The sequence below is a fragment of the Cannabis sativa genome, chromosome 1 (assembly GCF_029168945.1).
Source record: "Cannabis sativa cultivar Pink pepper isolate KNU-18-1 chromosome 1, ASM2916894v1, whole genome shotgun sequence".
NCBI lineage: Eukaryota > Viridiplantae > Streptophyta > Magnoliopsida > Rosales > Cannabaceae > Cannabis > Cannabis sativa.
The window spans coordinates 2,498,393-2,570,481 of record NC_083601.1 but is presented as its reverse complement, the minus strand read 5'-3'; the positions used below and the strand labels follow the sequence as shown (position 1 = coordinate 2,570,481).

The window sequence follows — 72,089 nt, the reverse complement described above, 5'->3', positions numbered from 1 at the left end:
CTATGTTTGTATTCTCCGCTAATCGGCGGGGTTAATTGTTATTGGGAAATTTGATTTTATATACTTAAAAAATTAAAAAAATTTATTATTAAACCAAAAACCTAAACCCTAAAAAAATTATGCCTTTTTTTTCAAAACCCCAAAAATATCCCCCTCACAATTCACCCATTCTCTCTCTCTGCATCATATCTCTCTATCTCACATCCCAACTGCCCACCCTCACCACCACCTCCGACCTCCATCCTCCGACCTCCGACCCTCACCACCACCTCCGACCACCCGCACCAACACCCTCGACCCAGCCCCACTCTCTCGGACCACCCAAAAGTCGCACCCCCTCACCCCACTCTCTCTTCTTCTCTCTGAAATCGCAGAAAAAAAAATTCCCCCCAAGTCCGATGGTCGGACCATGAGGTCCGACCAATCGGACCCATCGGACCAATCAGACCCATCGGACCACATGGTCCGACCAATCGGACCCCATGGTCCGACCATCGGACCTGGGGGGAATTTTTTTTTTCTGCGATTTCAAAGAGAAGAAGAGAGAGTGGGCTGAGGGGGTGCGATTTTTGGGTGGTCCGAGAAAGTGGGGCTGGGTCGGGGTGTTGGTGCAGGTGGTCGGAGGTGGTGGTGAGGGTCGGAGGTCGGAGGTGGTGGTAAGGGTGGGCGGTTGGGATGTGAGATAGAGAGAGAGAGAGAGAGAGAGAGAGAGAGAGAGAGAGAGAGAGAGAGAGAGAGAGAGATGATGCAGAGAGAGAATGGGTGAATTGTGAGGGGGATATTTTTGGGGTTTTGAAAAAAAAATGATAGTTTTTTTAGAGTTTAAATTTTTGGTTTAATAATAAATTTTTTTAATTTTTTAAGTATATAAAATCAAAATTCTCTTGTTATTTGTGGGACTCTTTGAGTTTCACTTGTACAATTGTTTGTACGTATTCTATGAAAAAAAAGAAGAAAGAATTTTATATCCTACTTATAATCACATAAGAAGATTAAATATTTAATGCTATACACATTTAAATTGTATACATTTATTATGCATTATTAATTACGTATTTATATTCTTAAGCAAGATTATATTATTTTTAATTTACATATTATTTTATGTAAGAAGTGTGTGTAATTTGAGTGTATCCCAATATAAAGAGCACTCTAAAATTTTAAATACTTTATACTAGTGAATATATAAAATTAATGTAATTTAAATAATATAAAATTTATAATATAATATAATTGCACCAATAACAATAATTGTATTCCTAATATTAAATACAATGCCATATTAATTAATTAATTAATTAATTAATATTATTATTATTATTATATTTATTATTATTATTTGAAATAAATAAAATGCCTTATCTAGACCAATCAATTACGTATATTAAAATGAAAGTGTAGGTTAACACCTAAATTAATTTTATATAGTGTACCATAGGCTTATTATTATCATTTTTAAGAAGATATTAGAGTGGTGGTAGGCTGGTTGCATTAATTTCCCAGTTGAATTTTTGAGCATCTTGTTCATATAACTAGCTAGCTTTCCAGTTGAATTTTTGAGCTTCTTGTTAATATTATTATATTACTAGAAAAAATAACGTGTACAGTTTTAATTATTAATTATCATCTTTATCAGCTTTGGCCATTTTTATTGGGAAACTTACAAAAATATTAGAATTTGAATTAACTTTTACAAAAATACTGTCACACGGAAAAGTTTTTAAAAATACTGTGTTTTTATAAAACACCAGTAAAACACAAAACATAACAACTCAAAATAACAGTAGAACAACTAAAAAACACCAGTAGAACACCAGTGAAACTTAACACAATATACTGCAGTATGAAACTTATACAAAAATACAGTAAAAAAGTAAAAAATTCCGCTTGACAGTATTTTTGTAAAAAAATGACAAAAATTAGTATACCATGTAAATTTCCGTTTTTATTTCAATTCAAAAATCTATGTATAAGATTAAAAAAAAAAGTCTAAGTTATAACCAAAAAGGACATGAATGACTAAGAATTGTGCTAACTTCTTTTCATACATGAGATTAGCTCTAATAATAAAAGTTAAATTTAGTGTTAAACCACAATATAATTTTAGCATTATTTTTTTTATTCCAACACTGAAAAGATAATTTTAGCACTATCTTTTTATTCCAACCACAACATAAAAAATATACTAAAAAATAATTTATTATTATACATAAATACAAATAATACATATATATATATTAATTAATTATTTAACCATTATTTATATATAAATAAACTTTAAAAAAAATAATAAATAATTTTAGTGTGACCAATGAACTAATAATAGTGGAATATTGTAGACAATTTCATATATAGCATAGCTTTTAATATCCATTTGAATTGATTTTAGTGAGAAATAACACTAAATTTATATCTGTACAAAAAATCCTACACCAACAAAACTTATATCAGTTTTACAATAAAGTCATTTAAGACCTTTCCCAACCTAGCTGACTTGTCAACACTCGGTTCAAAACCAAAACGACAGTGTATTAGTTCACTACTTACAATGTGGGCTTTTAGAGGCTGTTTTTTCAACTAAATTTATTAAAAGGGAAGCTAAAGGGTGTGAAGATACCCGCTTAATTCGAAATTGACATTTAGAGGTATTTTTTTTAAAAAAAAACAGTAGGTATAGAAATTAATAATACTTTTGTCGGTTGGGGGTTCAGAATTTTTCAGCTTACATTATTACACATATGGCGTCGGTTATAAGGGAAATTATCGACGCCATAGGTGCACACGTGTCAGTAAACCGTGCACCTATGGCTTTAGTTTTTTCCTAATAACTGACACCGTAGGTGATATATATACTATCAAACTTCATCTTCCCCACTTCGACCTTCTTCCTCATACACGATAACCGACAGTCATAGCGACACCCTAACTCACGCCAAAACTCTCACCAACCACCCATAAAAAACCATCATTCTCCTTCATTTCTTTAGCATTTTACTCTATTTTTATTTTAACTATTTTCAATACCTAAACCTATACTGTAAAAAAGTTTGGTCTTTTTCTCCTCTATCACTATAACCGGATCTTTAAAAAAAAGGTGGTGATATAACTCTGGGCACCAATTTTGGTGGAGAAAACGTTGAATCTCAACGTTCATTAAGGTATATAAATATGATTTCTATTCATTTTATTAATGTACATTGCTTTATTTTTGTTTTTGTAAATTTTTTTGGGGATTTTTCCATTTTATTAATATTATGTTGTTGTGTGTGCATGGTGGCTGGATTTTTATCGCAATTGGTCGCCGGATTGCATTTATAAGGTAAATATGTTGGAATATCTTTTACCAGGATCTAGATTTACTAACAAGTATGTTTTTAACATCCTAATATGAATTTCTAAAACGATGAAAATAAACACATAAAAGGTATGAGAAACCTTACATTAGTTTCAGCGAAATTAAATGACCTCTTCCGCTCAGATCTCTAACCCTTGTATCCTTTCTAGTGAAAATTACATGAAATATGGGATTTCATAACAAAGTTAGAAAAATATGGCATTTTTAGGTTTGCCACTTTTCTATGGCATTTTTTCACATTTAAGTTTTTTATGGTATTTGATATGCCATATTTTTATAAACTTATTATCCAATCCCATATTTTATGTTTTTGTTTTTAGCTTAATTAGTTTTATTTATTTTTTTAATTTATTTTACACTTACATTTTAGGGTTTCTTTTTATTTGAAAAATTTACACCAAATACTACATTTTTTTCAAACATTACATTTTTAATTTGACAAGAACATTTTACTTTTATACTTTTATTAATTTTTTTTTTCTTTTTTACTTATTGAAACTTCAAAAAGTTTTTTTTTTTTGTCTTTTTTATATATTTTTTAGTCAATTTTGGCTCTCTTTTTTCTTTTCAACTTTTAAGTCAGTTGTTACTTTTTTTTCTTCTTTCTTTTGCTTATCTCTCTCTATTTTTTTTCTTTCTAATTTCTCTTTGTGTCTCTCTTTTTTTTTCGATATTTTTCTCAACCTAATTTTTTTCTCTTAATATATATAATAAGTGTACATTTTTATATTTCATTTTTTTTTACAAAAATTAAACTTGTTTTTTTTATTTAAACTACTATTCGTTTTTTTTTGTTAAAAACTAATTATTCCATTAAAAACAACAGGAAAAAAAAAACCAGTTTCATCAGTATCATCCTGAAAAAAAAAATATAAAAAATCATAATCTAAAAAGAATCCAAACTTTAAAAACTAGTTTCATCAACATTGAAAGAAACTAATAATTTCATTTAAAGAATACAAAAAATAGTTTCATCAACAAGATAATGAAAAAAATTACAATCTAAAGACGATACTAACTTTAAAAACCAGTTTCATCAATATTAAAATAAACGAATTATTTCATTAAAAGAGGCAAAAAAAAATAGTTTCAACAATAACATAATAAAAAATACACAATGCCTAATAACTAAACTTTTACAAATTAACGATACTAAATTTAAAAACCAGTTTCGAACATATAAAATTTATATCAATACCTAATAATCAAACTTCTAACTTCATTCTTTATTTTGGCATTTAATTTTTTATTTGCTTGCTCAAAAATTAGAGTTAATTTAAACATACAATATGCAGCAAATATAACAAAGAGAATCACAAATTAAAATCAAAGAGAAAAAAAAGAAACAAAAAAAATTAAAGAGACAAAAGTGCAATAAAAACCATAAAAGAATAACAAAAAAAAAACAGTGGAATGTGAGAAACCAGTTAGTAAAACAACCAAAATAAAAACAAACAAATAAAAACCAGTTTCTTGAGATAAATTAATAAAAAATTGAATAAAACTCAATTATGAACAACAATAAAAAAAATTAATTACTTAAAAAAACCAGTTATGAAAATAATAAAATAATATGTATGTCAGAAACTGATTAATTAAAATAAAATAAAAATTGTTGTTCAAATATCATACAATAATAAAACTGGTTTTATACAAACGAAAAAATATATAATAATATCATAAAAATTGAGCAACCCCATTACAGAATAGTTAAAACATGTGAAACCAGTTTCGACATGTGAAACCAGTTTCGACATGTGAAACCAGTTTTGACGTTATAAAAAATCATAACAAAATACAAATGTTAATAATAAAGTTAATTGAAACCAGTTTCATCAGACAATCAAATAAAAACATACACACACACAAATATACAAAAAAAAAAAAAATACTAATCACAAATATAATCAAAACAACACATAATGCCTACCAATAATTTAATAACAAAATATAAGTGTAAGTTTCCAACCTATAGAAACAAAATAATAAAAAAGTAACTTGAAAAAAAATTCTAATAACATAATGAAATTATTTTTTTTATTCTTTTAATGAAATTAATAGTTTCTTTCAATGTTGATGAAATTGATTTTTAAAGTTTATATTATCTTTAGATTATAATTTTTTATATTGTTTTTTCTTCAGGATGATGTTGATGAAACTGGTTTTTTTTTTTTCTGTTGCTTTTAATGAAATAATTAGTTCTTAACAAAAAAACAAAGAAAAAAATAGTAGTTTAAATAAAAAAAAAACAAGTTTAATTTCTGTAAAAAAAAATAATATCTATAGTTGAGATCATTTTTTATTTTTTTAAAAAAAGAAAAAATAAATAAAAAGAAACACAAATTTTAAGTTTTTTATGGCATTACTCAAGACTTTTTCCCATATTTGTAAGTTTTTTAAAAAATGCCATATTTAGTGTAATTAAGTTTTTATGCCATATATATCAAAACTTATCTTTATTTTCCCATATTTTTGTAAATAGCCCTCCTTTCTATTGCAGAGTATCACCAATATCTGAGCCCGAAACTCCTTCAGTTGTTTGGATTCTTCACAGTCTTACATACTATGATTGAGGACTCACTTGTTATGTGTGAGCATGTATTCAATCACTAATGACTGAATTTTGTTTTGTGAAGAACACTAAGGAATTCGAAATTTAGAGAAGAAAGGAAGAAGTCTCATTAACCTAGAGAGAAAAATAGGTTTTTAGCTTTAGAGGCATTAGTTGGATAATGAGACCATAACTTTCCTTTTATACTATTTTCACCTAGGGTTAGGGTTGATTTATTTGGAATAAAAAAATGATAAAAAATGGACCAAAAATACCTTAAGTGGCCGGCCATGATGTGGGCCCAACACTAGTTAGATTTTTGCCATTTTTCTCAACCATTTGTCTATTTTCACAAATACCACTTTTTGCAATTTCAACCCTATAAATGCCAAAACTATTTATTTAATAATTAAAAATAAAATTGTCATTTATATTATTTATTAATTAGACTCCACAAATTCTCTTAATTAATAAATTAACCCTATAATCCTATTTCTTCACAATCAAGCCATAACATAGTGAAAATTCACAAACCAGACATAGTCTAATTTTAGAATTAAAATTAATTAACTAAAATCAATTAATTGAGTCTTACAAGCAGTTTGTCTCAACTAGTATGGGGACCATGGGCCTATATAATTGAGCTCCCAATAAGCAGATTTAGGATTTACCAAGTAAATTCTCTAACTTATTAATTCCTCTTTGAACCACTATAGAACTTGGAATTGCACTCTCAGTTACATAGAACGCTGTATATGTTCCACGATATAGATACGCTATTAATTATCCATTGTTATAATCCCAATAATCAATGACCATCTATAGATGATTTACATTGCATAGGGGCAAAAAGACTGTTACACCCTTTTAATGTATTTTATCCTTAAAACACTTAGTCACCTATAAATGATATTTCAGTGAGCTAATATAATCACTACAATGAGCGCTCTATCATTTATCTCTATTTAGCCAAGCTCGAAGGAAATTATCGTTTCACTTTTATATCCGGATAGAAGCAATAGATTCTGTATCTATGATTAACACACCCACTCAATTGTACAATCATGTTCCCAAAATGTACGTATCATCCGGACCAAAAGGTAGGCTTAACTATCAAATCAAAGAACACAAATAATACTCTTGAGATCGAACCTAACCATGTCAGGATTAAGATCATTTGATCCAGGATCAACTAGGAGATATTGAATTGAATAGATATTACGGTAAAATTATCATATCTAATCCAAGTTCAATATCGGTCCCTTCCGATGCATACTCCATACTGTTGGAAATTATTTTACCAGGATCTTAGATCTACTCACAAGTATGTTGTTTAACACCTTAAATATGAACTTTCTAAAACGATGAAATAAACACAGATAAAGTTTAGTAAACCTTACATTGGGTGCAGCGGAATAATATGACTCCTTCCGTTCAGATATCTAGCCCTTGATTCCTTTCTGTAGCAGAGCATTATCAATATCTGAACCTGGATCTCTTTCTCTGATTCTTTAGTGCTGAAACTCCTTCTTGCTGAAAGTCTTTCTTCACGGTCTTCCTCACTGTGGTTGAGGTATCACTTGCTGTGTGTGGGCACTACTCTCACACTAAGAATTTCGAAATTTAAGAGGGAAGAAAGAGAGAGGGAGTGGTCGGCCAGATAGGGAGAGAGAAGGCTCAGGTTTTTCTCTGAAGGAAAAATAGAAAATTTAAGTGTAATTTTCCTGAAGCCTTCACTATCTATTTATAGCATTCCACTAGGGTTAGATTTGAATTATTTGGCATTAAAATAATGAAAATATCAGTTTAAATTCCCTACAAAAGGGGCCAGCCCTATACAAGTGGATTTGGGCCTCACTTTTTGCAATTTTGCAGTTTTATCTTTTCTGCATCTGATTTTCTCAAAAACGCTAATTTTCTAATTCAACCATTTAAACGCAATTCTAAATATTTAATAACTATAAATAATTATTAAATAATATTGTCATTTATCATATTTATTAATTGAACCATACAAAGTATCATAATTAACAAATATGCCCCTATAAACTCTTTCTTTACAATTTCGCCCTTACTTAGTGAAAAATTCACGAATAGACATAGTCTAATTTGAGAATTATAATTGATTAATCAAAACCAATTATATGAGTCTTACAAGCAATATTATCTCAACTAGTGCGGGGACCATGGGTCTATATAACCGAGCTTCCAATAAGCAGATCAAGAATTTATTACTAAAATTCACTGACTTATTAATTCTTCGTTGAATCCACGCATAGAACTTAGAATTGCACTCTTGTTAGGCTATTTTTAGCCTATGTTTTGGATCTAATTTATGTGCGTTTTTCGCTGTGTTGGGACGGAATTACGCTTGTTTTCTATGTTTTCAGGTTATTTGGAATAAAAGAGGTCTCGGGTGCAGAAATTCAATAAAAGACGAGCTGAGCCGAAGAAAACACAATTTTTGAGGAATTGTGTATATATGGCCGCGGCTAGACACAACTTGGCCACGGCTAGAGCTCGAAACTTTGGAATGCTACAGTCGCCGCGGCGATGGGGAGTCTCGCCGCGGCCATTTAAGAGATACAGAGAGACCATTATTTTGCAATTATCTCGCCACGGCGAGAGGAAGTTTGGCCGCGGCGAGATCCCGTACGGATCAGGGGCAATTTCGTCCATCGAACCCTAAATTTTAGTTATAAATAGAAAACTGCGATTGGAAGTCGGGGAGAGCGATCAGAAACCCTAAAATACAGCAGAGAGCGGCATGAAGAGCACAGAGATTCAAGTGACGATCCGAAATTCATCCACCAACAGTTCTTTTCTTTATTCCTCTTTAATTTCTTTATGTTGAATATTGCTTTAGGAATGGTTATGGATTTGTTTCTGAACTAAATTTCCCATTTAGGGAGGATGATGATTGTTGTTTAATGTTTTGCCTAGTTAATGTTTAATTACCATTCCTCAATTCTTGTTTGTGAAATTATCTTAATTTGTGTTTAATTTCATGTTTAATATTGATCACCTTGTGCATGCTCTATGATCTCAATTCGAAATCTGAAAAGTGAGAATTGAGAATGCTAAAATTGAGATAATCGATGTTCTATTTGAAACGAAAGTATTCACATGACTTATGTGACGAGTAGATTATTACTTAATGCTGATTTCATGTTAGTTTAATTAAGGAATTAATTAGATAACATGTGATTTAGAATCTAGAAGATCTGAAAGGAGCTAGGTTATTTCATAATCTGTCATTCACTTCAAGAATAGGATAGTAATTAAGCATTAACGATTTGGGTAAACAACAACAGGATTCTCCTCCCTATCATCTCATATTGCTTAAACTTTAACTGTGTTTTACGTTTTCTGAATTACTTTACTTTTCTTAAATCATAATAGTTCTCGATTTGCCAAATAGAATTATAAGTATAGTTTAGTGGTATTTAATCCAATTCCCTGTGGGATCGACCTCACCTGTGTGAGATTTACTACTTGATTGCGTATACTTGCGTAGTGTTTATAAATTATAGCATCAACTCTCAGTATATAGAATGCTCTATATGTTTCACCATATAGACACATCATTAGTTATCCATTGTTATAATCCTAATTTGATCAATGATCCTCTATATGAATGATCTACACTGTAAAGGGATTAGATTACCGTTACACCCTACAATGTATTTAATCCTTAAAATACTTAACCCCGTATAAATGATATTTCAGCTTATGTGAAATGAGATCTCCACCATTTATTTTCGTTTGGTCAAGCTCGAAGGAGATCATCCTTTACTTACTATTCGCCAGATAGAAGCTATAGATTCCATGTTTATGTTAGCACTCCCACTCAATTGCACTACCGTGTTCCCAAAATGTACGTATCACCCTGACCTAAAAGTATGCTTAACTAACAAATCAAAGAACACGAATAGCCTCTCGAGATTGAGCCTAATCATAACAGGATTAAGATCATTTGATCTAGGATCAACTAGGCGATATTGACTTGGATAGATATTACGGTAAGTTTAATAAATCTAAGTCAAAGTTCAATATCGGTCCCTTCCGATGCATACTCCATGCATCCAACTTGAGCTTTACTTTAACCAATGCTCTGGAAAGAACATAGCATTTCTCCAAATGCAAGTAAACTCTGTTGTAGATTATCATATCAGTAAAACCCTATGTCTGATAAATCTAGGAAACTTTATTCACATAGTCATGTTTACTTTCCAATGTGTTGACGACACAATAAACAGGATCAAGTATGTGAAAAGGGTTTCAGATGAATTCATACATTATGTACATATAATCATGAAACAAATCATGTGAACCATGCAACATTAAATGTTATTTCTGATCTATATTAATAAGTAAATCTGATTATATTGAAATGAGTTTTATTTAGGGCATAAAACCCAACACATACATCCAACCCAAGCTTACTTTAACCAATGCCTTGGAAAGGACATAACACTTATCCAAGGTGCAAGTAAACTACGTTGTAGATTATCATATCAGTTAAACCCTGTGTACTTATAAATCTAGGAACACATTTAATCACACAATCTTGATTACTTTCTACTGTGTTGACAACACAATAAACAATAATATCAATGTGATAAGGATTTGGATGAATTTATTAATCAAATAAGTAAATAAATGATCACATGAACCAAATAACACATTAAACATGTATTGAAATTAAATCTGTTTCTTTATTGATAATTGAATAGAAATGATTACATTGAAATAGAGTTTTATTTAGGCCACAAAGCCCAACAAAATATTTATTTGATATATAATATATATGTATACATTTTGTATTTTATTGAATATGTGTTTATATATATTCTGTGTGTATATATTGTGTATATATTATTAATTGTGTAAATTATGTAATTGTATTGTATATATTCTAAGTAATATATTTATATGTATATATATATTTATTGTGAATGAAAATGGTAGGTAGGAGAGATTTAATTAGTTTAGAAATAAAATTTTTAAAATTGTGTCAGTGTGATATATAATTGATCATATATGTATATGTATATGTTTTTTTTTTAAAAAATTAATCTATATTATTTAGTAACTAGTAACTTGTTACATTTTTTAATAACTAGTAAGTAATTAAATAATTAAAATTCTAATTTTGTTGTATTTTATTATATTGTAGGTTGTGAGCTAATTTTTGAGGTTCGACATATTTTAGTGTTGATCGGATTTTAACTTGCTATAGGTATATACATTCACTAACTTTTTGTTATTATAATTAATTATCAATGCATGCTTAGTGGAGTTTGAATATCTTAAATATTCAACTGTAGTGAAGTAGGTTCTGCCAATATATGTACTGTGGTCGGATGGGTGGATAAATTTTGTATTGTTAATGTTATTTTGTTTGTTATGTATTGTTTTATTTGTTACTTTAGGCATTTTTAAAATTTTGGGAATGTCTTAGTACAACCATTATGCTGCTAAAATTTCGGTAGAATTAGGATAAATTTTACTAAAAAAAACACAAATATTGAAGGAAAAGTACAACATAAATAACTAGTTAATTACTCGCTAGTTGTAAGAAATTAGGTGGCATAACACAAATAATTATATACACATTTATATAAACTTATCAATTATAAATGACAAACCAAACAAATAAATAGATTCACTTTAGGAAAAGTCATTTCATTCCCGGATCCATTTCAATCAACTAAACACTACCCTAGTTAGTTAATTATAACTTATACAACTTAATAACATAAACCAAACTAAAACAAGAATTATAATAATATATAAATTAATATGAATTAATTGTGAGAAACCTAGTTAGTTATATTGTGTAAGTAGTAACTAGTTATAATTAGTTACTAAATACTGATTTTTCTTGGTCAGGATATTTGTTATGGATAAATCATGGATGCATGAGGAGAGAGACACACTGCGATTTCAAGTAGGGTTCGATGCATTTTTAGAGTTTGCTTTAAAGAATTCTAAAAATCCTTAACATATTCATTGTCTGTGTGTAGATTGTTGTAATGGATCTAAATGAAATATTACAATGATTAAGGACCATGTGTATTTACAAGGTTTCAATAAAAGTTATACTACTTAGTATTGGCATGACAAACATTTAGCTGATGATCCATATCCATTAGGGAAGTAGGGGGTAGATGATATAGAGGGTAATGATTTCGATGATCATCCATTGGACTTGCTTAACGAAGCACAAGAGGAATTTCTTAATGATCTTGAAAAATTTGATAATTTCTAAGTGATGCAGATAAACCCTTGTTCGATGGTTGTAAAAAATTAAGATTACCAACAATGGTAAAGTTTTACAACATCAAAGCAAAAAACAGAGTGAGCGATAAATGTTTTACTCAATTTTTTGCTGCTTGTAAAGATATCTTTCTATTTGACAACTGCTTCCCAGAATCTACATATGAAGTGAAAAAAACTTTAAATTCCATAGGATTGAAGTATGAAAATATTCATGCATGTCCGAACAATCGCATTTTATATTGTAAGGAATATGCAGACATGAATTATTGTCTAACTTGTGGTTTATCATGCCATAAAGTAAACAAGAGTAAGGAGAATAGGAAACTTATCTCCCAAAAATTGATGTGGTACATGCCTTTGATTCCGTGACTGAAACGATTATATCGTAGTGCAGAACATTTTGAAAATTTGATTTGGCATGAGACCAAGAGAGTGAAAGATGAAAAACACATACATCCTATAGATTCTTAAGCTTGGAAAAAAGTGAACTACATAAATCCTGAATTCAAATCTGAACCAAGACATATTCGTCTTGGTCTGTCTGCGGATGGAGTAAATCCACATAGATCTTTAAGTAGTCTTCATAGTTCATGGTCTGTCTTCTTTGTTATGTACAATTTTCCTCCCTGGTTAGTGATGATGAGGAAATTTAATATGCTTTCTTTAATGATATCAGTCCCGCAACAATCCGGACATAATATTAATGTATATTTGGAACCATTGATTGACGATTTGATAGAATTTTTTGAGAATGGTGTTCAGGCCTATGATGGTTTTAAAAAGGAATTCTTTAATCTGAAAGCAGTGTTATTGTGGACTGTTAGTGATTTTCCAACTTACAGTAATTTATCAGGCTTAAGCACAAAAGATTACGAAGGTTGTTCGATTTGTTGCACTGACACATGGGCTCGTTGCATGGCAAATGGACACAAGATGTGTTATATGGGTCATAGACGGTACTTGCCTACAAATCATCCTAATAGAAGAAGAAGAAACCATTTGATGGTATTGAAGAGGGAGATATGGCTCCTATGTCTAGTTTATGAATTTTCACTAAGCTAGGGCTTAATTGTGAAGAAAAGAGATTCTAGAGTTTATTTGTTAATTAAGAGACTTCGTTAAGTCTAATTAATAAATATATTAAACGACAATATTATTTAATAATTAATTTTTAGTTAATAAATAATTAGAATTGACATTTAAGTGGTTAAATTAGAAAAATGGCATTTTTGAGAAAATAAGATGAAAAATGAGAAAAATGGCAAAATTGTAAAGTGGGGCCCACAATCCTTGGTCGACCACTTGGGAAGGGTTTTACCACTTTATTTTTTCATTATTTTAGTGCTAATTAACTCTAACCTAACCCTAAGTGGTTTCCTATAAATAAGTAGTGATGGCTAAAGGGAAAAGATGATGCATCTCATTCCTTCAGTAAAAAATTTGAGCCTCCTCTCCTATACAAAACCAAAACCCTATCTCTCTCTTCCTCTTTTCAATTCAAACCCTAGAGTGATTAGAGTAAGTGCCCACACACATCAAGTGGTACTCAAACATAGTGTGTAAGGCTGTGAAGAATCCAGTTTCAAGAGAAGGAGATTCGGGCTCAGATCTTGGTGATATTCTACTACAAAAATGATACAAGGGTTAGAGATCTGAGTGGAAGGAGACATTATATTCCGCTGAAACCACTGTAAGGTTCTTGAAACTTTATATGTGTTTATTTCATATCGTTTTAGAAGTTCATATTTAGGATGTTAATAACATACTTGTTAGTAAATCTAGATCCTGGTAAAATAATTCCAACATGAAGGACCCCACAGATTAACATGTAATAATTATAGGGGTTGATTAGTACGAGTTGTAGACAAAAGGAAATAGAAATTTGTGGCTTTTTCCTTTTTAACAAGCTTCACAAAATTTTAAGTCTTTTATGGAACCTAAATTAGGAATCTAAAACAGTACATCATTAGTTAACATCATTAGTGTAACAATGAACTTAAGATTTTTGAAGAAGGATAACCTAATTTACAATGCCACACATTAACAACATTAGTTATATAAGCTGAAAAAACTTGAGAATTGCAAGAAAGATCGATAACTAAGTTTTTATTGCTACTATTTTTATTACAATCATTTGACATAGGGTGTTTATTATAAGAATGATTACAAGATTGAGTACAACATTTTGATTCAAAATCAGATGACTAAATAGTCCCAGTAAGAGAATTTGAAATGGTAGTTAAGTGACACTGCAATCCAAGAGTTGATGGGGATTGAGATTCATCTCCAAGCATGTAAAGGCCATTCTTACACTTCCCTTTCAGTAAGACCCTCCTTGATTGTTTGTCATTGATAGAAACAACAAGATTTATGAAACTCAAGAAACACATCATTATCATCTGCTAATTTGGAAACACTAACAAGATTATTAGTTATGGCAGGAACATTCAAAACATATTTTAACTGTAAAGGATGAGTAGAAGAAAAAGGAAGAAGAGTTGATGACTAAATAGTCCCAGTAAGAGAATTTGAAATGGTAGTTAAGTGACACTGCAATCCAAGAGTTGATGGGGATTGAGATTCATCTCCAAGCATGTAAAGGCCATTCTTACACTTCCCTTTCAGTAAGACCCTCCTTGATTGTTTGTCATTGATAGAAACAACAAGATTTATGAAACTCAAGAAACACATCATTATCATCTGCTAATTTGGAAACACTAACAAGATTATTAGTTATGGCAGGAACATTCAAAACATATTTTAACTGTAAAGGATGAGTAGAAGAAAAAGGAAGAAGAGCATGACCAATATGAGATATAACTAATTTCTTACCATCTCCTACATCCAAAGACTCAGACCCTGCGTAAGGAGTAGTATTGGAAAGGTGTTCCATACCATAGCAACATGGTTTGTGGCACCAGTATTCGCATAAATGATCAACAAAGTTTGGTATGGTGGAAGAAGAATAAACTTGAGGATCAAAAGTTGACTCTATTTCAGCCATGTATGCACGAGGCTAATTAAGGATCTTGGGAGTGACAAAAGCTTTGTCAAATTTGTAACGGCAAATGATAGTCGTGTGACCTAATTTTAGATAGACTTGACACAAAGATTGAGAACCATTTGAAGAAAAAGATCGAGGAAAGGGCTTGGCACCAGGTTTTGATCCAGAGTGAGATGTGGATCCTCTTGCAAAGGGTGGCTTGTAAGGTCCATGATAGCTGCTCTTTGAGGAACAAATTGAGAGATTGGCTGACATCTTGGAAGATAAATTAGAAACAATGTGATGTCTCTTAAGAAGACATTCATGAGCCATCAACAAGGCTTAAATTTCTTCCAAAGACTTGGATTCAGTACTCGATGTTATACCAGAAACGACTGAGTCATATTCAGATCCTAATCCATTGAGCAATTGAAGCTCAAGATCCTCATTACTAACCACATATCCAGCAATGGCTAAGCTATCACAAATAGACTTAACCTTATCAACAAGTCTAGAGATAGAAAGATTACCCTTCTGGACGTTGCACAACTGACTTTTGAGTTGTAGAAGCCGAGCCTTCGACTAGCTTGAAAAACGTTGTTCAAGTGTTTTCCATAGTGAGTAGGATGTGGTATGTGAAGCAAGAAATGCTAGAACAACTTCTGTCATTGAAGATCACAACCAGGAGAGAAATAGCTAATCGTTGCGTTTCCACTGTTTGAAAACAGAGTTCGACCTTCCATTAGTCAAGAACTTTAGAGGTTTGACATTGCTGAACAAAAGATCATTAAGATCGTGACCAATAGTAGTTGGAACGACTTGAAACTTCCAAGATAGGAAGTTGACACGATCAAGTTTAATCGCTAAGGAGTAGCTTAGGGAATTAGAAAACGGATTCCATGGTTGATTTGAAAAAACTAGAGATCATCGGAGTTGGTGTAGAGTGTGCCATAGCAGGAGCATTGTTAACATCAGTGTCAGATTGGGGATCATTTGAGGAATTAGCCATGGACGCTAGTTAATTAACTCTGATACCATGAAAAAGTTTTTCCACAAAGAAAGAACAGAGAAAGAAAGGGAGAAAGAGAGAATCTATGAGAAACTTTACAAAAGGTTCACAAAAGAATAAGTAAGAAAAATCTTAGTTAAAACTGAGGTGTTATTCTTATTTATAGCTCAAGATTACAGTTTAATTAATACATTAACACATTGATCAAATAACTCTAATAAAAATAACAAAACAGTAATTAATTTTTTAATCAAACTAGAGTTAAAGTCTTCACTATTAAATATTTTACATTATGAATTTCTAAAGTAATTCATAAAATATACTAATGTTTACCACATATATCATCATATAAAAAAATTTAAATTTTAACTATTCGAATATGAGGCGAAAATTTTCCAATATAATTTTTTGAAATCTTCACAATGAACTTTCTCATTTCAAAATTAATAAAAAAAAAAAGAATTTCAAGTAAAAAAAAAGAATAACTTTGCAAAATAATAAAATAAAATAAATCAATTTAATGTCAATTAGATAATGCAGCAGTGACAATTGGACCACGTGTGGCACTCGCCACCCTACTAAATTTGGCTGTGTCGGACACGTGTCGCGAAGACGTTAAACAACTAGATATTCATTCACATATATTTTCTTTTGAAACTAGATAATATTTTCCTTTTAGTTTCTTTAAATGGAGAAAGAAAACAAAAAATGATGCCAATGGTAACTCTGGAATGGATCCTATTCCTATCTATATTTTAATCTCCTCGAGAAAATCACTCACACACACATACACAAACAAAAGACAAAGCTTGAAGAAAAAGAAAATCTAATATTAATGCTATGCTATACTATGGTCCTCCATATTATTATTCCATTGTAGGAACAAAAGTTATCTAGACAAAGAGACCTTATCATGTTCGGCGGTAGAAACATGGGCGGTGGTGGTACTGGAGGAAGGTTGGTAAGGTCATTTGGCAGAGCTGTGACCAGGTCTAATATCGCTGGTGGCCCAATCCCAGAACCCATTTCTTCTTCTTCTTCTTCTAGTACTACTACTGCTACTACTAGTACTAGTACTACCACCAACCCTAAGCATGCCCAGAAGAAGCTATCTCTGTCTTCCCCTTCACCAGCTTCTTCTTCTTCTTCCTCTTCTTCACCTTTTGCTTCGTTAAATGTTCCTGTATCTTCCGTTCATGGCTTGCCCACTTCGTCTTCTTGGCCTCATTCTGATGAGTTGGATTGGGTATCAGTGGATGAGGGGTATCCAGACGAAGACACTTCATATGGGTTTGTTGATGATTATTTTGGTCTCGGTCCTGTTCCTTCCGATTTTGAAGTTCACAACGCTATTTCTGCTCTTCAACAGTAAGATTTCATGTAATTATTCATTTTTAGTTAGTGGGTTTTTTCTCTGCTCTGAAAATAGTAATAAAATTGTAAAATTTGTGTCAGGCTCAGTTTTCTGGGTGCAAATTGGTTTGTCGTCGAGAATGATGATGTTGTTGTGGGACATGCCATGTCTTTTTTTTTTTATTATGGGGTGGTTGTTGTAGACTTAATTACAGGATTTAACTGTTCTTTGGAGTAAAATGTTTAAAAACATAATGATAATTATGAGATTAATTCACTAGATAATGTGCTACAAATGAATTTTTACATAAACATGATACCTTCAACATTTTATACTCTAGTAGACTAGTTTCCCACGATTTGCAATGATCTTGTATTTGATTTAATCAAATTTAGGAATACTGTTTCTCTTGTTGTGTATGGTCAAAGGATTGTTTTGTTCTGTATAATTTGTGTGATTAATGTTACCAGAATGTGATCTTCAAACTGCAAAACACAATCAAATTAATTTGTGTGATACATGATTTTTGTCCAATGGTGTTTTTGTTTACAGGGTTTTCAATGCTGATTCTTACTCCAACCTTATAAGGGATAGGTTTTCTCTTGAATTGGATAGGGATCATGAAGATCATCTAGTCATGAGTCCAACTGGTTTAGCACGAGTAGTTTCTCCGGTAGTGTCTGATGAGTCCGATTCAGATTGGATGGAACCATCAATTTGTATGTGTAATTCTAAATTGCTGCAGTATCATGGATCCGATCGAGTTTATGATGCTTTCAATCTGTTGCGGACTGAGCCATTAGTACAGGTTGATTTCTATTGTTTTAACTTTTAACTACTTTCTCATATGATAAGTTGTAAGGTTGAAGTAGTACTTCCTACCAAAGCCAAATATGGAGATTGGAATTTGGAAGGGAGTTGAAATAGTTAAGATGTTGGGATTTTTACCTTCTAGATAACTTGATGCACTAAATTATGTACATGTAGAGAACTATGGTGAAAAATCTCATGGTCTTATTGTGTTGTTATTTGATTTGATTGTGTAGAAAATGGTGAAATCATTGTCTTCTGATGAAGCAGTTTGGAATGCTGTTATGAACAATGAGGTAGTGAGGGAGCTGAAAGAGTCATTTTCTGCAGGTTCGTATAATAAATTTGGTTATCAATCAAAACATATTGTTGCTTTTCCTTCTTGTATAAATATATTACATTTGAACTCTCCTAATTTGATTTCCCATTGGCCCATCCAATCTAATTCACGACTCAGTTCCGAAATAGTACTTCGTTCAAAAACTTGGCCAGCTTTAAAAGCGCCAAAAATAGCTATCGAAAGAATGAGTCAAACTCTAAGGTGGCGTTTGGTTAAGAGGAATGAAAACATAAGAATAGGAATAGAAATATGAATAGGAGTGAAATGAAATAAAATTTAAAATATATAAACAAAATTATTAAATTTTTTCTCATCATGCATAGAAATAGTCTTTCCTTCCATTTCAAAATGAAATAGTCATTCCACTAAAATGGTGGAAAATTGAATGACATTCTAATACTTTAATATGCAAACAAACAAAAGAATGGAATGAAAATTGTTTCATTTCCATTCCATTCCATTTTATTATTTTCAACCAAACGCCACCCAAGTTCTCATTCCCCGCTATCCTTGCATGGCTAGCTTAAAAGACACCTTATTTAATCTACCTAACCACTTGAGCTAGCATTTTCATTTCCACAATACCATTAAGTTTTTGTTTTATTTTGTCCTTTTAAATACCATGCAACTCTATTATTTGGCCATGCTCCTTAATTGAAATATGTTTTAGTGATCCTAGCTTGGACTTTTTCATTCGATGCATGTGCAATTGTTGTTCTTCCTCTAATGGTGAGCATCATCCAAACCAATTTAATTATACCGAATCAATGTAATCTAATCCAATTAACAAAACTTGGATTCGATTGGATTTGAAATGAAAAATTATTTGAATGGAATATCGGATAATACTTTCAAAATCCAATTAACAACTGAGTCAATTCAATTACATATATTTATATTTAGAAATTAAAAAAAAAGTATATTAACATATATATTTTTGAAAAAAAAAAAGTTAGTGATTGTTTACCATACCCCTTCTTCCACGCTAGAATTTAAACAGTCCAAAAGAGAGAACATATCATTTTTATTTTTGATGGTAGAGGTCTTGCTTAGAATTATAGATCTTACTATTTTTTCCTTTTTGAACAAAAAGATCTTACTATTGAGTAGAAGATATCCTATGAAATTAGTTTTTAGTTGATTTAAAATCTTACTTAATTAGGATAAATATGTTCAATCGGATCGAATGACCATTCTTACTTTATTAACTTTCCCTAATAATAATAATCCAATAATAAACTTTATGTGCAGCTGAGGATGGTGGCGAAAAGAATTGGGATGGGAGGCCTAAGGAGGAATGTAATGAAGCCACAAATATAGTGAAATTGATATTTGATAGCACCAGAGGAAAAATCATGCAAGTAATTGAAAAAATTACAAAGATAATGAACGACTTGTTTCAACCACCAGAGAAGGAAAAGACAACAGCATCAGAAATGGCTGATCTTTTCAAGGAGAAACTGAGGACCTCTTTCATGCTCTCCATTATGGTTCTTCTAGTTGTGGTCATTACTCGATCACACAAGGCTTGACTACAATCTGACGACATCACATGTGGATTTTCACTTTCAAGTGTTAAGATCTTTTTCTTTTATGACTTTGTAATCTCCTATTCTCCATAATCCTTATTTAAGATACATATTTGATAATTTGGTTGCATAAGAATTTTCACCACAAAAAAAAACTACGTAGTAAATTTCTACTGATTTTCACTGCAAATCTCTTACTAAAATCAGATTTAGCTAGAATAGGCAAAATTTGCTACTTTATTATTTTGTTGTCCTTTCTTTCTAGAACGATAGTGTTCCAAAAAAAAAATCCTTTGATGATGGGAACCAAAGGATACGAAATAAAACCAGAATTCTGGCTAAAAACTGTAGCACTTCTTGCCAGCCCAGCAAAAGCATTGTTAATTCTAGTAACATAACTAAAGAAATGAAAAAAAAAAAACAGGTAGTAAATCTAGACTTAACAGACTAGGTTTCTTTATGAAATAGGTTTTGGTATTTTGTGTGATTGATTGTGTTTTCTAATTATTTTTTTCTTTCTATCAATTGTTTGTTTGATCATTTTTGAAAAGGATTTACATCATTCTAAATTCAGCCATTTTTTTCAAGTAGAAAAATTAGGTGGTTGGGCTCTAATAATCAACGCCATAATCTGTTATCCCTACGTTGTCGTCACCATCATTTCAAGCAATAATGTCAGCAATTCTGGTTACAAATTTACTCAGACATCATATCCCAGATACATATACATTGCATTTACTAGCTCTACCTTCAGAATATACAACTCGTTTAGCCCAAGTCAATCACTGAATTCAAAAGGGAATTAATATCAGCGGATACCACAACTCGTTTGGAGATCTCTCCAAGAAGACCACACTGCTTCTCTGTAGGGTTGATTGCCACAACATCTTCAGCTGATATCACATTAGTTCCAGGTGAAACCTGCATACGTACATAACAACCAAAACCAAGTTGTACTCAGTTTGACATGAAATTGCTGACCAGCACTTGAAGGGTTGTCATGCGGCTTTTTTCAATTCATCGGCAGCCCAAAAAAGCTAACAGTTTGCCAGCTTTTTCAGCCTGCCAACTAGTTGAAAAATGTCCCATAGTCCTTGTTGCTGCAAGATAAACTATATGCATAGAGATTTGATTTTCCTAGCTCAATTAAATTATTGCGCATGTGTCAGAGGGGAGAGCTTCGAATCTTAAAGAAAATACATAGAAACTCAATATACGAGTCATATGAAAATTAATCATAATGCTTTGACTCACATCATAAAGGACATCCCCAAGCTTCAACTTGACTGCTCCACTCTTGTAAACCAGCATTTTCCCCACATGTCCCTTTGGTAACTCTTCCAATTTAGCGCCTTTGCTTGAAGCACTTGGACCCGGTGATGATATTGATGATCCAATTTTCTCTTTTCCCTTAATACTAGCTGATTGCTTAACTGTTGGCAGAATGCGGGGAAACTGGAACCAAAACATATTTCCTTCTGTATTTTCCTCCTGTCATCAACATCACATTTCACATCAAAAGATTCGACAAAAAGTATCGGCTGCAAGTGTTTCAACATTTTTGCTATAAGTCTCTCGTACCATCAATCCAAGTTCTGAAGCAGCATTGGTAGCATCCTCATCATACTCAGCATTTGTAGCAGCTTCCCCAAATTCGATTTTGTTAAGATGATCTTATAGCCAAAAAGGAAAAAAGAAGCAATGTTGTTCAACACATTAATATGGAAATCGTAAAAAGTTAGAAGTCAATGATAACAAAGATAAAATGTTTAGCAAAAGTGAAGTGAATTGGTATCTTGTAACATTAAGATTTCATAATTGACTAACTTCCACGTTTCATTCTGGATTTAAATATTCTACATACTTTTCTATCATAACATCTCTCTAGTGAGACAATTAGAGTGTCTAAAGGCTAGAGTGGGAAGAGAATATATGACAAAGAATATAACTCAGGCAAAGAATATGTGACAGAACAAAAGGCTTGTATATATGTGCATGAGCACACTAAGACAGATACGGAATGTTAGATATCTAGGAAGATTACGTAAGAAGGCATTTCAACAAATGATACCTGGATTTCCAGAGTAAGGCTTCCTCAGAGGAAGGACAGTTGGATAGTAACTGTTGTAATCCTGCAAAACAGCAAAAGCAAGAATGTAAATGTGTGTGCTAAGACAGAGAGATAGAGAGAGATCAGCTTGAGTGCTTCTTACCCAGGGTTCAATATATTCTTTCTTGCTACTTCGAGTTGATTTGTTGGTGGAATCATGAAATGTTACTGCAGATTCAGAACTTTTTGAGGGCAAGTAGAAGGGAATTTGTGCATCACCATCAGACTCGTTGAGGTCTAAGTCACGACTTTTACTACTAGTGCTTCCATCTTTAGGTACCCCAAATGACCTTATGGGAGATGATGTCGCCCCAGGACCAAATACAACTTGGGCTGTAGGTTGAAAATCATAAGTAAGTGGTACACCAGGTACAAGATATCTTGACACAGAATATTTCAGCTATTAAATATGTTCTTTAATCCATACAAGTATGAAGTTTAATTCCAACTTCAAAGGAACTTCTCCATATTTTAATTTAATGAAATCCAATTAGAAACACTATCTACCTATTTCTGTGTAATTGTGATGTGTACAATAGTCTGTTTGTGTAGAAATTCAATTAAATTTCCTTTGAGGCTTATGTCTTAACTAATATTCAAGTTCACATAATATAAGAATGGTAACTTTACCTTAATGTGTACGAATATGAATGATAACACAAAAACATGTCATACTAATGTTGACTACAAAAACTTTTAACAAGAGGGTTGAAGTACTGTAGTCATTTTCAGCTATAAAAAATAAATAAATAAATAAAAATTTACCTTATGATAGACCGCTACTTATCTCAACATTAATTCTTAATGGTCTAGGGTCAAAATAGCCCACAAATTATCTTAATCTGATTAAATTTCACTTCAAAATTCAAATAGAAAAATATCACTAAACATTACACATACATTGTATAAACACACTAGACCAAAACTTAAGTTCAAAACATAAACGGTAATTAATAACATAAAAAATTAAAACCCAATTAGGACTTACACTTCTTTTCAACTTTAGGTCCTCGTCTTTTGAGACTTTCCTGTGAATAATAACATTAAAAACGTAAATAAATAAAGAGTTTATTTAAACTTAGAGTAAAAACAGAAATATTTGAGAATCACAATTATTATTATTTCTTTTTATATATATATAAAAAAAAAAATCATTTGAAACGAGGAAAAAAAGGAAAAAAAAAAAAAACCATATCCAATATATATAACCCTGTAAAGAATAATAGATGTCAGAAGCAAAATTATAAAACTAAGAATAATAATTTTTTTGAAGCCCAACACATTAAAAATGGTTAATAATTGGCCTTAAAAAAAAGTTAATCAACAATCCAAAACACAAAGAAAACATTGTAAAGAAGATATATAGATAGTTACGTTGAATTCACGCAGCAAGGTCTGTGCCTGGGTAGCTTCTTCATCTTTTTCGTTATCATTATCTTCTTCAATGTTCAGTTTACTGCATTCGTTTTAAACTGTTAACAAATCTGCAATTATGTATGAAAGGAACTTAGAAAATTGATATAAAGAAATGCAGAATTTGAACTTAATTACCTTTTTGGAGGTATAGATTTGGGCTTCCTGCCAGCTCGGGCTTTGGGAGCAAACCTACGCTGAAGAAAGAGATAGAGGAAAGAGAACTGAGTCAAAAAAAATGGAGATCTAAGCTGAATTTTCATGAAATTGAGAGCACAAACTAATTTTTTTTATTACCTTTACCGGGGAAGAATCCGAGCTATCTTTCTTCATGATTTTCTAGTTGAAGAAGACGGAAAAAAAATTGAGACGGAAAATAGAAAGTCACGGCTCGAACCTTTGAGCTCCTCGACAACTGATGAAAATAATTCCGCTGTTACCAAAGTTCTTATTATTAGGGTTTGGAGTTTAAAATATTTAAATGCACTTTATCAAATAAGAAAGCGAAATACTCCCCAAGAGTTTAAGGGCTCGTTTGGAACGCTGTATTAGGTTGTATTGTATTGTATTATATTTAATTGCATTTTATACAATATTTTTATTTAAAACTATATGTGGTATTAATTTTTATAGACACTTAAATATATAATAATTTGGTATAAATTAAAGTTTAACATAGTATTATATAAAAATATGATATATAATTCAATTCAATATAATACAATACAATACAATACGACCTAATACGACGTTCCAAACGAGTCCTAAATGTTTTTTTTATTATTAATTTTCAAATGTAAGAAAGAGAAGTTGGTTTGAAAAACAATTTGTAGTGCATTTTTTTTTATTTGTTTCAATATTTACTTTAGTTTTTTAGTTTAATTTTTTTGATTATGGCTCTATTTATTTAGCACCACTAGTAAATTTAAAAATAATTATAAATAATTTACAGTAATAAAAATAAGATATTGTTAATAATTAATTGACAAATAATTCAGTTAGTAGTTAGTGAGGACTATTAGTTTAGGAGGTTAGTTAAAAATTGGTTTTGTTGTAAGAGGTCAAGTTAGAGTTGCATATTCGGGCGGGTTTCAAGGTTTCAGGTATATTTGGGTCTAGGTTTCGGGTGTGGGAAATTTAATACTGAACTCACCCATTTGTAGACAAGTTTTGATGAGATTTGGGTTCATGTTTGTCTATGTTGATGAGACCAAAATTTTGGTGGTTTTTGGTGAGAATTGGGTTTGGACCTTCCAACACATTTTTTAAAAAAATAAGCCTCCAATCCAAACCAGTGTACTATAAAAGAAAAATAGAATAACCCTAATTCCCATTCTATTCCCAACCCATACAGTTCAAAGAGGCTAAGAAAGAGAAAGAAGAAGAAAAAAAGAAATTAGAGAGAGGGAGATCAGAGTTGGACCACCATGGGCGTCGGAGCAAGGCCGGAAGGGGGGAGGATTGATCTGCTTCCATTATCTTCCCAACCCGAATCAAAGAGAAATAAAGAGAGAAACGGAAAGTAAAGAGAAAAAAAATAGAAGAAAGGAGGAGTCAATATGCTCACGATGTGAGTGTTCGTTGCTGCCTCGCCGGTCGTCCATGGTTGTCGTTGCCTCACCAACTGTGTGTGGTCCGTCGTTGGTACATGTTAGTAGTCTTGTGTAGGTGGATATGAGTGTTTGGTGTTAGGGTATTTTTAGCCTAGGTTTCAGGTATAAATTAGAATTAGTTTTAGTCGTTTTTAATGTTTTTAGGACAGAATTACGCTTGTGTTCTGTATTTTCAGGCTTGTTATAGTTGTAAAAGTCCAGAGCTTCAAAAGTGTGATAAAAAGATCGAGGCGAGTGAAGTTAAATTGAGAAAATAACATTCGGTGCATTCCTCGCCACAACTAATTTATTCGTGGTCGCAGCTAGGATGGCAGAATTGAAAAAATTAGTGTGGGTCCAGTGGCCGTGACGAGGGCTATGGTGGACCCGGCCAAGTCTTCTCGCCACAGCAGATTTATTCATGGCCGCAATGAGATCTTGGCAGAGAGTGTCAAAGTTTAAGGTGGTGATCTCGCCGTAGCGAGGCATTTCATGGCCACGACGAGAATGTCCGTACTTCTCGAGGGCAAATTCATATTTTTGCGATATTTGAAGTTTAAACAGACTCTATTTAAAGGGACTTCTAGTGAAGAAGCAGATACTTAGAATTTTAACCCTAGAAGCAGTAAAGGACGACAGTGAGAGCGAAGTGGCAACCCGAATTCATTCCTCCGTCAGTTTCTTTCTTCTCCTTTTATTTCTTTTATGTTTAATTCTATTTTAGTTTTATTATGGATATGAACATGAACTAAACTCCAAATTTAGGGATATGATGAGTGATTATTAATTTTCTTTCCTTGATTGGGTGATTTGTTCTTATTTGTGTTAATTACATGTTTTAGACTGACCATCTTTAATGTGGTTTATGATCCTAATATAAAATCTGAGAAGTGAATATTAGGAATGCTCTAATAGAACAAACATAGGTTTTGATGTAAAACGAGAGTATTTTCATAGCCTATGTGACAATTAGATTTTGTGTTTAATGCAAGTTACATGTTAATTTATTTCAGAGATGCAAGTAGATAACATATGATTTAGGATCTTAATGATCTGAGAAGAGTTAATGTTACTTACTTTTATAATCTGTCATCACTTAAAGGGAAGAACATACATCAATAATTTACATTAACAATTAGGTAACTGAAATAACAAGATTCATATTCATAAGCATTCATCCATAGTTAACTACATTGTTATTCTGTTTTTATTTTACTGCCTTTAATTTAATTCTTGTTAAATATTATTCTCAATTTTATCAAATAAAAACATAAATCTAGCTTAGTGGTACTCAATACGAATTCCATGTTGGTTGACCTCACATGTGTGAGTAAAACTACAATAGATTACGTACACTTACGTATACAATAAAAATATAGCAACATTGGGTGTGACTGCTAGAGAGAGAAAGGAAGAGTGGAAAGGGTTTGATTTTGAGAAAGAAATTTAGTTTTAGGGGTTTTGTTAGATTTAGGGCTGCTAATGAAAATAAAAATAAAAAATATGTATTTTATTATTATTTTATACAAGTTCCGGGTTATACCCAAACCTGAACTTCAGTTTTTTGGGACACACGGACCTGACTCAGTGTGTAATTGGGTTACACCCAAACCCGACCAATAATTTTTTAAACCCAATTTTTTTGGGTTTTTCGAGTTCCGGTCTAGTGGATGGGTTTTCGAGTACAAATGTTCCGCCCTAGGTCAAGTCGATAAATAGACTAGACCAATGCCATTTCGACTTATTCCTTAATGTAACACAATTGCTAAAATAAATAAAATGCTCTAAGAGTTTCAAGAATTCCCAAGTGTTAAACGCCGTTAAAGTGCTTATGTGTGTTTGGTTCTGTGAGTGTACTTATGTGTAGTGTGTCTGTGTGTATGTTCTAGTGTTTGTTTTTGTGAGTGTCTCTAAGGCTCAAGATCAGTAGCATCGTCAACAAGTAGTATCAGAGTTAGACTGTTCGAAGGTGAATCTTAATCTTTAAAGGTGAATCTTGAGCTTTGAAAGAAATTATTGATCCGAGGTTGAAGATACAAGAGTTTGATCAAATAACAGAGAGGAATAAGGAATGCTAAGTATGATCTGGAAAAGTTTACAGGCAAGAATGACTTTGGTTTGTGGAGGGTCAAGATGGTAGCTCTGCTGATTCAACAGGGGTTGCAATCGGCCATCCAAGGAAAGAAGAACTTACCTAAATGATTAACTGAGAAAGAAAAGACCGATATTCTTAAAAAAGCACACAATGCTATAATCCTAAGTCTAGGGGTAAAGTTTTTAGGGAAGTCTCAAAGGAAAGCGTGACTGCTGGAGTTTGGACCAAATTGGAGAGTCTGTACATGATAAAATCTCTAGAAAACAAGTTATTTTTGAAATAAAAGTTGTATTATTTCAAAATGATGCCAGGGAAAGATGTTGAAGAACATTTAGATGATTTCAACAAGGTGATCCTAGATTTAGAGAGCATTAGGATCAAGGTTGAAGATGAGGACTAGGCCATTATAGTTATGAATTCTCTTCCCATAGAGAACTATAAACACTTTGTGGATACCATGATGTATGGTAAGGATTCTTTAACATTTGAGGAAGTTCAATCAGCACTAATGTCCAAAGAGATTAAGAGGAGGTCAGAGATCAAGGAGGAAAGCACTAGAAATGGCTTGCTTGTTAGAGGAAAACAATCCAAAAAGAAGAACAAAGGACATAACAGAAAATGGGAAAACTGCATTAAAATTCAAAAGAAAGTGCTACATTTGTAACTCTTTCAATCATCTGAAAAGAGATTATCCAGTCTTAAAAGGATACAATCTAAAGAAAAGTGGAAATGCAGACATTATCTCAGATGGAGAAGATAGTGGTTATGATAGTGCTAGTGTAATGGTAGTATCCAAGACAAATATGCAATAGAATTGGGTTCTTAACTTAGAGTATTCTTTCTACATATGCCCTGATCAAGATCAATTCTGGTCTTATCAAAAAGTTACATGTGGGGTTGTCAAAGTAGGAGACAATAGGTCTTGCAAAATAATAGGGCTTGGCTCAATCATATTAAAAATGGATGATGGAAGAATTACTCAACTGGATCACGTCAGGAATGTATCCGAGATCAAAAGGAATTTGATATTAGTATCAATGCTGGATCAAGATGGTTGTTTGATCAAAGTAGAAGATGGAAAGTTGAGAGTAATTAAGGGAGAAAATATCATTATGGAAGGGTCAATAGTTAATGGAATTTATGTTCTGCAACGAAATACACTGCAAGATCAAGTCAATGTTGTGTCAAAGGATGGAAAACATAAAACCATAACTCCAAAGGAATTCTAGACTACTTGCATTCAAACTTATATGGGCCCTCCATAAATGTGTCTCGAGGTGGAGCAATGTACTTACTAACTATTATAGATGATTACTCTATACATCTTTGGGTATTTATCTTAAAGAACAAGAATACTTTTCTTAGTAAGTTTAAAAAATTGAGAACCATGCTAGAAAATCAAACTGAAAGGAAAATAAAGAAATTAAGGACTGACAATGGTTTGGTGTTTTGTGCTGATGAATTCAACCGATTTTGTAAGTCAATTGGTATTGCTAGACATAAGTCAGTACCAAGAATACCCCCAACAAAATGGTTTAGCAGAAAGGATAAATAGAACTATCCTTGAAATTGTTAGGTGTATGATAATTCTGTCAGGAATGCCAAAGAATTTTTGGACAAAGGCAATTGTTACAGCTTGTTACCTCATAAATAGATGCCCTTCATCAACAATTAATTCAAAACTCCAATAGAAATATGGTCTAGACACAATTCATGGTATGAGCACCTAAGAGTTTTTGGATGTGTGGAACACATAAAGTAGGGCAAGTTGGAACCCAGAGCTATAAAATGTATTTTTCTAGGGTATCCAACATGTGTCAAAGGCTAAAGATTGTGGAGCATTGAGCCAAGAGAACATCAAAAATACTTTGTGAGCAGGATTATGACCTTTGAAGAAGGCAAGTTCTACAAAGACACATTGAAGGGTAGCTCAAAGGCTGTAGGAACTCGTACTGACACAACTTTGAATGAAGATGAGGTTGAAATTGAAGAAGAATAGGTGGAGCTGGAGCTGGAAGAAGATGCTCAGGATTATCAGTTAGTAAGAGATAGGAAGGTAAGGACAATAAAACCCCCTGACAAGTTTGGGTGTTTAAATGTGGCTCATTATGCTCTCAGTATAGAAGTTATGGTGGTGGAAGAGCCAATGTCCTATGAAGAAGCCATGAGGTTGGAAAATGAAACTGAGTGGAATCAAGCAATGTGTGATGAAGTCAAGTCCTTAAAAAAGAATAAGACTTGGGTTTTAGTCAGAAATGAAGCCAATGGGAAGGTTATCAACTGTAAATGGGTCTACATGTATAAAGAGGGAATCCATGGGATTGAAGAGTCTAGGTTCAAAGCTAGATTGGTAGCAAAAGGATTCACACAGAGAGAATGGATTGATTATGATGAGATTTTTTCTCCTGTTGTGAAACACACTGTAACACCCTACTAGTTTAGGCGTGTTGTCGTGATTTTAACTTAATTGTGCAGCTCGTTGCTAATCAATGAGTTTATTAAAAATTGTGAATAACTAAAATTTTACTTAATTACTTATAAATACCAAAATAACATATATATTTAAACGGGATCGCGAGTATAAAATGTTTACAACTGTTACAAAGTATGTATTACAAAAGATGTCGCCTAACGACCATACAAAATACAACCAGTTGTCCCAAAGACCGTAAGCTCCGACATGTACAATCTCCATCAGCTCGCTCTCACGGCTGCTCAACCTTAGCCTTGCCCTTACCTACACATGCAAATAGAGTCGACAGACTCAGTAAGAAAAACATAATCAAAACAAATCAATAACCGAATTATAATTAGTCACCCATACACCCAACCATAACCCTATCTCTGTGTCCCACACGGTACTGAGTCTAGAACGTTCGTACGAAAATACTATCGACCATAATATTAGCCTATCTCGGTATGCTAGTCATACTCTAGTCGTACCAATGTGATAGGGTCAATTAGTATCTGAGCCAACCATACATATATCGGTATCCAACATCATTCTACGTATAATGTTATCTCTATCGATGTAATCTAACAGGATTAACAAATATGTACGCTAAACATGTAAACACATATGCATATCATTATACTAATCTTACCTCAGTTCTGAATTCAGGTGTGCCGGCCAACCTGAGTTAAACTGCTGCTCGACGATTTACAGGCCCCTAAATCACATTATTTATAAAATTGACGAGTGACACGCTAAATCACTTTTTGGGGACTTAAATTTGAAACTAAAAGTTTTCCTATCGATGGATAACATGGTAATACCCTAAATATTGTAAAAATAAGAAAAATCAGGGTTCCCAAAACTGCCCCAACCAACAGACTGGTTCCCCAATCGGTAGACCAGTTCTACGGGGTTTCTTGGGGACCAACCAGAATTCGACCGATTCAGTGCAGGAAACACCTAAAACCCCACAACAACCTCAATTCGACCCCAAACTTCACAATAACTTCCAGAATACTTATTTACATCATATTAAACATAATTCATGCAACAAAAACCAGAAACAGCCCTTGAAACTCAAATCACCATCAAAGACCAAAGTTTGAGCTCTAAAGCTCAAACATTGCCCAACAACATAAACAAGCCATCAAACAACACCAAATCAACTCAAATAACCATACTTCAACCACAGAATACGAATTCAAACACTAACCTTAGAAAAACCATGCAAAAACCTAACTTAAAGCTTAAGAAATCACTAAGAGACAGGCTAGAACACCTTACCTTGAGTTGAATCACAAAAACCTTACTAAACTACTCTAAATTGCAGCTGAAAAATCCCCAATTGTTGTTGGTTTCCCTTGAGGGTTCGAAAAAGAGAGAGAAAGAGAAGTGGTTTTTCTTGATTTTTCCTAATTCTTTTTATTTTCAATATATCACTAAATGAAAGATAAAATTAAACTATTTTATCAAATAGTGGCGAGCTGCCACACTAAATGGCAACCACCTAATCCAAGTTAAAATGACAAAAATGCCCTTCTCTTAAAGCTTAACTAGAAAGTAGCCTAGAGATAATATGGTCATTTTTAAAACCCTGACTATTCCCAACATTCCCAATGCCTATCTAGGTTGCCCCGCTATTACTAAAATGTGATTCTATGGGCCAAACGCCGCGTTCCAATGTTATTGGGCATAAAACATAAAAAAAAAATATAGAATTTCATATATAGCATAAATAATACACCCTGAATTCAAATAAATCTCCATAAATTCATAAATCGTAATTAAAAATCTAATTTCATAATTAAGCCCTAATTATCTACTAATTTCCATAATAAAATTAAGCGTCTTTACACACACATCAATCAGAATGTTACTCAATTTGGTTGCAACTGAAGACATGGAACTTGAACAACTTGATGTTAAAACAACATTATTTCATGGGGATTTAGAAGAGCAAATCCTAATGAAACAACCCAAAGGCTTTGAGGAAAAGGGAAAAGAAGATCATGTTTATTTGCTTAAGAAATCTCTTTATGGATTAAAATAGTCACGAAGACAGTGATATAAAAGATTTGATGACTTTGTTATCAACTATTCAAAAGAAGTAAATATGACAGTTGTGTTAGTTTTATGGTACTAAATCAAGCACGTAATGGAAGAGTTGTAACTGATTATCATTGTACCATATGCTCAAGATCACCGTATGTATATATATATATTAAACTAAAAGTAAATAGATGAAGTAAAAGGAGTATTGTCACAAAATAAAATTAAAAGGTTAAGTAAATAAAAGTAAAACATAAAAGAATTTTGACGTCGAAAAATACTCTTTTTTATTATTATGCTTTTGAAAATACATATTAGAATAAAAATATGTATTTAATTGGATATTATTGAGATAATTTTTTTTTTTAAAAAATAAATAGAGAATTTGTTCAATTCTATCTATCAAACTATGTAACTTTTATTTTTTTTTTGAATAAAAATCATAATATATATTAATTAATAAATTCGTTCAAAATAATAGAGCGCACTTCAGAGGAACAGTCCTTCAACTGAAGCACACAACCTGTAGAGAAACAAGAGCCTCTTGCTAAGCAATGAGCCAACTTATTTGCAGATCGTTTTACAAAACACAAATCAACAAAAGATAAAGCCAAAAGCAAATTTCGAACATCTTGAACAATAAGACCAAACTGTGAAGGCATAAAAATACCGCTCTGAATCGCTTGGACACAGACCAAGCTATCTGTTTCCAACATGACTGTATCCCACGAATGAGTTGCAATCCATTTCAAGGCTTCTTTAATGCCTATTATCTCAGCAATTTCGGGTTGAACACATCCAATCTTCCTCTTCTTGAATGCTTCTACCATAGCACCATGATGATTCCGAGCTACACAACTCATGCCAAAAGACAAGACTCGAACCAGAAAAACTAAAAAAAAAAGACTAAAAAACCATGTCAAAAGACAAGACTAATGGAAAAAACTAAAAGGAAAAGACTAAAGAACCATGTCAAAAGACAAGACTAATGGGAAAAACTAAATTAGTTTCAACACATAAATACGATCACAGCATGAAATTAATTAAGGAATGTACTTCTTATAATTCTAACCCCATAAAAACACTAATTAGAATTAACCTAATAATAGTAAATTAATAAATGAAACAAAAGTAACTTAATTGGAATTAATACGCGATATTTTCTTTTCTCCTCTATGCGATATTTTCTCTCTCTTCACGACTCCTTAAATTTCTGGGGTATGTTTTCTCCACCATTGGCCTTCGGTAAACATAGATAACTAGATATTTAGGTTAGCCGTGATTACATTCTCATTGCATTATTAGTTTTATTTAATCTATTATTTTTGTTTCTTATGTTCAATATCTCTTACAAAAAAAAAAAAGCCCCTTCTGAATAGGATGAAGATTGAAGAGTTTGTAACTTTTATTTTAGTTTACTTAACTATAGTAAATTTAAATAAATAATAGCAAAACTAATTATTAGATTATATATTAAGTAGAAAAACTAATATTTTTAACACATGTAGAAATAATCTCTCTCACATAATAATTTTGAGGATAAAAATTATAAATATATAATAAAATTATCAACAAATTTTATTATACATTGCTTATGGGTTTATTATATATTATTGTATGTACATTTTTATATTTATCACACTTATTATTAGTTAGATGAATAATATAGTGTAGTGTTTTAAAAAATTGACTTAAGCTTATAAAATATCAAAAAGAGTACTTGCTTAATTAGAGAGAGAGAGAGAGAGAGAGAGAGAGAGAGAGAGAGAGAGAGAGAGAGAGAGAGAGAGAGAGAGAGAGAGAGAGAGAGAGAGAGAGAGAGAGAGAGAGAGTTGAGTGTTGAGTGAATATTGATATTTTGACACTTTTCAAATGGTAAAATTGTCTTCTTATCACACTATATTTAATTCACTTATCATAATAATTATCACACTATTATGACACTTTTAGGGAATCTTTCAATTCTATCTATCAAACTATGTAACTTTTATTTTGGTTTACTTAGAATGTGTTTAAAAAATAGTTCAAAACCATAGTAAATTTAAATAAATAATAGCAAAACTAATTATTAGATTATATATTAAGTAGAAAAACTAATATTTTTAACACATGTAAAAATAATCTCTCTCACATAATAATTTTGAGGATAAAAATTATAAATATATAATAAAATTATCAACAAATTTTATTACATGGTTGTTTATGGGTTTATTTTATATTATTGTATGTACATTTTTATATTTATCACACTTATTATTGGTTAGATGAATAATATAGTGTAGTGTTTAAAAAAATTGACTTAAGCTTATAAAATATCAAAAAGAGTACTTGTTTAAGGGCATCTTCAACCCAACACTATAATGTTATATATAGTGTAATTTTTTCCACTTTTCACTCCAACTGAACACTATTACTCAACCTATTTTCATGAGGATCTACAGTGTCCCATTAATAATAGTGGGCACTGTAGGCCACGGGAAATCTTTTTTTTTTTTTTTAATTTTTAGTTTTTAATAATTAAATAATAATTTTAAGAAAAAAAATAAATAATTATACGTATTAAATAATCTTATTATATTGATAAAATAATAATATAATAAAAAAAATATTTTTAGTGTTATGGTTGGAATTGAAAAAAAATAGTGTTGGAATAATAGTTTTTTTGTGTTGATTTAACACCAAATTTAAATTTTATCATTGGAGATGGCCTAATTACAGAGAGAGAGAGAGAGTTGTGTGTAGAGTGAATATTGATATTTTGACTTTTCAAAGAGAAATTTGAAATTCCATGCTTAAAATACCCTATAATTTTTTCCCTAAATGTATAGTCATTAAAATTGGTCATATATGACTACTTTAATGATTTTCCTAAACTACCCCTCACATTTCAAACCATCCATCTCTCTTCCTCTCTCTCAACCGAACCAAGAACCCCATCCCAAACCCACTCTCAGCCGCACCCATTCTCGACCCAGCTCACCGACAGCCCGTCCACAGTGTACCCAGCTCCGGCGTCGACGTCAACCCCGAACCACCCAAACGCTGCATCCCATCTCAGCCCCCTTCTCTCTTCATCTCTTTCTAACCGAAAGAAAAAAAAAACCACCAGGTCCGATGGTCGGACCATGGGTCCGATTGGTCGGACCCATGGTCCGACCATCGACCCCTTCTCTCTTCATCTCTTCTAACCGAAAGAGAAAAAAAAAAAAAAACCACCAGGTCCGATGGTTGGACCATTTCGGACCCAATGGTCCGACCATCGGACCTGGTGGTTTTTTTTTTCCTCTTTCGGTTAGAAAGAGATGAAGAGAGAAGGGGGCTGAGATGGGGTGCAGCGTTTGGGTGGTTCGGGGTTGACGTCGACGCCGGAGCTGGGTACACCGTGGACGGCCGTCGGTGAGCTGGGTTGAGAATGGGTGCGGCTGAGAGTGGGTTTGGGATGGGGTTCTTGGTTTGGCTGAGAGAGAGGAAGAGAGAGGGATGGTTTAAAATGTGAGGGGTAGTTTAGGAAAATCATTAAAGTGGTCATATATGACCAATTTTAATAACTATATATTAGGGGAAAATTTATAGGGTATTTTAAGCATGGAATTTCAAATTTCCCCTTTTCAAATGGTAAAATTGTCTTCTTATCACATTATATTTAATTTCACTAAAGGTAAAGTTGTCACACTTTTATAATAATAAGATATATATAATAATTATATATAAAAGTAAATAAAAATATAGTCCCTCCTTAAATTGGACGATAAAAAATTGGTATTTGTATTCAACACATATAAGTATACTATATATATTAAGTGTAGCTCTTACAATTATAATAAAATAATAATAATAATAGTAATATTATAATTGTATTGTAATTTTATTATAGTTATTTATATTAAATACCTTAGTTTAATTATACTATTTTTTTTTCTCTAAGAAATTATAAGTAAATATTGATTTTGATAATATTAAATTGAGTTCCTAACACTATTTATATTTTATTTTTAGCTTAATTACGTTGATTCATATTTTGTAAAATATTTATAAAAATTAAAAACTATCAATATTTTTCTCAATTGATACACACCCTAAAAATAAATTTTAATCACCTAAATTTAAAATTGTAGTATAAGCCACTTAATATTAATCCTTATTATCTAATTCTGACCCGTCACTGTAACCATGATCCTTCTTTCTTCCCTTTTTTCACACATAAACAAAAAAGGAAAAGAAATAATAAGTATTGGATTTTAATTTATTTTCAAGTTATTATCGTGATAATAATAAATAATTAAAAAAAATCTTTTGAAATATACTGCTTACCAAGACACGATACAACAAGCTTATTTATTAGGCGAAAACTAAAAGAATACAAAAAAAAAAATAAAATAATAATAATAAAAAAAAAGGCACAAAGCAAAATAAATAAAAATAAATAAAGTATACATTACATGATTTTTCATCTTTATTATTTGAGAAACATATTATATGATTTATTTATTGTATACATATAATAATTTCTCTTTTTTTTTTTCTTGGAAGCAGTACTGAAACAATATGTTTATTTTAATTTTGGTAGTTGTGAATTGTCATTATTTAGGAATTGTGTAAGTAAAACAAATAATTCTGTAGCTTTAGTTGGATCCACAATCTCAACCCCATGATAATAACCTTGGCTAAACTGAGAAACCACATCAACACCATTTTTCTTAAGCATTTCCACAAATTCCACCTGTCGATCAATCAGAGGGTCACCATCACACCCCACCACCAACAAACGCCATCCCAGCCCTTTAATTCCATCACAATTATCAGACCAACGACGAACATCAGCCGTTGGATTTGAATACTCGTGATCACGGTCAACACCAATTGGCAATGCAAGCTCCCACATCAGATCATTGCCGCTTAGAGGCAAAACAGGATTGTTCACCAACCTTATCTCCGATTCAGTCCTCTTGACCCCACCAAAAAACGAATGATGCAATACGAGCCCTTTGATCTTCAACGGCGCAAGTTCATCGACGGCTGTTAAAGCACGAAGTCCAACATGGTATGTAATGTTGCCACCAGCACTGGTACCCATAAGAAAACAGTTAGACACGTCAGCAAACTCGCGTAACCAAATCTCGTCCGTTGATTTAATCCAATCCAACGCCTCGAAGGCGTCGTCGTAGGCTGCCGGGAGGCGGTGCTCCGGGGCTAAGCGGTATTCGACGGAGACAACCACGGCGGAGAGTTGAGCCGCCATGTCGGAGCAAAAATCGTGGTGGAAAGAAGAAGAAGCGCTGAGCAAGATGAAGCCACCGCCATGGTAGTAGACAATAAGAGGGAGCTTATTATCATCATTATTAGTATTAGTTAGGGCTTTTGAGGGCAAGAATATTCGGATCCAAGTATTATGGGTCGGGTTAAGAGTGACGTCTTTGGTTAGAACTGGGGAGAGAGAGGTTGGATCCGGTGAGGCCGATTTGGTTGGGACTTGGAGGTGACGAGTGATGGTTCGGCCGTCTGGGTTTCGGATGATCTTCAGATAGTCGTAAGGATCAACGGTGCAGATTGGATTTTGATTAGTATCATATTCATGATGAGACATTGGTGATCTTATTCTTTGGGTGGGTGTAACTACTTGATTATCAAATGAATGATGTAGCAGCTGGGATTGTGTGGAATTTATAGCTACCAAGATAGTTTTATTTTACTGTGTGGAAGTCATGCTTTTTGGGATAATAATATCAGAATATATTGAGAGGGCACACTGAACTACAAAATGGCATACTGAAAATCTAACAAATGTATATTTATTTAATGGCTACTTAGGATTTTTTTTCACTCTTAGCATATACTAAATCATGCCCGTAAACTTTTTTAGTCGTTAAAAATTATCCCTAAATTATTGAGATTGTTAGATTTAAGGACTTTTGTTTAATTTCATTTAATTTGACTATTTTAGTGATTGTTTATGTAGTAATCATGCTCTCAAGACTTTTATGTCTACCAAATCATGTCTCTCTAACTACGACATGTACTAAATCATGTCCCTTGAACTTTCATCCATGTTAGATTTTTTTTTACTAAAATTAGACAAAAATCTTTAAATTCAACAATCTCAATAGTTTAGGGGGCATTTTCAACGACTTTAAAAATTCAAGAGGCATGATTTGGTACATGTCAAACTTCAGGGAGTAAAAATCCTAATTAGCCTTATTTAATACGGAATCTTCATAATTATTATTATATATTTTTTTTTTAAAACTTAGGGATCTTCATAATTTGGAAAAAAAAAAAATAATAAATCAATTTCCATGTATTTTAAATTAATACTTCACTATTATAAAAATATTGGGTAGCTTTTGGTAACACTTTTTTAATCAGTTTTATTTTTAAAATTGAAAAAATGAAAATATTTTTCAAAAACATGTTTTATAAAACTGTTTTCACTTTTTAATTTTTTAATTGAAAATCTAAATTTTAAAAACAAAAAAAATCACTTTCAATATTTTTTAAACAATTTTTTTTCTTAATCAATATTTTGAACTCCGACCAGACCCGGACCCAAATTCCCCCCACAGCACTAGCGTTGAACCCGACATCTGACTCGAACCCGAATTCAACCCCGTACCTAGAACTGACTTAAATAAAATCAAAAAATAAAAATGAAAATGAACTTTACAGAACACACTTTTGTTTTCTGTTTTTAAAATTGAAAAACAAAAGTGGTTACAGAACACATTTTTTTTTTTTCAAAAACAAATATTTTTAAAAATTTTACTTTCATTTTGTGATTAAAAAATTAGAAAACAAAAGTGTTATCAAACGACACCTTTGTTAATGTTATCCCATTTTTTGCACTATGACGTGGTAGCACATACGAGTGACACGTGTCTAACATTCCTTGCACCTGGGCAGAGATCAATATCCCGAATAGACTTTGTGTTATACATCTGCTTGGTACCCTAGCAGGGTGGAAGGTAGATTATCTGAGCAATATCAGGTTTAACCTTCCGAACTACTTATCAAGACTTACATCAGAATAATCCCGTGAAGTCCAAGCACTAAGATAATTTCTACAATTGTGGGATTGAGTCAGATGAATATGACAACCTATTCTGTTTTCCTATTTTGTACATTGTAATTATGTAATTATGATTCTTACCTAGTTTAGACATTGTAAGCGAAAGGAAAACCTTCCCTTATGCATTAAGCTCCTATAAATAGTGATCTAGCTTCACTGTAAAAGGGATCGAAAGAATTACTTCAGAGAGAGATCTAAGAGAATTACTTAGAGATTTGATTGTAAGAGCTTTGAGAGAGAAAACACAGTGTTCTTTGTTCTCAAGTTAATACAATCTAAGAGGAGTAGGCTATTACCATACTAACGGGGCCGAACCTCTTCAAAATTTGGTGTTCTTTATCACTTGTTAGCTTTTGCTCTATTTTAATTACATTTCTAATCGCTTAATAATTGATCTACTATCGTTGACAAAAAGCGAGGTCAACAGTTAATGAATTTTATTATGAAATAATTTTTTTCACACTTGTCCTTTAAAAAACTAATATTTTTTGGTAATTGAAATTTTGTCCTACATGTAAGAATCTATACATTTTTGAAAATTAAAATTTTATTTCACTATATTCCATTTTTATGATGATTATAATTATAGTTTAATATTAGAGGAGTACTATCGTCAACCTCCTGTTACAATCTCTTAGTCAAATTCCATGTCCGAAAACACATGCTAGAATATTTTTTTCACGGCGGTATTCGTTATGCTTACAACATCATCCTAGTAAATTTTTGAAAAATTTTGAATAGTTTATAGTGTCGAAAATACGTTTGAAGTTTTTTAAACACGCGTAGTAAACTGGAATATCAGGAACTCTATTTTCGGTACTGTAAACTATTTAGGATTTTTCAAAAATTTACATGGATGATATTGTAACTATAACGAATACTGCTATGAAAAAAATTTGAAAAAAAAATATTTCGGCATGTGATTTCGAACGTGGAGGTTGACTAAAAGGTTCTAATAGGAGATTATAATTAGCACTTCTCTTAATATTATGCATCTCTTCTATTTCTATTTACGCAAATAGATTAAGTCACTGCTAATTTTTTTCTTGTTATCTTTTAATTTAGGGGAATTATCCCATATATTATTTTTTTAAACTTTTTTTTCTTTCAAATTTACGGTTTAGGTTACTAAAGTGGTTGCAGCGCTAGTTGCAATAGGGGTTTTTATACGATTTTTTGTTGCAAATTAAGTTGTAGTGCTAGTTGCAATAGGGGTTTCTACGTAGAATTCCGTAAAAATACAAAAAAATAAAAAAAACTGTTTGAAGTAAAAATAAAAAAACCCCTTTAATTTATTAATTCAATAAAACTTTCAAATAATTACCCTACTTTTCTATTTTTTGAACATATAGTCTTTATCTTTTTTTTTTTTCTTAAAAAAATAAATAAATTGGTATATTTTATTTGTTTGTCTATTAATATGTCGATCATATGTGTTAAATAATTTTTTTTTTTTTTTTTTTGAAAATGAATTTGTATTATTAAGCAGCACTAGGCACATCTGCTATTAAACAAGCAGCAGCACAAGGAGGTAAACTAGCAGTCCACAATTCAGACTTTTGGGTCATACGACTCCATCTAGCTAAACAATTAGCAAGTTTATTACAGTTTCTGGTGTGAAATAAAAAATGCAGCGATTGAAATCGGGTCTTCATTTGAATGATTGTCTTCACCAACTGCCCCCAATCTGTCTGAGAAGAAGAACCATTAACAATAGCAGAGATGATAATCTTGCTGTCCGAAGCTACCCAAGCATTCTTGATAGACCACTTCTCGGCAAGCTGAATTCCCAAGTGTATGGCAGCAGCCTCGGCCAAGTTAACAGCCATACAACCTGGTATATATCTGGTTTCCGCAACAATCAAAGCACCTCTATTGTTTCGAATGGCTGCACTTATCCCACATCCTTCCTGTCCCTGCACCAGAGACGCATCTGTGTTGATTAGCAGCTTGCCGTGAGGAGGAGGTGTCCAGGTCGAGGAAGACTTTGGTTGAGAGTTGAACGATTCGTGATGTTGCAATCCCAGGTGTTGATCAAGAGTTTCTATAGCCCAAGGAACCCAGTAAGTGATATTAGGATTTCTGTGTTGGAAGACAAATTGATTTCTTCTTTGCCATATCAACCAAGTGAAGCCCACAAATCTGATGAACTCCTCCTTAGAGAGATGTTCCCACTGCCACCACAAGAATTCCGAGGCACTATGAATAGTACAATCCTTAAGCTTGGAGTATCCCAGCCTTTTCCAAGTTTTTTGGACCGTTGGACAGCACCATAGAGCATGGGTAATATTCTCCTCCTGCTGCAAACAAATATCACAAATAGTCAATACATCCATTCCTCTTTTCCTCAAATCCACCTTAGTTGGGAGCCAATGATTAAACACTTTCCATATGAAGTTTTTCATTTTAGGAGTTAAACTAGACCCCCATAAAAACTTCCACCAACCTCTCAATTTGGAATTGTTTGAACAAGCAGCCCAATCCGGATTGTTAAATCTTAATTTATAGCCACTAGCTACCGAGTACTTCCCATTATTAGTTAACTCCCAAGTAATCCAATCCGGGTTGTGAGTGGAAGGAATAATGCCTAAAACCCAAGGTATGTCATCCTTATGAAACCAACTGTTAACTTCATTGATTTTCCAATCTCCGTTAGCAGTTATCAAGGAATTAAGGGTAACATCTTTGGGTATTGGCACCTTGGTTCTTAGATGGAAGGGAATTTGACGAGGTAACCATGGGTCTTCATTAACTCGAATCTTGGCCCCGTTTCCAACACACCATCTATACCCCTTTGCTAGAAGATCACGGCCCCACAATATCCCTTTCCAAACTGAAGACCCAAAATGTCCCAACTTGGCCTCAAAAAAGGTTTCATTTGGGAAATAAAGGGCTTTCAAAACTCGGCTAAGAAGACAATCTGGTTCAGTTATTAACTTCCATCCTTGTTTAGCCAAGAGAGATTGATTGAAGTCTTCTAAATCTCGGAATCCCATGCCTCCATTCTCCTTTAGTTTACATAATTTCCGCCAATTACCCCAATGAATCTTATGTTTGTTGGAGGTTGAACCCCACCAAAAGCGAGCGATCAAGCTTTCAATTTCATGGATGATACCCTTAGTGATACGGAAGCAGCTCATTACATAACAAGGAATAGCTTGGATAATTGCTTTGATTAAGATTTCTTTTCCCGCTTGAGAGAAAAGGCCCATCTTCCAACCTTGGAGCTTTGCTTCTACTTTCTCCCTTATTTTGCCGAAAATTTGCTTTTTATTTTTCCCCACAAAGGTAGGCATCCCTAAATACTTGGTATGGTTCTTTACAAGAGTAACTCCGAGATTCGAAGCTATTTGAGTTGCCAAAGAGTCATCAATTTTGCATCCCACACACATTTCAGTCTTCTCAAAGTTGATACATTGCCCAGATAAGGTGGAATAAGTCTCAAGAATTTCTTTCAAAGCGATGCTATCCTCCATATTTGCGTCAAGGAAGATGAGACTATCATCCGCAAATAGGAGATGGGATAATTTTTGCTCCATCACACCGAACCGTAATCCATGAAGTTTCCCAGCCCTTTCCGCTTCAAAAATTAAACAAGAGAGACCTTCAGAACATAGTAAAAAAAGGAATGGAGAGAGAGGGTCACCTTGGCGAAGGCCTCTTTCGGGAGTGAAGGAACCTTTGATAGCTCCATTAATAAGAATGGAGAAGGATACCGAACGGATGCAATTCATAATTTTGGTAGTCCACTTCTTATCATAACCCAAGCAATTCATCATTAATTCTAAAAAGTCCCACTCAACTCGATCATAAGCCTTTGACATATCAAGCTTGACTGCCATTTTCTTTCCATTTCCAAAACGACCTTTGCGCATACAATGGAGGCTTTCAAATCCAATAATGGCGTTGTCTTGAATAATCCGGCCTCCAATGAATGCACTTTGGTTGGCTGAAATGACAGAGTTCATGCTTTGCTTCATCCTATTCGCGAGACACTTCGAAATCACTTTGTATATAACATTACAAAGACTTATAGGACGGAAATCAGACATCCTTGTGGGCTGTTTAACCTTCGGAATTAGACACAGCAGGGTTTCATTGAGTATACGGCAGTCGGCATCATTGTTTAAAACATCTAAGCAGGCCGAGGTGACTTCTTCGCCAACCAATGCCCAGTTTTTTTGGAAAAAAAGTCCAGGAAGACCATCTTTGCCCGGTGCTTTGAGAGGATGAACTTGGAAGAGGGCTGTCTTAACTTCGTCACTAGTAAAAGGCTCTAGCAAAGCATCATTTTCAGCATTACTTAGACGATGAGGAACACATCTTTGGAGGGTTGTTAACATATCCGAGTCTCTATTTGCCTTGGTGAATAGGTGCTGAAAATAATTAATGGCTATGATCTCAATCTCTTTCTCATTGGTTCTCCATTGGTGGTAATTATCATACAGTCCCAAAATAGTGTTTTTTCTCCGACGATGGGAAGCTTTGAAGTGAAAATACTTTGTGTTGCGGTCTCCATGTTTGAGCCAAAGAGCACGACTCCGTTGTTTCCAATAAATCTCTCTTTTTTCCTCCACACAATTTAGGTCCATCTCAAGCTTGTTTTTTGTGATCCAATCTTCTTTACAAGTTGAATTTGCGAGGCTCTCTATCTTCCCTTTGAGTTCTTTTGATTTGGCAAACATTTCCTTCTTTTGCTGAATGTTCCAAGTATTTAAATTTATCCCACAAGAAGCTAACAGCCGTAAGATATGAAGAACCGGTTCCCCCTTAGCTTTTTTTTCCCACACCTTTGCAATAATCTTTTGACATTCCTCATTGTTCGCCCACGCTTGTTCAAAGTGGAATCTAGTGCCCCATCTTTTGTTGAATGTTTCCGTTGTTTTCCCCGGGTTTGCTTGAATCAAAATGGGTCTATGGTCTGAGTTCCACCAATTCAAAAGTGAAACTTTATTCTTGCAGAAACTGTTCTTCCAATCGGGATTACAAAAAACTCTGTCTAATTTCTCAAAAATCAGATTTGCCGCCCTTCCATTACACCAGGTAAACCCATCATTTTCCGGCTTGATTTCTTTCAACCAACAATCTGAGATAGCACTTCTAAAGTTCCTCATCAGATAATCGGGTTTGGGCCCCCCTCCCTGTTTTTCTTTCCTATGAACAATCTCGTTGAAGTCTCCACCACACACCCAAGCACCATTGAACATCGGTTTGAGCCTTTTTAAGAGTTTCCAACTGTCTAATCTTCCTCCCGGGTCGGGGCTGCCATAAAAGCCTGTAAATCGCCAAGAAAACCCCAAGTCATTCTCAACAAGGGCGTCAATATGAGACCCAGTAAAAGATTTGATCTGAACCGAGTAGTCATCTGTCCAAAGAAGCGCTAAACCTCCACTTTTACCCTTAGCATCAACTGAAAAACAACCAACATACCCCAACTGAATTCTAATACTCTCCATACGAACACTATTCAGCCGCGTTTCCGACAAGAAAATCATCCCGGGATGATAATTTTTAACATGGGATTTGAGGGTGTTTAAAGTCCAAGGGTTCCCAAGCCCTTGGACATTCTAAAAAAGGGCAATCATGGCTCTCGGCGACTCAGATATTTTACAAGCCATCATATTTTATAGAAACCTAATCAAAATTTGTGATTCTATCGATGGGGTGTTTCCCCCAATTCAAAAGATTGGTTTGGAACTGAAGCATACAGTTTGCCACAACATGAGGAAGCCGAAGTCCTGGGGCAGAGGATGGTGATGGACCTCGATCGAATTTTTAAGAGACACCTCTCAACCAGTGGTCTGATATGAAATCAAAGGTAAATTATGTTAGAGTTAGGCTTCACTACGCTCCCCCAATCACCAAAGAGGGCCAAGTAATCGCTAAACTTGACCTGGATGAAATTGAAATTGAATCTGAATACTAAAAAATTGTTGTCTATGGTTATGGGAGCTAATGCTCCACTCAAGGTGTTCGAAGGATTTGTTAGGCGTGTATGGGGTAATCTAGGTTTAGAAAGAGTGGTGATGATGAATAATGACATCAATTTGGTTAAATTTGGAGATGAGGATACAAGAGACTTTGTACTGGAAGCTGGTGTTATGCAATTTGATAACAAGCTAATTATACGAGGCATTGGTCTCCAGATTATAACTCCATAGAGATGATCAAATCGGTGCTAATTTGGATAAAAATTCATGGGCTGAGACTTTAGTATTCATGCGTTAATTGTCTAAAGTTCTTTGGTTAGCACAATTGGTACTCCCATAATGGATGACAATATTACAAAAGAAATGTCCCAAGTCAAATTTTCTAAGGTAATGGTTGATATGGAAATTAAGGAGGGTCTTCCTTCTCTTATCAACTTTGAGAATGAATGTGGTTTGTTGGACTCTATTCCAATAGCCTATGAATGGCTTCCCACTAAGTGCTCATAGTGTGGTGGCTATCGACATAAGGGGGATCAATGTAGGTGTAACGTCTTACTTAAAGGAACGTCACGTGTCGTGATTACAATCTATTAATCTCATTAATCAGAGTTTAAAAGCCAAGTGATTTAAAATAAATAATAAACTTAATTAAATAAATAATTTGCAATTAATATACACATTTTAGCCAAAATAATTTAAAGTTACATATTCGGGATTCCATTAAAATTATTTTTAAAATATTACAATTTATTTTGTACAGGAAAAATAGAATTTCTATACAATTTTTATTGAACCCAACCATTGTGGTCTAGCTTGGCCAGAACATGTACAAGTCATCCTCAAAGCCCTCGATCTCATGGCTGACCGGACACTACTTTACCCTTGCCTGCACAATAGAGCACCCGTGAGCCAAGACCCAACAAAATAGAAAATTAAATAGTATGATAATTATAATAATATTTACATTTCATATAGTACGTCACTATGTATATACTGTGCCACCACACCACATTATTCCATATATAATGTTGTCACTATAATTAATGTCTATGTAGCATAGATCCACGTGTTATGCTCACACGTCTCTTTTACATTCAAGGCCTTATAAGGATTTGTCAGAGTCTAACATGGTTATGCCTTACACGCATAACTCTACTCAGATATCCAATTAATAAATTATCATCTATTTATAACAATACGCACTTAGGGTAATAACCCTAGGTCACGATTTCACAATAATAATTGAATATCATAAAACTGTACCACCACACTATATTCTATGTGTTTAGTTTACTATCTTACCTTATCTCCAATGCATGAGAAGAATCTCGATCCACAGGTGATTCTGACCAAGCGTCGGTAATCCTAGTCACAATTCTTGAGTTTTACAAACTAGGGTTAATCCCCTAAAAATTACATCCATAAACATATAAGACTCCAATATTGGACCATGTAATAGAGCTCGAAACAAGCTTTCTAACGATATAAAGAACATCCAAAACGAAGTTCAGAGTCAAAAATCATACTATAGTCGCCATCTAGTCGCGACTAATTATCATCGCGACCAGACTAATGCTGGTCGTGATTAAGGCCTGGGCAGAGGATATCCCCTGCTTTGGTCTTGAGCCTGGTTGTGACCCCACTGGGTTCAAAGCCGAGAAAATGCCTAATTTTCAGATTTTGCCTAATTCGAAATTTAACCAAAATAACCCCAAACCTACCAAAACCTTAGCAAAAACATTTCAAATCAAACTAAGGTATTTTTCAAGCATTCTCAATTCAAATGACATACTTGAATTCACAAAACAACCAATAAGGTTCAATTTATACCAAAGCATGCATTTATAAACTCAAGAACAGAGAATCAAAATCCTCATGCTCTACTCTTCAAACTACCATAACAACAACAATGTAATACCTTGGAATTAAGAAATGGATTAGCAAAACCCTAATTAGATAAATATGAATAATTAAGGAATTATATTTTTATATAGTTCAATATATGAGAATTTAATTGATTAATTATATGTTAAGACCCCGTTGGTGAGCTAGGGGCATTTTAGTAATTATGACCCGGGAAGGCTAAAATAATGAAATTAATTTAATTACGTGCTTAATGGAACTATATTATTATATAGTATGCCTGTGTTGTCTTTTCAGGTGTGTTCTGACAGGTTGGCGCGGTATAGTCACAATCGGGTATTTCGGGTCGAACCGGGTTCGGGCCCGAAATGCAAATTGGATTTGTTTATTTGGCATTTTATTTGATATGTGATAATCTGAAATTTAATTGGGATTTATTTATGCTTGGAATGACAAAAATACCCTTGTGAGGGTGAATATGTGTGTTTTGGGCCCTAAGGGCATTTTGGTCTTTTGACCTCTATTTTCTATGTTTAATAAAATTGATTTTTTTGAGATAAAGAAATCAATTTCTGGTGTTATTCATATCTCTTGGCCGACTCTCTCTTTCTCTCTTACCCTTTCAATTTTTCAACTTGTTTTGGTGAGGAAAAGCTTGGTTGGAGCTTGATTCTTGGGAAATTTATTGTGCTAAGCTTTGAATTGGGAATTAAGGTAATTTCTTACTGAATTTATTTGAAACTTATTGTTGATTTCTTGCTGAAATTCTTGGGGTAAAAGCATGTTTTAAGTTATTGTGTTCTTATTGTTGCATGTTCATGGTTTTGGTGTTGATTTTGGTGAATTGAATGAGGGATTGCTTAATTCATGTTTGTTGAGCTTGGATAGTGATTTTAGGCTATTTTCTAGCTTGAAATCCATGCTATTTTGATATGTGGCTGCTGGAAAATAGTTGAGTTTGATGGATTTCTTAGCTCAAGTTCTTGAGCTTGAGTATTGTTAGTTTGAAGCATGAATTATGTGTTTTATGCAATCTGAAATTGTGAAGTTTATGCATGAAGTATGTGTTTTAAACTCCCTTTATGATGATTAAAAACCTATTTTATGGTTTGGGAGTTTTGGTTGTGAATTGGGGTGATTTGAGTGTGTTTTGGAGCTGATTTTCGTGTTCTTGTTGCTATTTTTCTGGGTTTTGAACCCAGATGCCGGCATGGTATTTAGCATGCCGCGGCGCGCTCATTTTTGCAAACTTCAAATGGCCATAACTTTGTGATCCAGACTCCGATTTGGGAGTTCTATATACCGTCGGAAAGCTCTTTTTGAGCTCTATCTGAATATTTGAATTTTAAATGCCATGTGAATATTTTATAAAAGTGAAATCAGGGGTTAACCCTATTTGTGAAAATCCCAGATTTGCGTGACTAGGATTACCGGCACCTGATCAGGAGCACCCGGGGATTTGGAATCTCTGATATTACAGGACAACAGGTAAGACAGTGATTAGCACGTAGAGTATGCGCAGTGACACTTATATTGAAAATGATATGTATGATTGTTTAGTAACCGGGATTAGGGTTATTACCCTAATATGAGCGATTGATGGCCTATGGTTATTACCCTAGTGATATATGTGTGTAAATGCCATGCCATGTTAAATTTAATGAGATTTAGGGTTTATGCGCTCAAGGCATAATCAGGTTGGACTCGGTAACCATAACCGAGATGAACCAATTCTAAGGCTTTATTGTAATCAGACGTGTGAGAGCAACACGTAGGTCTACGCCACATAGATATAAATAGATGTGTGAACGCAACACATAGGTCTACGCCACGTAGACATAAATAGGCATGTGAGTGTAACATGTAGGTCTGTGACACACAGACATATATGAATGGTATTACTGTTTACATAGCATGATGAGCATATTATATTTGTTATGATTTATACTGTCTTGCTGGGCTTGGCTCACGGGTGCTCTACTGTGCAGGAAAGGGTAAGGCATTAGCTGATCAGCCATGAGTTCAGGAGCTGGGCGAAGAATGTACATGTCCGAGCCATATTAGACCAAGCGGGTTAAGGGTCTACCAGCGATGTATTTTGAAACTCTATTTTGCCGCTTAGGCCGGCTGTAAGAAAAAGACTTGTAATAAAGTTTGTAAATATTTTTTGGGATCCCAAATGTTATAAAGTTTAAATTATTACAAGTTTTATTTCCATTCCGTTTATTTCAAAAGTTTAAATTCTGCGCTATTTTGATTAGTAATCCTGCTTAGGGGATTAGGATTTCGTAAATAACTCGAGTAGCGTGCCTAATTAATTAGGGCGTTACAAACAACATACAAAGGAATAAATTAAAATTTCCATCCTCATGCTCAAAAATACACAACTTCAGCTCTAAGTTCAAATTCAAAATTACAAGGCGTAAACACCAAAAAAACTCTATCTTTCACCTATGATCTTCATCCAAACACACAACATGTAATACTCCATTAAAATCCAATTTCAAAACTAGAGCAACAAAAGAATAGAGGAAAAACTACCTCAAGTGCTTTTCCACAGCTTGAACCAACAAATTTCCCTCAAGATATCAACTCTAAGCTACCAATTCACACCAAATTCAAGTGTTTAAAGAGATGGAGGGAGGTCGGTTTGAGAGAGAGAGAGAGAGAGAGAGAGAGAGAGAGAGAGAGAGAGAGAGAGAGAGAGAGAGAGAGAGAGAGAGAGAGAGAGAGAGAGACAGAGAGATCAGAATGAGTTTGTTTTATTTTCTTTAATTTATGAAAACAATTTGCTTAAAGCATTTCTAGTAAAAGGTGGTCAAAAGACCAATTTGCTCCTAGGGCCAATATTCCACTTATAGATCATTTAAGGAAAATTTAGAAATTTCGTTCTATATAGACATTCAGATATTCCTAAATAAATTATGTTATAACACAATCACACAATGTATTAATTTTGGATCTTGAACCCAATTCGAGCCCAAAATATCCGGTTGTGACTATACCGTGCCAACTTATCAAAAATTACTTGCATTAAAATAATATAACCATACTATATAATAATATAGCCATTAGCACAATATATAATAAAATTGTTATTTTACCCCTTTCGGGTCAAAATTACAAAACTAACCCTAACCCGTAAGTGGGGTCTTATAAATGATAAATTTCAAATAATTTCTATATAATTAATTATATAATAATATAATTACTCAATTATAGTTAATTTATTTTAATTAGGGTTGCTAATCTATTAACTAATCTCAGGATATTACAATAGGTCAGGCTAAATATGACAACCTAAGAAAGAAGAGATAAAAAAGGACACAAAACGAGTTGATGCATTTGCTAAGTATCCTGGAAAGGTTATCCTATCTGACATTAAAGAGAAATAAGTTGAACAGGTGGTTGATGTTGCTTCTTCTTCAGTCATTGCTGTTATTGAAACTAGCTCAGACCAGCTTAAGGAAAAGATCATTATGCCAGAAATAAAAGTCCAGACAATGATGGAGTTTGGGAAGTACCTAAGAGGAAGAGTGGTCGTATTCAAAAGCGAGTAAAGAAATAAATTGGTAATGAATTCAATGTTTTACAGAACTATTTACAATCTATTAATGGAGAAATGCAATCTATTGTGTTGGAACATTAGAGGTTTCAATTAGGGGTGTTCGTGGTGCGGGCAGTGTTGGTTGTGACCTATTTTTCAAACTAAATCTCATATGCGGTTTTTTGTAATTTCTCAATCGCAACCGCTCCGCGAGATCTTAAAACTGCAAAAACCACACCGTGAAAAATACAGTTCAGTTTGAGCAGTTTACACTATTATCATTGTCAAACATTATAATAAAAATTTAAAAATCAATCTAATAAAGTTTTAACAATTCATAAATAAAAAATTAAAGTTTTAACATCATTACATATATAAGTGGGCCTCGACATTCAGATTCAATGTTGAGCTTCAAGCGTGCGACATGCCCCTATAGTGTTACGAGGCACAACCTGTTTCTAGAAAATTCTTGGGAGCTTTCAAAAGACATGGGCCGCAACATGCTCTTGCAGTGTCGCGGCCCGCCTGCTTTATGTGACAAATTTTAGGGTTTTAACTCTATTGAAAAGCTATACAAAGGACCCTACACTTTTCAAAGCAACAATTATTAAGCATGAAAATTGGAAGCAAGAAGTGGCTCGAGAGACTTTCAACAATTATTTTTCGAAGAGTTCTTTCTTCTTCTTCTCTGGTTCCTTATGTTCTTTATTAATTGTCATCAGTTATTTACAATGAATATGAGTATTGTTACGAAAAATATGAATAATACGCAAGTGCACGTAATCAAGTAGTACTCACAGAGGTGAGGTCGATCCCACGGGGAATTGAACTGAATACCATTAAATTAGACTTATGTTTCTATTTGGCAAACCAATAATTTTGATGGCAATAAAATTAAGAAATACAATAAAATAAATTTCAGCAATAAAAGTATTTAATCAAGGATGAAAAATTAGGAAAAAAATCCTATTGACTTAATTACCCAATTGTTAATTCTAATTACTATTCTCTTTCTTAATGTGAATGATAGATTAAAGAATTGACCTAACTCTTTTTAGATTTTTTAGGCCCTAAATCATATGTTATCTAATCATCTCTGAATTAGCCTAACATATAATTAGCATTAAGCAATAATCTCAATGTCACTAAGGGTATGCAAATACTTTCGTTTCATATCAAATCTAGTTTTCCAATTTTAGCATTCCTAATTCTCACTTTTCAGATTTTGAATTGAGATCATAAAACATGCAAAAGGTGATCAATCTTAAACATTAATTAAACACACACATGGATAAATTCACACTTAAGAAAGGAGAAATAGTAATTGTCATTAACTTAAGAAATAATGTCAATCAGCATTCATCATCTCCTTAAATAGGAGTTTAGTTCATAAAATCCATAATAACATCTATAATCAAATTTAAAACAGAAATTAACATAGAAATCAAGAGTTAAGGAAAGAACTAGTTGGTGATTGTGCTCCAGGTCGCCACAATTGCTTCCTCTGCCTTCTTCTTTCACTTTTGGGTCTAATTTCTCACTCTTTTCCTTCTAAAATACTAGCCCTTAAATAGAAATTATGGTTGCTACCTTTGATTGGTGAAAGTCCAAAACTGCCCAAAATTTTTGTGTTTAGTCCATAGTCGCGACTACATAAAGCCTAGTTGCAACCATAGGCAAAAACCAAAAATCATGCTTTTCTGCATACGCCTTGTAGTCGTGACCATAGTCGCGACCGTGAAAAAGGGTCACGATCATGGATTGTGGTGGTCGCGACTATTGAAGCATTTTTGTTAGCTTCATCATATTTTTCTCCAGTTTACCCGTCTTTTCAACAATTTATAGAATTTAAACTCTAATGCCTCGGTGATTTGAAACAAAGAAATCAAGCATAAAACCATTCCAAAAGATTATATTGACAAAGAAAATAACTATAAATTTGACCCGGAACTTAGGCTAGAAATAGCCTATCAAGTATTTAGACTTTCAATTAGGGTTGTTAATGGAGATTGTTTGACACTTTATTTTGGTTTGACGTGATTCAATTCTTTTCCAATTTTCTTTGTGTATTTATTTTATTCGTACTTAATTTCTTTTAATTGTTTGGCCATCAATTAACTGTTTATGATATCAATACGAAATCTCAGAAGTGAGTATTGATTATGCTATAGTGAAATAGACACAGATTTTGATATAGGACGAGAGTACCTATATGGTTTGTGTAGCATTTAAGATTTTCATGCTTAATGCTTCCTATTTGTTAAATTAATCACAGAGTAGAAAATTTTCATATAAGTTGAGATTTATTTGTCACAGCCTGAATATAAGTTTCTTTAGTAAATTCGCTATCACATGAAAATTAAAATTTAGGAATTGAATTATACCAAACCATATGAAGTAGATTCAATTGAAATTAATCACCCTAAGCTTTAATCATTGTTAAATTACACTTGAATTTATTTGTTTTCTTTGTCAATAGATTTTAAACATCTTTTCTTATTTTTATCATCAAATAGAATTAGAAATTAAATTGTTTGGTAATTAATTACAGCCCTTGAGGGATCGACCTCACTCTGGTGGGTCTATTACTTATAAACGATACGTATACTTGCGTACTAAAAAATCCATAACAATCATATCGGTATCCTATCAATAATTCATCGATAACACTGTAAAAAATACACCGACTACATCAACTGATCCAAAAGTTCAAATTATCACTAGAAAATTCACAAAATCTAGAAAAATCACGAGAACAATGATAAATCTAATTTTTTTTTTAAAAAACGTACCTTTTCACTCAGTTCGGTGGTTGTTGTCTCGACAATTTGACTGAGAACGACTTGTGGAGCAGTGGTGGTGCACGGATGTGTCGACTTGCTTTCGCGGGTTTCGTGGTGGTGGGTTTTTTGATGGAGTTTGGTCGTGGTGGTGGGTTTCAACTAGGTCTTGTCGGAGGTTCGTTGAAAAATGGGTGGAGATGGTGGAGAGAAGATGGTGCTCTTTGTCGTTTGGGTGGATAGCAAGAGCGAGATAGAGAGACAGATAGACAGATAGAAAGAACAAGAGAGAAAATTGAAAGCAAGAGCGAGAGAGATTGAATATGGTTGGGTTTGTAGCCGTTATGGGGCCGCCATTTGGGTTTGGTGGAGAGAGAAATCACGGGGAAGAGAAAAAGACAGAAGGGGAAAATTAAATAAAAATAACAGTTTGGGTAGTTTGAAAAAATAGTAGTGTTATTTTGTACAAATTAATGGAAAATTTAGATTTTGAAATGATTGTTCTTTTAAGCATGCAAAATAATTTTCCCTTTTAAATTACTTTTGACATTCCAGATATTCAACGGAAAGATCAGCCGACATTGCCCGCTGTCTGTTGATCGAAGTATGTCCTCAACAAATAATTGCCAAATTATATAAGAATTGGTTTGATATGAACTCTGTCTTGCTGCAATCAAATTGGATAGTTTGTAGTTAGACAGGAAAGTTGAGGTGTACTCATTGACTTGTGTGGGGTCTCATAGATCTGCCTCCAATTTAACTTGCACCTAACTTCAATATTTTTTTAAGGTTTGAATTTGAGTTTTCAACCACTAATAATACTCGTCAAACTAGTCTTTGTGGCCAAGCATAAATCATTAAAACACAAATGATTAATATATATATATATATATATATATATATATATATATCATGTTATTATATTCCATTTGTTTAAAGAAACAAAGTCACGTTGTAATTAAAGTCAATTGTAGGCCCTCTTATCTCTCTCTCTTATATAACTTCAATATATTGAGCTTGCAAGCCAAGATTACTTAAATATTATAAGTAAGAGAGGAAATATATATATATATAAACAGAACAAACAAGAGATTATATTATGAGCACAATACCAAATCACATGAATGAACATATTATTAGTAGTGAATAAATAATGATTAAACACAACAATTAATATGAACGTATAAATTATGCACACACAAAACCAAACATAATTAAACAAAGTTCCAAAAACCACAAATTTAGTCAAATCATAACTAACCCACATGAAAATTTTGTTAACTACAATCTCTTAGAGATATAGCAATAATAATAGTCACTAATGAATTGTTATAATGTAGAAATTTTAACTTTTGAGGGATTTTGTTATCTGATCAGAACCTGTAATTCCAGCAAAATCTTTCACATTAAAACCAATTTTCTCAAACTTTTCTTCCCCAACACTGTTTATCTCTCTAAACTTCAAATAATCTGCACAAAGAAAAGGCTTGTAAAGCCTCAAGTTATGTTCTTCACAACCACCCACCACTTCATTTGGGGCATAAATTACTTTCTGATCCTCAAAGCACCAAAAGAAAGCCAAAGAAAATCTATTAACTAATCGCCTAAGCACAACTCTGTGTTCAGAAGACCTCAATTTTCCATTACTCCATGCTTGCATTAAGTCCCCTATGTTGACCAAAAGAGTTTCTTCACTTGGCTTTATGTCAAGCCACTTCCCTTGCTTAGATCTCACTTGAACCCCACCAAATTTGTCTTGATAAACAATTGTTATACAACTCATATCAGTGTGCATTCCAAGCCCTTCTACTTCTTTTTCTCTGTTCACACTCTCTGGGGGTGTGTAGTTGATAATCCTCAAATAACCATGACACTTTTTGAATTCAGAAACATACAATTTGTTATCCAACTCTTCTCCTAACAAGCTCATCAGCACAACTTGCACAATTCTCTTTGATAGCTCACTCATTTTGTTCCCATACTCTTTTAATACCTCACTAGAAAACACATACAAAACCTCAAATAATTATACATAACTCATAAACATATAAAATAATAAATACATTATATATATATATATTAATTACCTGAACTCTGAACTTTGTTGATTGAGGAGCACTGTTGATGAAGCCTGAGCAGAGGCAAAGAAGTCTGGCCCGGAAACTCGGAGGCTCTCAAAGAAAGGTGAAGCAACAAAATGAGGAGTGTAAGTTTTAATAGGAGAAAATGGACCAACTTCCAACTTTAATTCCAAAGGTAGACTAAATATGTGGTTGGAAAGAGAAGAGAGTTTGTTGTAAAGATTTTTAGGGACTCCATGATTTGTAATGTGAAAAAAACCCCATTCCTTGCAGGCTTGGGAGAGAGAATAAAGTGAAGATGAATCTAAAGGTTGAGAGATGTCAAAGATGGGAAGCTCTATACAAGTAGCTGCATTGGCCATTGTTGATGATTCATTAGTTTTACTCATTCCATCATCAATAATACAAGAAAATGGAGTTGATTCAGTTAGTTGGTTCTGTTGGCCAGTTTTGTAGTTATATATATATATATATGTATATATATATATATATTTGTAGTTAGCTAGCTTATTAGCTAGTTAGGTGTATGGCATGAAACATGTTATGTGTATATATATAAAAAAAAAAAAAATACATGTTACATATATGTAGGAAACATTCACATGGTCATTTTGTCAATCCACTAATTAAAATATGCTTAATGACAAATGTCAACTTTTAATGAAGAAACAAGACAAAAATATTGAAATGAATAAAAATGGAAATGGGGGAAATAATTAAGCAATAAAAATTTACAGTAGTTATATGCAGATGCTCCAAGTTGTTATATTTTATATGTTTTTGCCTTTGTTTTTGTCTACTACTTTAATGAGCATAATTTATCACAGTAAGCTGAATACCAGACAAGTTTACAGTTTTCAAGTGGTAATTACAATGTAACGATCTATATTATTCAATATTATAATAATAAAAAATAATGGGCTAACTATTATTATAGAGATTAGTAAAGGTTTGACCAAGCAGTGTGGCTGTTTATATAGGACAAAGATCAAGGTCAACGGTGGGAGAGGTTTTTGGTTTAGAATTACTAAATATATTCTAATGTAGATGCACAGTTTTGTCATTTTAAGTTAATTATAGTTTTAGAGAGCTTAGATTCTTGTCAGGAGAAAACTTTTTTTTTCTTTCTTTATTTGATTATTTTTATTGCCATGTTAATAGAAAAGAACAAATTATCCACTAGGCCTGCCCATGTATATATTTTAATATATTCAAAAAATTATATCTATAAGTATAAATATATAGGGTAACTCTTAGGTATGAACACTTATTTTGTCCCATTGGACTTTTTTTGTTCCATTGATTAAGCAGACTTTAAAGTTGTAGGATAAAAATGATGTGGTTGTTACCATTTTAACATAATATGTAAATGTGAGTATATTACCTTATATTTCCATGGGAATAATAAGAATAAATTATAAATTTTCAGTTACAATACACTCTTTTTAAAAGAGATATACTACTACACTATTTATCTATTTTAGCATTTAGAATTTTTTTTTTCATATTTATATACATTATACTTATTTTTGACATCTTATAAAATTTAAAAAAAACTTAAGTAATTTATAATATAGAAATAAATGTTCAAACAATTTATTTCACATGCGTATAAAATAAAATAGTCAAGCGTCCAATATAATATTTGAACCTTATTTTCAACATATTAAATTTTTTAAATTTACCAAAATTTTACAAAATATCTTAAAAAATTATAACATACATAACTATAAGAAAAAATTAACTAAAAAAATATTTAAAGACCCAAAAAAATAAAAGTGAAACTTTAGCTCAAATAACCAAGTTTAAAATCTTCAAATTATCCTTAACCAAACTTTTGTGCTTGTAGTCCATACACTTACACTTAGTAATTTACATACGTACGTAGGACTAAGCATAAAATTTAGAAAATTGAAAAAACCGTTCAAACCGACCTACCGAACAATGTTAGAACCAAAACTAACAGAACCGAAAATCGAAAAAATTACTAACGATTAAAATTGCCATTAAACGGTTGGTTTTTTTTAGTAATAAACCGATCAAAAAGACCGAAACTAATTGTTATACATATATATTAATTTATTAAGTTTTTTTTTTTGTTTTATGTGTTGTAGCTACCAATAATATATAATAATATATTATTACTTTATTAATATTAAAGTTAAAAAAAATAAGATAATTAGTTTTTGAACAATTAATTTGTATGTTTGTAGTTGTAAAATGTAGAATAATGTGTTTATAAAATAAATTGGATCAAATTTTAAAGATTTTTTTTTTTCGGTAAGGGTGGTTTAAATCGATCGTACCAAGGTTCAAAACGATCGGTTTTAAGATAGGTTCTGGATTGGACGGTCAGCTTTTAGATTGCACCAATCCAAACCGAAAATCGAACTCTAGATTTTTATATAAAAAAAAAAAACTGACCAAATCGACCGATACTCAACCCTATACGTACGTATGAAGCTACTTCTCTTAACCAAGCCATGAATATTTCATAAATTATTTTTGCCATAATTTTTTATTCTGAACTCTATTTTGGACGTTCTTTATATCCATAGAAATCTCATAAAAAGCTCTATCATTTGATCCAATATGTGAGTCCTGATTTTATAAAAATATTTTATAAAGTTGGGGATTAACCCTATTGTGTTTAAACTTAAAAATTGTGACTAGGAATACCGATACTTGGACAAGATTACTTGTGGATTGGAATTTCTCTGCATACGTTAGAAATCTAGTAAGACAATGAATTATGCACATAGAGTATAGCGCAATGGCGCGATTCATATTATGTGATTAATTTGATTAAAGTGTGAGTTAGGATTATTACCCTAAATTTATATGGTGTGAACTAGGATTATTACCATAAATATTATTATATTGAGAATCGGGATTATAACGTACTCTAAGTAAATATATTGTGAATTACAATTATTATACAAAATATATTTATTGTAGACTAGGGTCGCTCTAAGATCATTTATTTTTTAATATGGTCATTACCCTAAATATGTATAGTCTTGAGCATGCGATAGTATGTTATCCGAATAAATGCTTAGAAGTATGCAAGTTAGTATTATTGCCTTAAAACTTCATATAGTAAAGTATATGTTGAATGTGTTGTATGTATATATATATATGTCAGGAGTTATGTGTATAAGACATAATTGGGTTTGGCGTGATAAACATCATTAGGATAAACCACTGTAAGAACATTATGTATGAATTATGTATATATGAGTAGAGTTATGCAGATAAGGCATAACCAAGTTAGACTCGATAATTATAACTGAGGCAGACTCTAGTAAGGCCTTAAATGTAAAAGAAACGTGTGAGCGTAATACATGGGTCTATGCAACATAGACATTAATTATAGTGACATTACTATATATAGAATAATGTGATATAAACTGCAGTGGCACGGTATATACGGAGTGACATACTATATGAAGTGTAATTGTTATAATTATTCATATTGTATTATTATTCTGTCTTGTTGGGCCTTGGCTCACGGGTGTTCTAAGGTGCAGTCACTAGTTTGGTGGTGTTGCTTTAGCCATGAGTTCGAGGGTTTTGAAGATGAGTTGTACATGTTCAAGCCAAGCTAGACCACGAGGGTTAGGTCCAACAGGGAATTATGTAGAAATTTTAATTTTGCCGCTTAGGTCGGCCTATAAGAAATGACTTGCAATATTTTAAAAATAAATTTTACGAGATCCCAATTATGTAACTTTAAATATCTTTTGTTTGAAATAAGTTTGTAATATTGCAAGTTATTTATTTAAAGTAAGTTTATTATTAGTTTTAAATCACTTGGCTTATGGACCCCAATTAACGGGATTAGTTAGTTAATCGCAACACGTGGTGTTCCTCTGAGTAGGACGTTACAAGGAGTGAGTCAGATGGCAGTAACACCCACCTAACAAAGACACATCACTATAATTACTCCCGAAGTCTATTATTTTGGAGGATTAATGACAGAGGATCTTGCTAGAGAACGAGTATCTCTTATCTTTCCCTCTCTACGAGTGAAGTCTACTCGGAGAAGGGTACGGGAGTACTGATGAAACATAAAACGTCACTCGAGGATCAAAATATTGTACACGCATTTAATGCGGCATGGGAAAGAGCATTTGACACCTTACTCTGGTAAGTGTGTTTAAGGATTTAAGTTCATCATTCCCTAATTTCACGAGACCCCATACATCAATTGCCGGTTGTATAAATGAGTCGTCAAGTCATAAATGAGGGATAAGTCATCCTACTAAACACCTATAGATAGTCTAAAATCTATCACAAAAGTAAGCAATCAGGACTTAAGATCGGATTTGAGAAATTGTACGAAGTATGATGCAAACAAACACGAAAATATTGATATTTTACCACCTTTATGAGCTTATAAATAACCCAATGATGTACAAAAATTAGGATCGGTCAAAAAAACTCTTTGTAATAAATACTCTCATCAATACAATGACTCGTAGACTAAGGCTTGTTAATGTCTCAACCACATAAAAATCATCTCTTCTAACATTCATTAGTTACTTCATACAACTCTAATTATTAGTTACCGAAAACATCAGTCAATAAGATCCAATTTAAATTTGTGCACAACTTTTCAGCTCCAGAATTAACACTTAAAAGGAACTAACATTTGACCCATTAGGAAAGTTAAGATTCCATAATTCTAAATCAAGTTCCCAGCCATCCATATTATTAGATTCCCAAAATAGAAGTTGTAAGAATCATTCTTTGAAAAACATTAACAAGTGAATCAAAGAAACTAATAACATGAACAAGAGTTCATGATTACTCAAGATGCATGTCTATCTATTATTGATCATCGTTATGATATGAATTAGGTCTTTATAGTAACTGACATATTTAATATAGACAACTTAATTACATATCAATTCATGCCATATATAATCTCTATTGTATTCATCACAATCAGTTAGATGTCATACTACATCAGCAATTTGAATCGAGATTGCTTGCATCGAATAACAAGTATTAGTGAACAGTACTAGCAATCGTTGATTAAAGATTACATAACTTTAATATGTTTCTAATTATTTTATTCATGACTAAGTGATCTTAATTCTCTATACAATACAAATCACATGCTCATATAATTTTTGGATATATATATAAATTATTCAATATTCAATATTAATAATTTAGCAATCAAGTAAATATCACAATGTTTAACTAATAATAATTAATAATGTTTTTACAGAATTTTCAGGGCACAAATACTAACAACACGCTATCTTCAGAAGAAGATTTCTACAAGTCTTGCATCAAGAGAAAACAAGCACTGCTATCTTCAACTTCTAATCAAAACATGATATGACAAACTCGAAGACACAACATGTAAGCAAGAATATACTAGTCCGAAAGCACAACACGTGAGAAAGACTACATTTAGATAGTAGCATAATCAAATAATCAAATACTAACTAAAGTAGGGAGCTTGAATAATAAAAATGGCTCTTATTTTAACTTTTTAGCTATTTTAGTTAAAAAAAAAAAAAATTGAATGTACCATTGAAGATGCAAGAAATTGGAGAAGTTGGTGGGGGTGAGATGGAAAAAAGTATTATTATTTTAGTAAATTATGGGTTTATTCTAAAAAAAATACTGGTTTATTCTAAGTAAATCATTTTAGGTCCTTAATTTTTTTTTTTAAGTGTTTAGGTCTTTAACTTTCTTTTTTTTTTTTTCTCATTGTAGTCTCCAAATGTTATATTTTATCTAAATTCAATTAAAAACTCACTAATTAATTATGTCATTTTGAATGCTACTTTAAAAAAGCAACTGGCTTCTCAATCATCCATCTCATCCAATGTAACCCTGTTCAAGGCAATCTCTCTATTATTGACTATTGTTGTTAATTCTTTTATTAACTTTCATAATCTACCTTATTCCCTTGTTGTTTGTCTCTCTACCAAAAAGGTCATCGCTGACATTTGTTATTTCTACTCTAAATAGTTATGTTTTAGCACATCAACTGAGAATTATATGTTCACTCTATTAACTGTAATTGTCATGCATTATTATAGCTTTATGGATTAAATCACTATGTTCTCACTGTTAGAACATAAACGTAGAACAATTCAAACATAATCAACTCAAATTAAAACCAACAACAATAAATTAAAAAAAAAAAAAACCAAAAAACTTATCTTGAACGATAGTGGAGAAAAATTAAACTTTATTAATTGATTCGGGACATTATGACAACAGTTTTATACCTCAATTACACTTATCAATAATGTTCAACCCCAGTAACAAAATGCCTCACATTGGAAAACCTTGAACACACACAAGGAATCCTTATACAACCCTTCTTCACTCAATAATTTTCTAGGACAGAATGGACTTGAGGAAGAGAGAGAAGTCTGAACAGTTGAGAATAAGTCTAGGTGTTGAAGTAGTATTCAGTGTAGAGCTGAGGAGTTTATTTATAAGTGGACAGTTATGATAGCTGAGCAGAAATAGAGCCGTAGGGGTGTTCACAAAGTATCCGATCCAATCCAATCCGCACGATCCAATCCAATCCAATCCGCAAAATGCGGATATCCGCACTTGTGCGGATTGGATATTGTTTGACCTCAAAAACTAACCGATCCAATCCAATCCGCACTTAATTATATATATATTTTTAAAAAATTATAATATGTAATATATATTAATTAAAAAAAGACACAAACTTCTAATTTCTTAATCTTTTTTAGTAATATATTGAGTTTGTGCATTTTATTTATTTTGTAATAAAAAACACAAGAAAAATAATTCTTATTAACATAGACACATACACATAAAGTTTAAATATATATATACTAGCTTATTTATTTTAGTAATTAGATACATATATATTTTAGTGTAAATCTAAAGATAAGTATATATACATTGATATATATATGTATATTGGTTTAATTTGTATATAAATAGAGATGGAAATAGATTATTATTGGAGATTAAGAAACAATAGTCTTTTTTTTTTTTAATTTTTTTTCTATGAAATATTAAATAATTTATTATTAAAAAATTAACCGTCCAAAATAACCGATCCAATCCGCACTATTGCGGATTGGATTGGATTGGATTTAAACTCTTATGCGGATCAGATTGGATCCAAAATATGAAATCCGCACTTAGTGCGGATTGGATGTTGTTTGACCAAAAAAGTGCGGATTGGATCGGATGAACACCCCTAAATAGAGGCCAACTAAATTAACTACCCATCTCAGTCACAAAGATATTAGATGTGCTGATGTGGACAGTGAGTGGATCAAATCCACAACAATTCCACTTAATTTAGTGTACTTAGGGCTCGTTTGGAACGCCGTATTAAGTCGTATTGTATTGTATTGTATTATATTGAATTATATTTTATGCAATATTTTTATGTAAAACTATATGTGGTATTAATTTTTATGGACACCTAAATATATAATAGGGGAAGCATATTGGAAACACTTGTGTTGATTTGTAGGGCCCATTATTATTCCAAGAAGCAACCAAAATGAGAATGTATAAGAGTCCTAAATTCATAGGGGAAGGCCCAATAGAAGTTTGAAAAGGGGGTGTTACAATGTGAGATCTAGAGAGAGACTAGGAGCATGTTTGGTATTGTTTTCTGTTTTTTGTTTTCAAAAAATTGTTTTTAGAAATGAGAACAAAAAATAGTTTTTGAAGTTTTTAAAAACAAGTCATGTTTGGTTAGTGTTTTTTGAAAACAATATTGACTAAAAGTGAATTGGTTTTTAAAACAGAAAACAACATTTTGTTGTTTTCAAAATTCTTGTTTTTTGTAACTTTATTTTCTGAAAACTGTTTTAAAAAAATAAGGCCAAACAAGCTAAATTGTTTTCAAAAAACAATTTTCTGTTTTTAAAAACAAAAAACTGTTTTTTAGTTATGATACCAAACATGCACTAGAGGTTTGTGCATGAGGGGAGGCTAAGTTGTGTAGAGGTTAGTGCTTTTCTTTGGGAATGTGTTTAGTTAATTAATTAAAAATACATATATATATATATATATATTACTGATAATGAGGAGTCTTTCTCAAAGACTGCCAAAAAGGGAGGAGGAGCTCGACAAAATTTGGTAACGATTAAAAAAAAATCAATAATATATATAAAATTCAATAATAATTTAAATAAAAATAAATAATCTAAACATAAAATTTTCCATAACGATTTAATAAAAACTTAAAAGAAAATCAAACTAATAGCTAAATAATTAACTATTTTTTAATACCTAAAAAATCAATATAATCAAAACTAAATATTTTTTATTGCCTAACAACAAATAATCTAAATAATTTTTTTATTACATAACAATAAATAATCTAAACTAAATATTTTTCAAAATATCTAAATCTAAAACTAAATAATTAAACTAAACCAAATGTTTTTATTAATACCAAAATCTAAAAACAAATTAAACAATTAATGTAAATTAAATTTAAAAACATGTATTATATAAATAAGTATATGTATATATAATAATATATATAATATTTATAAATTTATTATAATAAATAATTAAATATATACTTAAAGGAGATAGTGGGTGCTAGTGGCCACGAGGAGGATGACAACCGTAGTTGGGAATGGTCGGTGGTTGAGCGAATGGACTGAGAGAAGAGAGAGAGAAAGTATCACCGGTGGTGGAGCTCGAATGGGAATTTCTTGGTGGTTTTCCTTCGTCGGTGGTAGATGCCGCTCCGAATGGGGTTTCTCGATGGAGGATGGCCACCTTTGGTGGTGGATATGACTTTTATCTTCGGGGCTTCAAAGAGAGATCTAGAGAGAGACGAGAAAAGGAGATTGTAGGTGGGTTTCGTGGGGTATCAAAATCGCTGGAGAGAGAGAGAGAGAGAGAGAGAGAGAGAGAGAGAGAGAGAGAGAGAGAGAGAGAGAGAGAGAGAGAGAGAGAGAGAGAGAGAGAGAGAGAGAGAGAGAGAGAGAGAGAGAGAGAGAGAGAGAGAGAGAGAGAGAGAGAGAGAGAGAGAAGAGACTGAATGAGAGGAAGGAGATTGAATGAAAGAGATGTAGCTAGGGTTTGGTTTTATTAATTAGTCGGTTATACCCAACAATTTAAAACCGTCAGGTATAACCGACTATTAAAAATCACGATAAACCCATAAAATCGTCACGGGTTGCCTTCTGAGTGTTCTAAACCATCAAGAATACCAAAATTTTCCTAACGAAACAATCACTTAAAATTGTTAGGGGTGGTCCCCGAAAAAAATTATCTTTCAGACCATTGCGAATTCTAGCTTTTGTAATAGTGTAAGTATATATAATATATATTTTTTCAATCTTGGGTATAATAGGTGGATATTGGGTATTGTGGACCCAAAAATATTCTAAAATGTATACCTGGACTTAAACCCGAATAATTATGAGTGGTACTTGAACCCAAATTTTTATAGTGCGAATTTCAAGTTTCTTGGTATGTTTTGGTCGAGTGAGCTGGGTGGGTAGCGTTTTGGGTCCAAATGTTAGCCCTAGTTGGCAACGTAAGTGTTATTTACCCTTAATTATTATAAGGAGTATTACAGTCAACCTCCTTCTACAACCTCTCTACCAACTTCCGTGCCCGAAAACATTTGTCGAAACATTTTTTTTAAAAAAAAAAATTCATGTCGATGTTCGTTATACTTACATCATCATCCTTGATTTTTTTTAAAATTTTCAAATAATTTACATGTTAAAAATATGTTTTAAGATTTTTGAACTCGCACAGTAAATCATCATATCAATAATTTTGTTTTTGGTATTGTAAACTATTAAAATTTTTTAAAAAATTACAGGGATGATATTGTAACCATAACGAATATTGTTATAAAAAAATTGAAAAAAAAAATTCTGGTTTGTGATTTCAAATAGGGTTGAGCATCAATTGGTTTGGTCAGTTTTTTTCTATATAAAATTCTAAAATTTGGTTTTCAGTCTAGATTGGTACAATTTGAAAATTGACTGACCAATCTAGAACTTATCTTAAAACCGACCGTTTTGAACATCAGTTTGGTTGATTTAAACCGCCCAAATCAAACTTTTTTTTTCTTTAAAATATAATCCAATTTATTTTATAAGCACATCATTCTACATTCTACAACTACAATCATACAAATTAATTGTTAAAAAATTAATTGTCATATTTTTTTAACTTTATAATAATAAAATAATAACATATTATTGTTTTATATTATGAATAACTACAATACATAAAATAAAAAAATTAATAAATTAATATATATGTATAACGGTCGGTTCGATTTTTTCGGTCAATTTATTATCCAAAAAAATTGACTATTCAATGGCAGTTTTAACTGTTAGCTGTTTTTTCGATTTTTGGTTTCGTTAGTTTTAGTTCCAACAGTGTTTGATATGTCGGTTAGAAAGATTTTTTTTCGATTTTTTGGATTTCATGCTCAGCCCTAATTTCAAGTGTAGAAATTAACTAATAGGTTATGGTTAACACTCATTTTTTCTCAATTACCCTTAATTAGTTTATTTACTTATTTATTTATTTTGAGGTTAACTATTTACCCTTAATTTAAATAAGAGTAATTTGCAGCGTAAATACTTAAGTTTAACTTTTACTTATAAATAAGTCACTAAGGCTAGCTTAGTGGTGAGGGAGGGATGGGAAAAATAGAGAGGTGATGGGTTTGAACCCAGGACCTTTAAGCTAATATATAATTGTGAAATATTAATACGTTACACTCCAAAAACTTTTAGTTATAAATAAATACCTAAGTTTCATTTTTGATAGTAATAATACTTTAGTAATATTTCTAAAACTTCTGTAGGTACCTGATTATTAAGTTTGAAGTCATTATCTACGTGTTATTTTCTTATTAGTAAATTTAAATTAATTTTTAAATAAAAAATAAAAATTTAATAACATGGACCAATCAAAGACTGCTATATGACTATTGACTTGATTTTCAGGTACCTATAGAAATTACAATAATATAACTTAAATATTATTACCATAAAAAATAAAATTTAAGTATTTATTTATAACCGAAAATTAAATTTAAGTATTTATGTCGTAAATTACTCTTTAAACAAATATTCAATAAGTCTAAAACTAAGAGCACTCACAAGAAAGGAGGTAAACACCTTGTACCTCTCAAAAAATGAAAAAAAAATTAGCTAAAGTGTATAAATGGGACTCCAATAGATGATGTATAATTTAGCTATAATAGCTAGGCTCTTGGTTAAAAAAATTGTAGCTACATCTAGCTAAGAAGAGAGAGAGAGTGAGCTAAACACTATTTAACTATTTTTTTTTATATTTATTTATTTGCTTTTTTTTTCTTATTTCTAAAAGTTATTAATTTTTTATTTTTTTTTTATTTTTTAATTAATAAAAATGTTTCAAAATATATTATTTAAATGATGTTGAAGAAATATGGAGAAGCTGATGTATGATGTAATAATGTATGATGTAATGTAAGGGCTCGTTTGTAACGCCGTATTAGGTTGTATTGTATTGTATTGTATTATATTGAATTGGATTACATGTCATATTTTTATATAATACTATGTTAAACTTTAATTTATATTAAAATGTTATATATTTAGGTGTCCATAAAAGTTAATACCGGAGATATTTTAAAGAATAAAGTGGAGAAGCTTTAGAGTGCTCTAACTAAAATAGTTGTAGCCTCGAACTTGACGTTGTAAGGTGGAATTGAATTGCACAATCAAATCATAAATTGCACTTAAAAGCTAAAACCTTTGGTTTGAAGCTCAACTACTACTTCTACTTGGTACTACTACAAAAACGAGTTTTGATAAGTTTCATTTCATCTACTTCCCAACTACTCTGCAAAACCACCACAACCACAATGAGCTTATGGGACTACTGGATTGAGGAAGCTCTTTCAAAGCTCCACTCTTTGCAACTCCTCCGTTCTCTCAGACCCATTTACCTCCGCAATGAACCACAACACCCCACCAACACTACTTCCTCAAAATCATCCTTTGAAGATGAATTCCAGGTGTTCGACGAAATGCATCCATGGGACCGTTCCTCCGTTGAGATTCAGATTTCCGATGCCACCTTCCAGAATTGGGTCCATCACATTTCTTCTTCTGGTACTTTCTTTCAACTCATCATTTCTAGCTCTGTTATCTTGAAAATTTTGAGATTTTAATGTTTTTATCTTTATGCTTTTGGGGTATGCAGGAGATGAGGCTGACAGTAGTGGACATGTTTTAGCTGATTCTGAAACAGGGGAGTGTCCTCGGCTTTTCAAGAAACTACTTTTATTTTCTGGAAATGATTACTTGGGATTGAGCTCACATCCTACAATTGGAAAAGCTGCTGCAAAGGTTTGATGATTTTGTTATCATTTGTGGAAGCAAAGCTTCATAGTTATGCGTTTTCTTAAGCTAAAAGAATCATTTTATAATATATAATTAATCAGGCAGCTCTAAAACATGGAATGGGCCCCCGAGGTTCAGCTCTAATATGTGGATATACCAATTACCATCGGCTACTCGAGTCATGCTTGGCAGACTTAAAGAAGAAAGAGGTATAATAAGGTGCATTATAGACACTATTGTTTAGAATATATATGATTTGAGTTAATGCATAAGGAAATGATCTTGTGTCCCATGACCAATGAAGCATTTTTCTTATTGTTCAATAAGAAAAGCCGAAATGAATAATTATACCATATCTATGGCTATGATCTGTGTTTATTTCTTCATATTTGACATGTCCTCAATTTGGTATTTCAAATGAAAACTGATGGTCTTGTTTGAACATAATGGGGGTAGGATTGCCTTCTTTGTCCTACAGGGTTTGCTGCTAATATGGCTGTGATGGTTACTCTGGGCAATGTTAGCTCTCTACTGGCCTCTGGCTCAAAGCCTTTGCAGCATGAAAGGGTTGCCATTTTTTCTGATGCATTCAACCATGCTTCAATAATTGATGGTATTCGTCTTGCCCAGCGACAGTCTAGTGTAGAGGTTTTCATCTATAGACACTGCAACATGACTCACCTTAATACACTGTTGTATGTCATGCAAATTTCTAAAACATTCTTGCGTGTCTTCTTTTGAGTTTATTCATACACACATATGTGTATATATTTATACGTATATTTGGGGTAGGTTCAATTAACATATAAGTTTTTGCACACTTTTATACCGTGATAAACACTGGTTTAAAATTGAAAAATGAAAATATTCCATTTGTGTATATATAATTTCAACAGTTTTATCAATTTGGTCTAAAAGTGTTTATCACGGTGTAAATATACGTGTGAATTGAATTTATCCCTGTATATTTATGTATCGTATGTATACATACATGTATTCTTACGTCAAAATTTAATCCTCTTGACAGATCAAGTTGCACACTGAAGAAGAAAGTTGTAGTGACCGATAGGTAAATCATTGGTATTATCATTTATTTCGATGACACTTTGTTAATGCCTTATCAGATGGGTTTTCGTGAAGCATGAAGGTTCACCACTATTTTCTTGATATGGTTAGGTTGTTTAAAAGCTAAATTTTCAAATGGCTATTATTTAAGATATACTGAAAGATTGTTACTTACGAGTTTTAGGAAACAGACAACCATTTTTTTTTTTTTGTACACGCAAATCATCCCTGCATATTGTATCTGTACAAAAGCTTCATTTGGTTGTGTTATTACAGCTTGTTTAGTATGGATGGAGACTTTGCACCAATGACTGAACTTGTGAAGTTGCGGAAGAAACACAGATTTTTGTTAGTAATCGATGATGTAAGTAAGACTGTAGGTAAAAATCAATTAATGCTGCTCATCTAGGAACTATTTCAAATTTGTTTCACAAACTTTGTAGTTTCTTACTGTTCAGTCAAAGCATGATAGACTTTGGGGTAGAGTCATTAGGTTTCTATGACCATATAGTTATTTCATAAATAAAATTTGTTAACTACGTAGGCTTAACAACCAATCATTTATTCTTTTAGATGACTCTGTACAAGGTGAAAAGAAATGGCATATGCTGATGACCTTAGTCTTGGTTGAAGTAAATTAATAAGTGGGGTGTAAAGTGTAATGCAGCAATGACTGCAGATTATTTTTACATTTTCTCAAATGTGCTTCTAATAACTTTTTGTTTCAGGCTCATGGAACATTTGTTTGTGGGCAAAATGGAGGCGGAGTGGCTGAAGAGTTCAACTGCGAGAAAGATATTGATATCTGCGTTGGCACTCTGAGCAAAGCTGTTGGTTGTCATGGAGGATTTATAGCTTGCAGGCAATGACTATATATTCTTCTCCCTTATATTCCTTTTCTAGAGTTTTTCAGTAATAATGTTACAATTACGATAATTCGCCTAGCACCTATTTTGGAACAGTGCGTTTGTGCATACCTAAAGTTTTAACAGTTTGAAATACAATACTTATAAACCATAACTAGCATAGAAACATTGTAAAATTTTAAATTTGTCTATTGTTCATATGTAAACAGTAAGAAATGGAAGCAACTAATACAATCAAGAGGTCGCTCTTTCATATTTTCAACTGCTTCTCCCGTGCCAATTGTGGCTGCATCCCATGGTAATCATTATTTTTTTGTTCAACATGATAACTTACAAAATGGTCATTAAAATCTTAATCGAAGCCATATAATATGTGACATGGCAGCTGGTGTTATTGTGGCAAGGAAAGAGACGTGGAGAAGAAAGGCAATTTGGGAACGAGTTCAAGATTTTCGCAATTTAACTGGAATTCCCATCATGAGCCATATAATATCTCTTATCATTGGAAGTGAAGAGAAGGCTCTCGAAGCTAGCCAGTTCGTCACACCCTCTCTGTTTTTTATTCTCAGCACCAATGTGAACTTTATCGCAATGAAGTTAATGCTACATGTTTCTAACCGTGTTGTTGTTATTAAACAGGCATTTGTTGAGATCTGGTTTCCACGTGACCGCGATCAGACCCCCAACGGTTCCACCCAACTCATGCAGGTTTGTGAAAATCGTAGTATCTTTTCTGATATTAAAAGCTCTTCATCTTGTTTCATTGTTTGCAGTAGTAGTAAGCAACTCAACCGAAATTACATAGAAGATGGTTGAGTTTTATACTTGTTTATCATTTTCATTTATATGCTTAATTTGATAACTATTTTGACAGGCTAAGAGTGACTTTGAGTGCAGCTCACACAAGAAATGATTTGGTGAGCCTCACAGATGCACTATCCCGCTGTATAGATCTCAAAGAAATAAGTGTTAATGGCTCATCATATGCATATGCTAGGATGTAATATTTCATTATTTTGAAAAACAAGAGACCCCTTATTTATTTACAATTAATATTATTACCGAGTTAAAATAGACACTCTTTTCTAGTCAGAATGAAGTGAAATACTTTATTTATTATTAGATTGTGCATTGTTGTAATTCTGTTTTGAAACATGCAAGGCTGCTGCTATATTGAAACACATGAAAAAATGTGTTAAATTTTTATTATTCTTGTTATCTCTTCAAACAAATAAAATGAATTAATAAAAATAAATATTTCTATTTTAGTTATCTATGTACTAGATTATTATTATTTATTGCTATATTCTTGATGAAAACTGTAACCAGGTAGAGCAACCAGCTTCCTGCTAAACTTTTTGTTTTATACACATAAATAAATCATATTTTTATACATTTTTTAATCAAAATATATGGGACATGATAGTGAATTGTACTAATAACACTATGTTATTTTTTGTAGTGCATAAGACCTTAAGTGTCCCTTCTCCATCTTAAACTATTTGATTCACAAAAAAACATAATAATTAATAATAATAGTAATTGTGTTAAGGTGCTCATAACACCATGATTATATTTTGAGATGTGATTAATAAAAATTCTTGTACTAAATCAAAAAAAAAAATTGTTTCTAATTTAAAAAATAATAAAAAATTAAGTCTCTAACTCATAGCACTAAGAAACATATCCAATGGAGTATTAAATTTAGCTCACAATAATTTTTATTATAGGAAATTATCCCATATATTCTTTTTAAATTTTTTTTCGCTTCGGTAATTTTTATTTAGATTGTTATGTGGATTTTGATTGTAAATTAGGTTGTTTATTTAATTTATATATGAGTTGTTATGTAGATTTTCGTAAAAATTAAAAAAAAATGACTTTAAAGTATAAAAATTATAAGAAAAAAAAACTTATTGTAGTCACTAATTATTATAATACATTGATTATATTTTGTTTTGTTTTGTTTCTCACTAAAATTATAACATCAATAATAACTCTCTTTTTACTTATTGTGGAGATGGTCTAATAATTAAAATATAGTTAAAATGTTTTTTATATGCACATTAAAACTAAAAGTATTATTATTTGGTATCTTTAGGTGGTTAATAGTTAATAGCATACCAATGTAATATTCCATAATTAGTTAGTAATTTTTTATATTATTTATTAAATTAAATATTAAAATGCACCGATAATAACATCCTATGTGTGTCTTATAACGCTTCACACCCATTAACATTTCTCCTATAATTGCCCAAACTGATTAATAATAAAAGCCTAAAAACATTTTTCATACATGGGAAACATTAATGGTGATATAGGTCATTAATTAAACATTCAAGAGAGTATAGGGCGAAAACATTTTTGTGTAGGTCTTCTATATCTAGTTACTCTTTTCGAGATTCTAGTCTAAAATGGTCAGTTGAACAAACTCTGCAATTCAAGTCTATATGATCAAAATAAGGAAATGAAACTTTCACATATACTTATCAGTACACGCTGTGCTTTACTCTTTGGAAGATTATTATTATTATTAGACTGACACTCTTGCAAATATTATTTGCGGTTTGCTCTTATCTTTAGGCATTGTCATTTTTCTTTT

The 72,089-nt window shown here is 32.2% G+C and overlaps 5 protein-coding genes and 1 long non-coding RNA gene across 7 annotated transcripts; 3 read left to right on the top strand and 3 right to left on the bottom strand.

Moving 5' to 3' along the window:
- The first annotated feature begins 16,858 nt into the window (after positions 1-16,858).
- LOC115705438 (uncharacterized) lies at positions 16,859-20,281 on the top strand. The gene is made up of 4 exons (XM_030632774.2): positions 16,859-17,551; positions 18,090-18,345; positions 18,584-18,677; positions 19,939-20,281. Exons 1-4 carry the CDS (start codon positions 17,097-17,099, stop codon positions 20,217-20,219), a joined length of 1,086 nt encoding a protein of 361 aa, XP_030488634.2. The 5' UTR covers positions 16,859-17,096; the 3' UTR covers positions 20,220-20,281.
- Positions 20,282-20,928: 647 nt separating this feature from the next.
- On the bottom strand, positions 20,929-24,198 carry LOC115705439 (uncharacterized). The gene is made up of 9 exons (XM_030632775.2): positions 24,037-24,198; positions 23,878-23,936; positions 23,701-23,782; positions 23,315-23,354; positions 22,430-22,659; positions 22,288-22,348; positions 21,798-21,889; positions 21,471-21,707; positions 20,929-21,137 (listed from the first exon to the last, which is right to left on the bottom strand). Exons 1-9 carry the CDS (start codon positions 24,070-24,072, stop codon positions 20,985-20,987), a joined length of 990 nt encoding a protein of 329 aa, XP_030488635.2. The 5' UTR covers positions 24,073-24,198; the 3' UTR covers positions 20,929-20,984.
- Positions 24,199-36,248: 12,050 nt separating this feature from the next.
- Positions 36,249-37,690, bottom strand: LOC115703872 (carboxylesterase 1). The gene has a single exon (XM_030631107.2). The coding sequence runs from the start codon at positions 37,512-37,514 to the stop codon at positions 36,480-36,482; it is 1,035 nt and encodes a 344-aa protein (XP_030486967.2). The 5' UTR covers positions 37,515-37,690; the 3' UTR covers positions 36,249-36,479.
- A 9,652-nt stretch (positions 37,691-47,342) lies between these two features.
- Positions 47,343-49,012, top strand: LOC133039863 (uncharacterized). Its single transcript, XR_009688798.1, has 3 exons — positions 47,343-47,500; positions 48,198-48,274; positions 48,775-49,012. It is a non-coding gene; the product is annotated as an uncharacterized LOC133039863 (long non-coding RNA).
- Positions 49,013-54,330: 5,318 nt separating this feature from the next.
- On the bottom strand, positions 54,331-55,838 carry LOC115703660 (gibberellin 20-oxidase-like protein). Its single transcript, XM_030630900.2, has 2 exons — positions 55,201-55,838; positions 54,331-55,110 (listed from the first exon to the last, which is right to left on the bottom strand). The coding sequence occupies exons 1-2, from the start codon at positions 55,581-55,583 to the stop codon at positions 54,459-54,461; spliced, it is 1,035 nt and encodes a 344-aa protein (XP_030486760.2). The 5' UTR covers positions 55,584-55,838; the 3' UTR covers positions 54,331-54,458.
- An 11,046-nt stretch (positions 55,839-66,884) lies between these two features.
- Positions 66,885-70,761, top strand: LOC115703659 (8-amino-7-oxononanoate synthase). 2 transcript variants are annotated; one of them, XM_061102464.1, is made up of 11 exons: positions 66,888-67,322; positions 67,414-67,559; positions 67,655-67,762; positions 68,010-68,248; positions 68,581-68,622; positions 68,895-68,982; positions 69,347-69,480; positions 69,694-69,782; positions 69,870-70,020; positions 70,124-70,192; positions 70,359-70,761. In XM_061102464.1, exons 1-11 carry the CDS (start codon positions 67,073-67,075, stop codon positions 70,486-70,488), a joined length of 1,446 nt encoding a protein of 481 aa, XP_060958447.1. In that variant the 5' UTR covers positions 66,888-67,072; the 3' UTR covers positions 70,489-70,761. The 2 variants fall into 2 exon arrangements, with proteins under 2 accessions (XP_060958445.1, XP_060958447.1); XM_061102462.1 differs by having other exon boundaries at positions 66,885-67,322; positions 69,870-70,192.
- Positions 70,762-72,089: the final 1,328 nt, after the last annotated feature.

Bases quoted from the DNA above. Each gene is read 5' to 3' on its own strand.
- LOC115705438 (XM_030632774.2), top strand. From the start codon at position 17,097: ATGTTCGGCGGTAGAAACATGGGCGGTGGTGGTACTGGAGGAAGGTTG. The intron at 18,346-18,583 runs GTTGATTTCTAT...TTGATTGTGTAG, and splicing joins GGACTGAGCCATTAGTACAG to AAAATGGTGAAATCATTGTC. The intron at 18,678-19,938 runs GTTCGTATAATA...CTTTATGTGCAG, and splicing joins GAAAGAGTCATTTTCTGCAG to CTGAGGATGGTGGCGAAAAG.
- LOC115705439 (XM_030632775.2), bottom strand. From the start codon at position 24,072: ATGAAGAAAGATAGCTCGGATTCTTCCCCGGTAAAG. The intron at 23,937-24,036 runs GTAATAAAAAAA...CTCTTTCTTCAG, and splicing joins CGGATTCTTCCCCGGTAAAG to CGTAGGTTTGCTCCCAAAGC. The intron at 21,138-21,470 runs GTGAGTCAAAGC...GTACGTATGCAG, and splicing joins TTGGGGATGTCCTTTATGAT to GTTTCACCTGGAACTAATGT.
- LOC115703872 (XM_030631107.2), bottom strand. From the start codon at position 37,514: ATGTCTCATCATGAATATGATACTAATCAAAATCCAATCTGCACCGTT.
- LOC115703660 (XM_030630900.2), bottom strand. From the start codon at position 55,583: ATGAGTAAAACTAATGAATCATCAACAATGGCCAATGCAGCTACTTGT. The intron at 55,111-55,200 runs GTAATTAATATA...TGTGTTTTCTAG, and splicing joins CAACAAAGTTCAGAGTTCAG to TGAGGTATTAAAAGAGTATG.
- LOC115703659 (XM_061102462.1), top strand. From the start codon at position 67,073: ATGAGCTTATGGGACTACTGGATTGAGGAAGCTCTTTCAAAGCTCCAC. The intron at 68,983-69,346 runs GTAAGTAAGACT...TTTTTGTTTCAG, and splicing joins TTTTGTTAGTAATCGATGAT to GCTCATGGAACATTTGTTTG. The intron at 70,193-70,358 runs GTTTGTGAAAAT...CTATTTTGACAG, and splicing joins GTTCCACCCAACTCATGCAG to GCTAAGAGTGACTTTGAGTG.